The sequence below is a fragment of the Carassius auratus genome, chromosome 1 (genome assembly GCF_003368295.1).
Source record: "Carassius auratus strain Wakin chromosome 1, ASM336829v1, whole genome shotgun sequence".
NCBI lineage: Eukaryota > Metazoa > Chordata > Actinopteri > Cypriniformes > Cyprinidae > Carassius > Carassius auratus.
The window spans coordinates 6,894,975-6,967,063 of record NC_039243.1 but is presented as its reverse complement, the minus strand read 5'-3'; the positions used below and the strand labels follow the sequence as shown (position 1 = coordinate 6,967,063).

Genomic DNA, 72,089 nt, shown 5'->3' with positions numbered 1-72,089 from the left:
TTTAGTACTGAAAGTAAAAGTACAAGTATTATGTTATGTAGTTATTAAAGAAAGTTTGAACATATTGTTTTTACTATTTCAAATGATTAACCTAAAGGACCATCACAATTCCTTTGACTGTAACTTTTTTAAACAAAAAACTGATTTTGCCCAATTTGCAAAATTATGTCATTAATAACTTACCCTCATGTTGTTTCAAACATGTAAGACCTCCGTTTATTTTTGGAACACAGTTTAAGATATTTTAGATTTAGTCCGAGAGCTCAGTCCCTCCATTGAAGCTGTGTGTACGGTATACTGTCCATGTCCAGAAAGGTAAGAAAAACATCTTCAAAGTAGTCCATGTGACATCAGAGGGTCAGTTAAATATAAAAAATAGCAAAAACTATGACTTTATTTAGCATTGTCTTCTCTTCTGTGTCTGTTGTAAGACAGTTCAAAACAAAGCAGTTTGTGATATCCGGTTCGTGAACGAATAATTAGATGTAACCGGATCTTTTTGAAACAGTTCACCAAATCGAACTGAATCGTTTTAAACGGTTCGCGTCTCCAATACGCATTAATCCACAAATGACAAAAGCTGTTAACTTGTTCAATGTGGCTGACACGCCCCATGACTTAAAACAAACCAATATCCCGGAGTAATTAATTTACTCAAACAGTACACTGACTGAACTGATGTGAAGAGAGAACTGAAGATGAACACCGAGCCGAGCCAGATAACGAACAACAGACTGACACGTTCTCGAGTCAAGAACCGTTTACGAATTCATGTCCGATTCGAGAACTGAGGAGCTGATGATACTGCACATGTGTGATTCAGCGTGAAGCAAACTGACAACACAGAGCATCTGAACCGAACTGATTCTTTTGGTGATTGATTCTGAACTGATTCTGTGCTAATGTTATGAGCGATATAAACCGAAGGCTTGCAATCATCGCCAATGACGTCATTACGTCAAGCGCAAAAGAACTGGTGAACTGTTTTCTTCAATCGGTTTATTGAATCGAACTGTCAGAAAGAACTACTGGTGATCCGGAAACCGATGCAACCGGTTCTTGACTCGTGAACGAGTCATTATCTGGCTCGGCTCGGTGTTCATCTCTCTCTTCACAGCAGTTCAGTCAGCATGCGCTTGATTCGCTCAATGATGTGCCAGCTTCATCAAACCTGCCATCTACAGTTCTGGCAGTGGTAATGTGGGTTTGTAATGGAATGATTCGTAACATTTTTATAATTGTAACGAGTAACGATGCAGCACATAAAAAAAAGATATCGGAGTAAAAGTATTAAACTCATAGAAAATATGTACTGAAGTAAAAGTGGAAGTAGGGGAAAAAAACAATACTCTAGTAAAGTACAGATACCGCCTTTTAGTACTTAAGTACAGTAGTGAAGTAGTTCTACTTCGTTACTATACATCTCTGAATTCTTGCAATGTTTTTTAAATGATAGTATGCTGATTTAGTTATTACTTTGACATGACTACTGAAACCAAGATCTTTCTCCAGAATCACACCAAGATTCCTGACTTTAGTTTTAGTTGTTTGACCCCTAGAGCCAAGGTATGCATTCGCCTTGAAAACTTCATCTTTTTTTCCCAAATGCAATGACTTCCGTTTTTTCCTTGTTTAACTGAAGAAAGTTCTGGCACATCCAACTATTAATTTCATCAATGCATTGGCAGAGGGAGTCAATGGGGCTGTAGTCATTTGGAGATAAGGCCAGGTTAATCTGGGTATCATCAGCATAGCTGTGATAGGCAGTTTGGTTCTTTCTCATTATTTGAATTAGTGGAAAAATATACAGGCTAAACAAGAGCGGTGCAATAATTGAGCCTTGTGGGACTCCACATGTCATGGACGTCCACTTAGACTTATGCTCTCCTAGACTCACACAATAGCCTCTCCCTTCTAAGTATGACCTGGACCATTTGAGTACCATCACAGAAAGCCTGACACAGTTTTCCAGTCTCTCTAGTAGTATGTTATGATCGACAGTGTCAAATGCAGCATTGAGATCTAGCAATACCAGCACCAATATTTTGCCAGAGTCACAATTTAAGTGAATATAATACATTAGCTAAATGAGTGCTGTCTCTGTGCTGTGATGTGGTCGAAAACCATATTGAAAATTGTCCAGGTATCCATTTGAGTTTAAGTATTTATTCAGCTGATTAAAAACTACCAGTGATGATTCTGAAAGACATAACTGTAATCTGTTGCTATAGAAATGAACACAATTTTATGCGCATCATGCTCTTATTTTAATGCAGTTGTTAAGATTGTGGTTATTTCATCAAACAGTTTCATACATTTTAACAGCATTAAGTTAAACTTTTATATATCATTCAATGGTAGCCTACTATTTAGAGATCAGTGATGCGCATACATTTTAGACACTCTGTCTGTGAATAGAATGCTTTATTAATAATTTGTTTACTGAGTTTGGTCTTTTTAAAAAAACTGTTTTAATGCATAAGGCCATGTACTTTCACATTTTAGAATGTCCCAATGATTCATTCGTGAATTTGTCTGGTCCAGAAGGTTAAACTTAAATCTTGTAAAACTGCTCAGTGTTTTTAGCTTTTTAAACAGCATACTCTGTCCTACACCAAATACGCACACATTTCCTGTCATGTAGGTATGGGGCGGGGCAACACAAGCAGCCCCACCCCAGGTGCAGCTCCGTCTCGATATGCAGGCTGCAGCCTGGTGTACTAGATCCGTTCTATGGATACTGATGCAGGTAGAGCACTGGATGGATGACAATTTCGCTAAGATTGTTTCAAGATACAAAGCAAAATACGTTTACAAAATGCATTCGTGAACAAGTGTTTCTATTGAAATAGCAAAAAGATATCTGGGACTGAAAAACTGACATGTTAGAATCAAAGAAGCATCTAAGAACTTAATGGCATGATGTTTTTCACAGGTGATTCACAGGAGCTGAGGATTGTGCTGCTGGGAGTCTGTGGAGCTAGAAAGAGTTCAACTGCAAATGGGATATTGGGTCGAGAGGCATTTAAAGAGAGCAGAACCAGAGAGAGTGAGAAACAGACAGGAAGAGTAGAAGACAGAAACATCTCCATCATCGACACGCCAGGATTCTTCAACACTCAACTGACCGATGAAGAGATGAAGAGTCAGATGATGAAGAGTCTGTATCTCTCTGATCCCGGTCCTCATGTGTTCCTGCTCGTCATCAACCTGGAGACCTTTGAGGAGGATGAGAGGAACGTTGTGGAAGAAATTCTGGAGAATTTTGGAGCTCAAGCTTTGAAGTTCACAATGGTGCTGTTCATTGGAATAGAACAAATGTCGAAAAGAGACCTGACAGCCTTTACATTTTCTCAAAAGTTTCAAGAACTAGTCAGACACTGCAGAAGTAAATATCATGTGATCAACAGTAAAAATGAGATGAATCAATCTCACATCGCAGAGCTTCTAGAGAAGATTGATGAAATCATCAAACAGAATAATGACCATCATTATGATAATGAGATTTACTTACAGTATCAAACAAAGAGCAGGAAAGAAAGGAATAAACAACAAGAGAAGAATGGAAGAACAAATGTGCAAGAGACGAAACAAGAACAGGTAATAGTGCGGGACAAGATTCGCAAGTACACTGTAAAAGAAAAGGAAACAACAAATGTTGTGACTGAAAAGAAAAATTGTGTTTCTCATGTGAGAAAAATTGAGACAATTGAATTAAATGTAGACAGACACTCTAGAGATCCACAAGAAAACAAGGATGATGAAGAAGAGGTAGTCAAACCACCAGCAAAATCACTGAGAAATAACTTTGAACACAAAGGAGAAACAAATACAGTCCAGAAACTAGAAGAATACAGAAGAAGAAAATGTGACCAGAAGAAACAACAGACAGAGACAGAACTACATCCAACCCAAACAGGTGAGAACAGCTTTATTACAATTTTACCAAATATCATGACATACTTCTGAAAAACTAAATGAAGCTTATTTTGTTTGTCTGTTGTCAAACTCAGTCTCAGAGTGCATCCAGAGCAAACACTCAAAACCTGGCGAGTGCACAGATCTCAGGATTGTGATGGTGGGGAAAACTGGAGCTGGAAAGAGTGCATCAGGAAACACCATCCTGGGAGAAAAGATATTTGTAGAAAAATTCTCAGCTGAATCTGTGACTAAGACATGCCAACAGCATCAGCAGAAAACAGGTCGATTAATCTCAGTGATCGACACTCCAGGACTGTCTGATACATCAATCAGTGAAGAACAACTGAAGAAGGAATTAGTGAAGTGTGTAGAAATGTCTGTTCCTGGTCCTCATGTGTTTCTGCTGGTCATCAGACTGGATGACAGATTCACAGATGAAGAGAAAAACACAGTCAAATGGATTCAGAAGAACTTTGGAGAAGAAGCTGCACGTTACACCATCGTTCTGTTCACTAGAGGAGATCAGTTAGAAAAGGAAAAACTAACTATTGTGGAATTTCTGACAGAAAACAAGCAGATTGGAGAACTAGTTAAACAGTGTAAAGGGCATTATCATGTGTTCAATAATAAAAAAGAAAACAATCCATCACAGGTAACTGAACTGCTGGAGAAGATTGACACAATGGTGAAGGAGAACGGAGGAGAGCATTACACTAATGAGATGTACCAGGAAGCTCAGATAAAAATCTGTGAAGAAGAGAAAAAGAAGAGAGAAGAAGAGGAGAGACAGAAGTTGGAAGAGGAGGAAAAGATAAGAGAAGAGGAAAGATATAGACTGAAAAAGGTGGCCTTAATGGGAACATGTGTAGTAGTGGGTGCAGGAGCAGCAGCTGTAGTTGGTGGAGGGACACTTGGTCCAGTTTTAATCTCAGGAGCAGCAGCTGCAGGAGGCGCAGCTCTGACCTCTGTTGTTAAAGGAAAGACATCTGAAGTTTTAATCTCAGGAGCAGCAGCTGCAGGAGGCGCAGCTCTGACCTCTGTTGTTAAAGGAGAGACACTGTCTGAAGCCGTAATCTCAGCAGTAGTAGCTGCTGGAGAAGAAGCTCTGACCTCTGGTTGTAAAGAAGAGAAATGTGAAGCTCTGATCTCAGGAGCAGCAGCTGCAGGAGGCGCAGCTCTGAAATCTGTTGTTAAAGGAGAGACACTGTCTGAAGCTTTAATGGCAGGAGCAGCGGCTGCTGGAAATGCAGCACTGCAATCTGTTACTGGTGGAGCATCAATACCTGCAGCTTTAAAAATTTAATATGAAGAAAAAACAGCATGAAACATAATTTAACAGTAATAAACTAATTAATTTACAGGAAACAAACTGTAGAAAAACAGTTATTTACTGGCACCCCTGCTGCCAGTAAATAACTGTTTTTCTACAGTTTGTTGCCGTAAATTAATGGTTGCCAGCAAAAAAAGTGTTTTTCTACAGTTTGTTGCTGTTAAGTCAAGGAAAAACAGTAATATACTGTTAAATGTAAATGTCAGATTTACCAAATGAAAAAAAAAAAAAAATAACTAAAATATTTGTGAAAATCCATAGAAAAATATTTATGCAAAGGCATACACTGATAATGAGAGTAAATACTGAACTCAACTGTATTAATGTTTTGACAAGAGAGATCTGTTAGTTTAATGCAGTTTTGTTGTTCACCATTGTTCTGGAGAGTAGAACCTTTGCTTCAGTCAATGATGAGCCAAAATTTCAGATTTTCTGCTGCTTTATATAAAGATGCTGATACAGTGGTGATCTCTGTGTTAAGTACTTCAGCACATACATGTGTGCTATAGCTGACAATTAACTGTAGTGATTTAAGTTAAAGTCATGCATTTCGTTTCTTTACTACTACACATTAAGTGATTGCATTTTTATATTAAGAAATATTCCTTCTCAGTGGACTCAAATGGAATAAGTTCATAGTACTAACATCATAGGAATGCTAGCTTTTAAACTCGAACTGTTTGAAGCAGTGGGAGTGGAGTTAATTTCCATGGTATAATTTACGGTAAAATATTGTAAAACAAAATAAGAGTGGTAAATTAATGGTTGAAAGCTGTAAATTAACAGTACTTTACTGGTGCCATGCTGCCAGTAAATTACTGTTATTTAACGGCACTATTTTTTACAGTGTAAGGTACCATTAAAGTATAATATTACAAGATACACAATGAGGTAAAGTGCAACAGAATGTTAATATATTGTAAGTAAGCTACTACACATATATGACAGAATAAACTTTAATTAATTTTACCTCAGATGAAACATTGTTAAAATAATCGATATGGGCTGTTTTTTACTGTTGTTTTTCCTGTCTTTTTTTACACCTTAATGGTATTTAATACTTTAACATTTTATTAGAGTTTTCTGTTAAGTATGTGCAATGTTTTAATGCATGCACGTCGCGAAAACAACTAATGTCATCACGCAATGCAAATTACAAGCATGTTTTTTTTTTTTTCTGGTTAGGAAAACGTCGTAAGTAAGTGAGTAAACTTTAAATAAATGTGCGTGAGTTGCGACTGATGGTGACTGACTGGACAGTAGGAGAGATTTTATTCTGCAAGAATAAATAAAGAATTTGTGTATTCAGGATGATATTTATTTCTGTCTGCAAATATTAATTATCAGATGTTTACTGTGTATATAATGTACTTGGTAAATAGGTCTATAGTTGATATCCCATCAGTTTTCTAGTCAGAGTTTCTGGTTTAACTCCCTCTTGTGGTCATTGTCCTGATGCTCAGGCGGCAGAAAAATAAATAAACTGTACCATGTGTGAAGGTTTGTAAAACAGTTTACCAATCTGTCCACATGGATGTAAATTGATGATCTGTACCCACAGTTTAAAATCCGTCCCCACGGATTGTAAAACCGTGTGCACAGTTTATTTATTTTTCTCTTCCCACAACCTAGGGGGGCTCCGTAGAAAAGGATAAGGATGAGGATGAAGACTCTGAGGCGAAAAGTGTGGACGAATACGATAGTAAAAGAAAGATAAAAAGAAAAGAAGCAAAAAGAAAAGCAAAATAAAACAAAACAGTGACTTATTTATTATTCACATTCTCATATTCTTCACTTCACATACAAATGTGAAGTCAAATATTCATTGAATCCAAACAATGATGATATTACAGTTTTTTTCAATTGCTTACACACTAAAATTAGTACTTTCCCACAATTAGCAAAACCTTACACTTAAGGAACAAAACACCGGGCTAGATTTACACAACTGTAAGTACATTGTCAGCTTCACACTTTTTGCAAAACATTACACACAGTGATTTGCAAAACACTTAACACACTTGTATGCATGTGACACAGAAATTTATCATGATGTAATTTCTTTGCAATTTCAAAGCAAAGGCTTTCAAATGAGCACACCCATGAACCAATTGGTTAAACACAGGCACCAGGTGTGCACACACACTGGTGCTTAATTGTAGACACACCAATCAGGTTAAAGCACTATAAAAAGGCAACAGGTAAGTTCACCTGTCTTCAACAAAAATGAATGGTGTCAGAGGAAGAGGTAGAGTGTGGATGAGAGGGGGAATCCAGAGAGTACCAGGTGGAGGAAGAGGCCGAAGAAGAAGAGGAAGAGGAAGACCTGGAGGAGGGGTAGGACATGCCCAAAGAAGAAGACAACCAAATCTGTGTAACGAAATTCGTGCTACAATTGTGAACCATGTAATAAACCACTAACTAACACTGAGGGAGGCTGGATTGAGAGTACAGCCTAACCTCAGCAGGTACACGGTGGCATCAATAGTTCGGACATTTCGTCAAGAGCACAGGTGAGAAACTTCTCTTCAGTCAACAGAAAATCCATTGCTTACTGCATGTACTATATCAACAGTACTGTATATATACTCTATATTTTGGTACTGTATAAATTTCCTATATGTATCATTTTACATTAAGCTGTGCATTTTGTTTGGTGCAAAAAGTCAAACTTGTCATGTTAAATGTTAGATATATGTTAATTAAAACACAAAACATTATTTCCCCCGATTTATATCTGCAAGGTGTTTGTTACACATTCTCCCTGAGTTAACATCAGTAATTATGTCATCAATAACCTTTAATGGAATGTAAATGCATATCCAAGCTTAGCTGCACAAGTCTGTGAGGGCAATGGAAAAGAACATTGGTGTACCCAGGGCAGGCTTAATAACAATAAGTCTTGTATGGTTGTCTATTTACAATAAACATTATAGTGCTGTCAAACCTACAGTAGCTTAATTTGTGGAGGACGAAGACAAAGCACCCATTTGGTAAATGAGCCAGTGAGAAATAACTTTTAAGTAGGGTCCAGTGACTTTTCGATACTTTTAAAACGGTACCGGTGCCTAAAAAAAAGAACCACAAAAAAAATATGGACATTATTAAAGAACATTACAAATATTTAAAATAAATCCATAGCTTTCACCTTGCTCTCATTTCCCAAGTTGTGCTTCCCTTAATCTAAAGCTAATAAATGTATTTCATGATCTGGGTCATTATTTAATACAAAACCACACATAATGTTTCTACTGTATCCCTGTCAATCTCTCTGATATTTAGTTAAAATGAGTGCTGTCTGTCACTGTCTTTAATCATTCTTTATGAAGTAGCAACAATGTCATTTTTAAAATACTGTACTGTGCAAAAGTCTTAGGCACATTAGTATTTTCACCCCAAAAAAGGGTTGTAAGCCAGTTATTTATATATTTTTCTTTAGTGTGTCAGTAGGAATTAGTTTGCCATTAATTTTAATAATAATCTAGTGCAATTAGAAGTAAAAAGTAAGAAGTAAAGTAGAAGTAAAACGTCGGCTGAAAAATAATTACTCAAGTAAAGTATAGATACCCAAAATGTATACTTAAGTAATGTAACTAAGTATTTGTACTTCGTTACTTGACACCTCTGGATAAACGGTATAGTGTTAGTGTATGTGAGAGTGTTTGATAGTGTGTGTGTGTGTGTGTGAGAGAGAGACACAGTATAGTGTTAGTGTATGAGAGAGTGTTTGATAGTATTTGTGTGTGTGTGTGTGTGAGAGAGAGAGAGAGAGAGAGAGAGAGAGAGTATAGTGTTAGTGTATGAGAATTTGATAGTTTGTGAGTAAAATTTTAAATATGACACCCATTCGAAACCATCCTTCAAGATTGTAATTTAATTTAGTTTAATTTAGCCACCTAGTGTTCACAATTATAAATACATGTGAACACAGAAAGTCATAAAACTTGGTGTCTCTAAATGGTGTTCTTTAAGTAAATGTGTCTTTTACCACCTTATTTTTTTCCCCCTCTTGTATTTGTCCCCACTATTCACCTCCTCATCGAAATACATTTGTTCCTTCTCTATTTCTTTCTTTGCCCAGACTCCAGATATCATTGACATTACCATTTGAAGCAGAGACCCGATCTACTCTTTGATCTGTTGTGTCCCGAATAATCAAATCTGTCATCACTCAGTTTACATGTGAAATCTGGACATGAGAGACCATTACAGGTGTTTTCATGTATTCTATCGGAAACTCATGTTCATCCTCTGACGCCAGCAACACCTGAGGACACTGAGACCACAGCTTCAGGTTCAGACAATACAAAATACTGCTGAACGGCCATTAATATACAGCTGATTTCATGTCACAGAATCAATATGTTTGGATGCTAGATGTCATCGTTTCAGATGATCGAAAAACATATACAAGTTTCTTCAAATTGCAACTGTTGATCCTATTGATGTAATACTATACTCTCATTCTGGCGTAATAATCAAGGAACTTTGCAGCCGTACCATGGGTACAACAAGGGGTGTCCCCGACTAAGGATTTTTATATAGTTGAATCGGAATTTTCGAATTTTGCCGATATCCGACTGATAGTCGAATCATATATGTTTGGGGATGGGGCTAAATACATTAACAAGAGTCAAGTCAGACATTCGACTAACATAATTACTGATGTTAACTCAGGGAGAATGTGTAACAAACACCTTGCAGATATAAACGGGGGGAAATAATGTTTTGTGTTTTGATTAACAGATAGCTAACACTTAACATCGACGGAACTTTTTTTACAATAGTGCTCTCATTATAGCGTTAGCCTAAAACTTTAGCATGTTCTGCATTTCTGTTTTGAGATGCGCGCGCATTGAGCATTTGATAGCAAGTTTTTAATCAATGGGATTCAACTTATAATTTCATCTAGAGTATGCTTTATTTATACAACATAACATTACATACAAGACTTAAAAGCTATTTGCAAAAAGAGCCTGAATGCACATGAACGTGTCTGCGGGCTCTGAATGCGAGCTCCTTTTGTGGACTCGTTCTTCACAAAACAATGCAGAAACACGTCAGCTAAACTCAAAAAATTCATAGCGTTTTAGTATAATGGTCTTCTCATTATAATAGTATTAGTATGTATATAACAGTCCCAGTCATAGTTATTAATATTCTACATTGTAGTTTGACTTGCTCGCGCTGTGTGCTGAAGAGATATCAACGTAGTGCTACAATGAAGCCCTTGACTCAAAACCAAATGCATATTATATCAGGTAAATAATATATCCATGATATATATAAACCAGCTGAAATGTTTTGAAATCACTTGTACCCTACCTGTTCGAAAACATCCAGTCTGTGCCTGTGTCACTATGACATAGATCTATAGGGGTGGTTGGATTTATTCACGCACTTTAAAATATTAATTTGAAGCTTCTTTCTTTTCAGATTCTTACAGCTTTAATATAATAGGCGGTATATTAACTTAATAAAACCTGTATGTGAAATCAGACATTTGAGCTCCCCCATATAGCCAAAATGGCATAATTAATAACAGGCCACGAATATTCGACTGTTAGATTGGTAGTTGAATCAGGCTCCTCAAATCAAAGCATCTATTCGTTGACTATTTGGTGTCACCCCTACAACAAACACAGTGATATTACACGTAAAAAAAATATAACTTGTAGGATTTTTTTAAAAACACACCTTTAATTAAATTTAAAGTAGCTATTGAACCAAGTAAAATCTACTTAACTACATTAGGTCAATTTAGCAAAGGAATTAAGTAAATTTAACATTGCCAGTTAAAGTTTGAGTAATATCTACTTAGTTATTTACTTAAATGCAATACTCCTTAGTTCCAGATTATACAATTTACCTTAACAATGTAACACTCAAAAACACCCATGATATAAAAGCATATGATTCACTTGCAAACATGCAAGTAAGCAAGCAGACCGCTTTTTATCCTTCAAAGATAATATTTCCACTCATTAAAATTATTATTATAGTGCAATCTTCCTGGTAGAAAGTAAAAGTCCTGTTTTTATGAAAATGCACTGACAAGCAACTGGATATATGAGATTCCCATGATTCATTTATATTTTAATTTTAATTTAAAATTTGAGAAGGAAACAGTGGAGCTGGAGTATAGTGGAGTATACACACACACACACACACACACACACCCATATGTACTGAATATATTTGAATATATATGTTGCAAACAGTGAAGCTCAATTAAATTTATTTTTGAAATGGGAAATATATTGAGTTTCAGCCTTCATATACCAAAATATCTTTCTAAATGTATTTTGGGGCTAAGAAAAATCATTTTCTTGGACTGAAATATACTTAGGTCAGTTTTATTTATTTATTTATTCATTCATTCATTCATTTTGCTATAACAGGGAAACACCAGAAGTGTTTTACTTTTGTTTATAATATATTTTATAACATTATATTGATATATAGCAATATTTACTGCATGTGCACACTAAACTTTTAGGGACTTTAGTTTCAACAAGGAAAAAACTGAATGTAGAAAGTGTTTCACTTTGTTTATGATAATGATATGTAGCCTATTTTATTAAGTAATATTATTTAGTTATATATACATATATTATATATTACATATATGTTTATTGCAATGATGGCATGTGAACTGATTTGCAGTCCAGACACTGATGTCACGTTTACGTCATTTAAGATATGTATTTTGTATCGTCATATTGTCAAATCAAACCACTTTAAACTTCTTAAAACTAAAATATCAATCATTTGTCAGTTCTTGTGTGTCTCACAACCACATTTTGTGATTTCATTAAGCATGCAAGTTTTCATGATGTTGATGTGTCGCTATATTGGATTTGATTGCTGTTTTCATTGAATTAATTAGAAAATAACTATTTTCAATATACTCAAAATCTCTATACCGAGTAACTTTATTTGTTCATCACTCAAAGTGATTTTGTGAAATATTGGTTTAAATGTTTGCAAATGATTAACAGTTGAAAACAGCAATTTAAAGAATAATAATAATAAAAAAAACATCAGTTACATTATTAAAGTAATTGAAATTACACTACATATTACATTTGAAATAGGTTAACTTGCAATCTGTGATCTATTTTATTTCTAAAGTAATCTTCTCAGTGCTGAATAGTTCTGATGATCAAGGATCATAACTAATAAACAGTGTAAAGATAAGGCCTTTTCCGTGTTGGCAGTAGAAACATAGGATAAGGCATACATTTAAAAATCCCAGCAGTATCAGGTGTGAATCATTAATCGATGTCGAGGATCTTTAATGCCTGTTCAATTGCAGGCCAAACTCCAGCATGAAGCTTTTCAGATTTATTTATTAAGGAAGGAAAAATTCCTTGAGGAAGGAATAATAACTGTTTATTATTGCAAAATAAAGCCTGACATGATGGTCACATCCAGACACAAACTTGTATCACCCTAAAGAGGTTTATTTTACTAAAATGAGCAGTCGACTGTTCCTTGTTCTTATTATTACCCTGTCAATTATGGCGTTATTTAACTGTCAAATGTTGAGAATGCATTATTGTTGCACTAAAGCACATTAATACAATGTGCAAGTGCAAATCTCTTAGCTCGCACATGGATTTCCTTTGCTCTAGCACAAAACTGGATGCGCGCACTCAGATACAGGCTTCTCGACAGACAGGCAGCAGCTAGTGAGGCTGGAAAAACTCACATTCAACACCCGCACCATCAGCCCTGGAGCTCCTCAGGGCTACGTTCTCTCCCCACTGCTCTTCTCCCTCTACACAAAAGACTGTACCTCTAAAGTCTCCTCTGTCAAGCTCCTGAAGTTTGCAGACAACACTACAGTCATCGGTCTCATCCATCCAGGACGGAGACAAGACTGCTTACAGACAAGAGGTTGAGTGGAGATGGAGATGGTTGTGGACTTCAGGAGAACAACCACCCGCACCACTCATTCATGTTCCTGGGAACCACAATCTCTCAGGACCTGAAGAGGGACACTTATATTGACTCCATTGTGAAAAAGGCAAAGCAGAGGTTATACTTCCTTCGCCAGGTGAAAAAGTTTAACCTGCCACAGGCACAGACGACACAGTTTTACTCAGCTAATATTGAGTCTGTTCTGTGCTCCTCTTTAACTGTCTGGTTTGGGTCAGCCAGTAAATCAGATATAAGGATACTGCAACGGACTGTTAGGACCACAGAAATGATCATTGGTGTGCACCTGCCCAGTCTTCAGGACTTGTACAACTCCAGAGTGAAGAAACGGGCAGGTAACATCATCACAGACCGCTCTCACCCCAGACACAACCTGTGTGCACTTCTCCCCTCAGACAGACACTACAGATCTCTGGGCACTAGAACATTAAGACATAAAAACAGTTTTCCCCATCCAGTTATTAAACCGCTAACATATCAATCATTGCCTGTGCTCTGTAATTCATTTCCGTAAATCATTCTACATCTTTAATTATTACCTTCTCAAGTATTATGTAAATACATATGCATATCTCTATTATTTATACAGTTCTATATAGAGTAAAAATGCACAAATCTGTACATAAATCAATCTACTGTCACAGATTCATACACATAATTAAAGTCTTAGTAATTAAATGTTATTTTTATTTTATTTTTAATTTTTTTCTTTCTGTTCTCATGTCAGATATGTATGTATGCATGTACCACCTTAAAAAAACAACAACAACAAATTTATCATGTGTTTGCACAAACCTGGGCTGTGTTTCCCGATAAGGATCGATCTTAGATCTTAAAGGGGGGGTGAAATGATCGTTTTCACTCAATATCCTGTTAATCTTGAGTAACTATAGAGTAGTACTGCATCCTTCATAACTCCAAAAAGTCTTTATTTTTATTATATTTATAAGAGAAAGATAGTCTGTACCGATTTTTCCCGGAAAAACACGAGCGCCTAGAGGCGTGACGTGTGGGCGGAGCTAAAGAATCACGAGCGCCAGGAGGCTTTTGAGTTGAGAGCACGTGGAAGCTGTGACACAGATCCAGAGGCTGAAATTTAACAAGAGCAGCATCAGCAAAGGCGATATGCTATGTGGTATGTACTGAAACTCTATATATTTGCTTAGCGGTCTTTTTTTTTTATTTATTTTTTTTTTTTTTTAAGCTGTACATGTGGAAAGTGCAGTTTGATGACAACATCGCATGTTGTTTACTTGATGTGCTTACGCGCTGATAGCTGTAACGGATATGCAGATCATCGATTCATGTGTTTAATTCAGATTTTCCAAATGAAACTCTTTTTGCACCAAGTGCCTGGCCTGGCGCCAGCCTGGCTGGACTTAAATTATTTATGATGCCCATGCAAGCTTCAAAGAAGAAATGAAAACCCCCAACCACATTCAAACATACACAAAAGGAAACCTTTCGTAAAGTTCCTTACTTTTAGAGCCACGTTTCTGCAACCCCCATCTTTGCAGGTTGTAAAACTTTACGACCACCCTGGACACTGGAGAGGAGAGAAGCCAAATCTTCTCCCCAATGCATTCTATGGAATGAATTCGTTACCTGTTAGTTTTTATGTTTTATAAATGTATTACGTATTCCCTTTTGGTACATTTAGATGTTTCCCAACATCTGCAGTGTTATCATGTGTTAAGCAAATCTTTAAATATGTGTAATTCTACATTTGAATGTAACTTCATGTTTTGATCACATATACCTATTATGTTTAGTCTTGTTCTAATCGTCATGCTCTGACAGACCCATTTATCTAGAGCAAAGTAATGAAAAATGTATGTAATCTGAATTACAAACTTGCTAGAATAATCCCTGGAATTTGGACAAGCCCTAGATCTCCAGGGGATTGTCTTCACAGAGACAAAGGAACTTTTCCCTCCGCTTCAGATCGCGGACTTTCATTGGCTGTTTACGTGAAAAAGGGGCGTGAACAATTTCAAGCCATAAGAACGACCGAACAAGGTCCGCCCGTCTCTTTTTCGCTCTTCTTCTCCGTCTCCGTTCTCGGACACGCTGCTCTCCTGTGCGACCCTCCGCGCGGCCTCGCGCTGCGCTCATAGCGCAAGCCCCCCCCCCTCAGCACAGGGGCTGAGAGAAAAAGCCATTTTAATGGCTCCTTTAGAAGCTTTCGTTTTCGTTCTTTTCTTTTCTTTTCTTTACTAAGTTTATTCAACTATTCGCCTCTCCACGCAAAGAAGACGAATTCTGGAACATTGTTTGTTGAACCTTTCAAATACCGCGCGAGGACAGAACAAAGGACCACATGCTCCACGCTCACGCCAAGATCAAGCGCAGCGTGCACGCACGTAACATGGCCTCTGGCACACGCCACGCACATTGGACATTTTGCAAGTATCACTTTCTCTATGGAGATTTAAATGCTGCTTTAAATTGTTGCTATGATCTGATTTGTTGTTGGCTTCCAAAAGTTACTGACTATGATTTTCATACCTGAGCTCCTTATGTGATCTCATTCTATTTTCTCTCTCTCTCTCTCTCTCTCTCTCTCTCTCTCTTATTTGGATTCGTTATGTCTTGTATAAAGCTTACTGTTTGTATTGTCGTACGCATATTTACTCTGTGTGATTCGTAGTTTGATGTATTACTAGTTTAATTATTAAAAACCCATATACTGACGATTGGCTTGGACTCCACCCCACTCACATTACGAGTCACTGAGATGTCTGATCTTTAGCTACAAGCTTTAAATTTAGAAACTAAATTTATCATAAGGATAGGATAATGTTTTCATGGCCAGAGAATATTTTTCCTTGAATTATAAGGCGTGAGAACTTTATTGAAAATTGATAGGTCAACAGTGGTCTGCTGGACAAACCGCTGTTTGATTTGCAGTAATTTACAGTAAGAGCTATCACAACAATTGATATGAAGAATGGAATATTGACATATTAATGAGTAAATTACAATGCCCTGTAATTATTTATTGATATAGGCAAATTGAGCTATTTTTCATAATCAATCAAATTTAATGTAACTGTCATCTGAGATCTAAATTAATCATATTCCTGATTAATTATTCAAATTCCCTATATATCATTTGAGTTAATTATTCTGTAAAACTCATTGTTGCTACATAGCTAAGTTAACAACACAGTTTTACTCACCGCATGTGGTTCCAACACACGATCGTGACCCTTTTCCGTTGGGACTGCATTATCCTTCAGAAATAAACGATGTGCAATCCGAAATGCAGGGAACAAACAAAAACACTTGCACAACTCCGTTGATGCTCTGTAAAAATAAACTCCATCCACTGGTCCCTTAATGCTGTTTCTCTTTTGGTAATCTGTGCAGGGTTGTCTTGCCCTGGCAACCAAAAACACACTTCTTTTGTGACTTTTCGCAACGCTCTCGCTCTGATCAGGCTGTGCTCAGCCTCTCAGTGCTCTGCTATAAGGGAGCACTTAGGACCCATATAAGGAAATTCCGCTCCATCTAACGTCACACAGAGCCATACTCGAAAAAAAAAAACTTTCCGAAACTTGAGACAAACCGGAAGAGGTTTTTTTGGAACAAAAATACTCCTTCAAACGTTCAACTTAATTTTTGAAACTTTGTCCATGTTTAGCATGGGAATCCAACTCTTTAACAGTGTAAAAAACTCAGTATGCATGACATATCATTTCACTCCCCCTTTAAAAGTGTTTTCTGCGAGTCATTGTGCTTTAATTCGTTATTGTTTCACGTGCGTTTACCAAAAAAGCACTTAACACAGTCGCACGTAGTCGTGCTTTATGTGCTGCTCAGGAGTCACTATCTGTTTGTTAAGTGGTGAAATGTCACCTTGTAGAATGGCTCTTAATTGTAGTACATGATCATTTATTGACATTAACCTTATGCTGCGTTCCAGACAAACAACTTGGATATAATAACTATAATACAATACAATATTATTCGATATTATATTATAGGGTATAGTATTATACTTTACATAATAATATATAATATACTTTATATACTTTATATATTTATATATTATGTTAGGTAAAAAAAATATTTTAGCCTGATTGTCGAAATGTTTACATTTTTCTGCCCTTTTTAATTATTTAATTTATAAATTAATACAAAAATAAATAAAGAAAAAAAGTTGTGAAGTGTACAATAAAGCACAATCAAGTCCTTATATTATAATCACATTGCACTTCAATCAAGTTAAAGGTGCAATCTGCCGATTGTCCTCCAGGTGATGAGTGTCTGTAAACACCTTCCTGATTCTAGGCTCTGTTGTCCGTTCTTCATATGTGGATTACTCAGTTAGCTTGATTTTATTGTTGAGGGTTTGACATGATCCAGGATTTATAAATTGTTCAAAGCTCATCCTGGAGCCGCTTTCATAGCAACAGGCCCGTGAGCTCAAACTCAAGAGCAGCTTATTTCACATAAGCAGGATCAGATCACATCTTTTTAAATGAAGGGGTTACTGAAAGTTTGTCCCCACCACTGATATTTACTTGTGTACCTTATTTCCAGAAATGATCATTTAAAATGATTTTGAAAATAGTTATAATGTTGCGTAAAACTATAATTATGGACACGACCAATTTTGCTCATTGAAATATTTATTCATGAAAAGCTGTTATATCATAATTATACTGCAGTCATACACACACTTAAATATAGTTTGTATGAGCCATGCATTAATCTGAAAGGAGAGCTTAATTCATTAATTATTAAAATAATTAATCCCATGATTCTCAAATCTCAAAACGCTTTTATGAAGCACAATTAAACACAGTCTGTTTTGTCTTTGGTGATTTAGGATCTTTAATGTTTTCATGTATAGCAAATACGCTTAAATGAACGACTAATTACAAAACCCTGAAAACTGAAAAAAGCAGAGCCTATAGAAATACTAAAATTGGTGAAAAATAACTGGGAATGATAAAACAAATATGGTTACACATTTTATTTATCCATCAGCAGTTTTATGTCATCTTGCGGGCTGGGCTGTTTCCTTTATCTTAATTATATGTATATTAATTATATGATGTCATTACATTGATATCTCCACTACATTGCTGGTCATGGTTTTGAGTACTGATATATCTGCCCTTTCCAATGAACACAACAACACAAAGTAATCTCAGACAACTTAATCCAGTTATTTGAATCAAATCTGCTAACTTATTTGAAGCACCAAATCAGCCAGAAATCAGTTATCACGATTAAAAGATCTGGCATCTGTCAGATCATCTCGCATGTATTAAACAAGGTGTGAAGAATGGACCCCCTGGTCAATTTTCGGCGGGTTGTCAGTCACATCCACAATGGTGACGAGTACAACAGCATCAGCCGTCTTACTGGTGTCATTCTGCTGAGTTGCCTGATTTTACAAGGAAACACTGTTTAGGAAAAAAATATACAAACAAAGTAGTGAAATCTCTTCAGACTCATAAGAAACTTCTGATACCTGTATGACAACAGTAATCTGCCCTGTTTGCTCTCTGTCTAGTGCCGCCGTCACAGAGATGACCCCAGTGTTTCGGTCAATCTCAAAGCTGTTCTGATATTCATTTGGAATGACTGAAACAAACATATCAATATATGCTTTGTTATTATCAGAAAGGTAATTCAGATCTTGAGTACATTTCATGATTATTTTATTGTTTAGATTAGGACGTAAGTGTGTTGTAAATCATCCGTTACAGGTACCTGATGTTATGCTGTAAACTACAGGCTCGTTGATGCCCGTGTCGCCATCTTGAGCTTTTATGGGCTCAGGAGTGATTTCTGAGAAGAGTCCGATCTGTGCATGGACAGAAAGAGGGTTTTGTTTATGTGCTCAGACATGTATTTAAAGCATCGATCTTGTCCTCCGAGTTCATTTACCTGATTTTCCTCAATGGATGCCTTGTAGAGACAGTGATCAAAATAAGGGTTTAGGTTGTCAAAATCTTCAATCGTTAGTGTAATTGTTGTTGTATCACTGAGTCCTCCTTTATCCTGCAAGAAAATAAACTCCCTTAAAAATTTTCAAAAGTAATCAATTGGTAGATTAGTAGAGCATCTTCCCAATTGTGATTTATTGTAACCCAATGAAATTAGTTTCTCAGCTCAGTCCATTGGATTAAACTTTATCCAACCACTGACTTTATTTTTTACTTTTTAATGACATTGAAAATTATAGTTTCCAGACATCAAGACAGCTGTTCTTATATGGAAAGAAGAAGCTTGGACATTCTGCTAAACATCTCTTTTTGTGTCCCACGAGTAAGTAGATGATGACAGAGTTTCCAGTTTTGGATGAGCTTTGCTTTATAGGCTAGAGCAGTATTTTGATGTTTAATAATGGATGTAAGACTAGAAGGATGTCAGAGAGTTTGTATTTACTTTAGCTTCCACCATGAAGACGTATTGTTGAACATTGTTGTAGTTCACAGGCTTAATCAACTCGATGTCAGCTGCATTGTTTTGCAGGTCATATCTCAGACCAAAGTTTTCTGGTACTGGAGGCTGTTAACAGAAGTGATGAATTAAAATAGGGTCATGCATAAATTCATGAGCGTACACATTATTTTCTTTTGTTTCTTTAAAAATGATTTGCATGCTTCAATTCTGTAATTAGAAAACATGAGATTAGACATATTCATTGCTTTAAAGGGATAGTTCACCCAAAAATCTAAATTACGTCATTAATAACTCACCCTCATGTTGTTCCAAACCTGTAAGACCTCCATTCATCTTCGGAACACAGTTTAAGATATTTTAAATTTAGTCAGAGAGCTCTCAGTCCCTCCATTGAAACTGTGTGTACGGCATACTGTCCATGTCCAGAAAGGTAAGAAAAACATAATCAAAGCAGTCCAGGTGACATCATGTGTGGTCAGTTAGAGTTTTTTGAAGCATCGAAAATACACTTTGGTCCATCAATGTCTTCTCTTCCGTGTCTGTTGTGAGAGAGTTCAAAACAAAGCAGTTTGTTATATCCGGTTCGCGAATGAATCATTTGATGTAACCGGATCTTCTTGAACCAGTTCACCAAATCGAACTGAATCGTTTTAAACAGTTTGCGTCTCCAATATGCATTAATCGACAAATTACTTAAGCTGTTAAGGTTTTGAATGTGGCTGACACTCCCTCTGAGTTAAAATAAACCAATATCCCGGAGCGGGTTAACCCTTTGAGGACTTGGATGTGACTTGAAGACTTGCTTGTGACTTGAAAGTTCCACCTCTGTTCCGGAGTAATTCATTTACTCAAACAGTACACTGACTGAACTGCTGTGAAGAGAGAACTGAAGATGAACACTGAGCCGAGCCAGATAATAAACAAAAGACTGATTCGTTCACGAGTGAAGAACTGGTTGCATCGGTTTTCAGATCACCAGTACTTCTTTCGGACAGTTCGATTCAATAAACTGGTCGAAGAAAACGGTTCACCGGTTCTTTTGCGTTCAACGTAATGGCGTCATTGGCAATGATTGCCCTTGATTCAAGCCTTCGGTTTTAGCACGCTCATAACTTTAGCACCGAATCAGTTCAGAATCAATCACCGAAAGAATCAGTTCGATTCAGACGATCTGTGTGTCAGTCTGCTTCACGCTGAATCACACATGCACAGTATCATCAGCTCCTCGGTTCTCGAATCGGACGCGTCTGACAAAAACAGTTCTTGACTTGAGGCCGAGTCAGTCTTTTGTTCGTTATCTGGCTCTGGCTCAGTGTTCATCTTCAGTTCTCTCTTCACAACAGTTCAGTCAGTGTACTGTTTGAGTAAATGAATTACTCCAGGATATTGGTTTGTTTTAACTCAGAGGGAGTGTCAGCCACATTAAAAACGTTAACAGCTTAAGTCATTTGTCGATTAATGCGTATTGGAGACGTGAACCGTTTAAAAAGATTCAGTTCGATTTGGTGAACTGGTTCAAGAAGATCCGGTTACATCAAATGATTCGTTCATGAACCGGATATGACAAACTGCTTTGTTTTGAACTCTCTCACAACAGACACGGAAGAGAAGACAATGCTGAATAAAGTCGTAGTTTTTGCTATTTTTCGACCAAAATGTATTTTCGATACAAAAAACTCTAACTGACTCTCTGATGCCACATGGACTAGTTTGATGATTCTTTTCTTACCTTTCTGGACATGGACAGTATACCGTACACAAAGCTTCAATGGAGGGACTGAGAGCTCTCAGACTAAAAATCTAAAATATCTTAAACTGTGTTCGGAAGATAAACGGAAGTATCATGGGTTTGGAACGACATGAGGGTGAGTTATTAATGACATAATTTAGATTTTTGGGTGAACTATCCCTTTAATAGAGTTAGAGCCATATTGGTATTAAATCTAGTTTGATGGATTAAAAGTCATATGATATTTATCAGGTGAATATTAACGGAATAAGGAACAGGACATGAAAGTGCAATGGTTTTATTAATGTAGATTTTTGTTTATGATCAAAGTGCAGAGTTCCCAAGACAAGAGCCCAATAGCATCTGTAAGGTTCACACAACAGTCGGGGGCTTGCCCAGCTAGAAATTTTTCATGTTCCGGGAATGTTTTCAGCGGCAAGTTTTATTTTAGTTCCCAGAATGTTCTTTTAAAAGGTAGGATAACATTCTCCAAAAACATTCTAAAAATGTGTATTGATAACATTGATAACAAGCTTCCCACACTGTAAAAAGTGATTCTCTATATTTATTCAATAAAATTGTGTCAAAAATTTACAACAAAATTATTAATTAAATTTAACACATTTTAATTAAGTAGAAATAATCATTCAAATTGAGTAGAATAAAATGAAAAAATTAAGTAAAATTTACACAAAAATATTGATTTAATAAAAAAAAAAAAAAAAAAAACACTATGCTAAAGAATACTATGTTATGCATGCCAGGCCAGTAGTTGGCGATCATGAAACACCCTTCAAAAACATTATATGCATGCACATGACATCAGCCTTTTTACAAATTCACATTTTTGTTGCTTACATAGATATGATAAAGGCAGCATGTTCAAAAGGTTGTAAGGCCCCCAAAACAGAATTATTGAAGACACCTAAAGTTCACACAATGAAGCATTAAGATTTTCAGCCAAGTGGTCAGAGATGGACATTCCAGGAGCCAGAAAGTAAAAGTCCTGCCATATGTTTATTCCACCCATGAACTCAGCAGCTGATTTCACCAGAGGAGGAACCAAGTCATTCCTTTCAAGTCACCAACAATTCTCAAGTTAAATCCCAAGTCCTCAAATAGTTAACGTTAATGAGACAATTAAGTGACTAATTAAATAAAGATTGTGTATTAGTGATGAGCACCTGCTGTTAACAATCAACATCACTGAAGAAAAGATAAACACAAGAGCTATAATTGATTTTAAGCACAGCCCTGGATGAAATCAGTTGGAAGGAAAATAAAAAATAACTTTGTCACCATACTTGTGGTCAGTATTTGCTTCATTTGGGCTCTTGAGCCTTTTAACAGTTTTGGTAAGTTTGCTTCTAAGCAAATGCATTACTGTTTCACGACAAACATGTATGCAATGCAAAAACAAACTAGGAGGTAACTTATGCTTTTTATACCTGTTTGATCTTGATTCAAATGCATTATTCTTAAAAAAACAGTGATATTTTATTATACATTTCCACCATAATACTTCTATATTGAGAAGAAAAGAAAACTTTTTAGGATTACGCATTTAGCCATGACCATTTATCATATGATCCTCAACAGTGGTGACAAATAATTATACATACTGCAGTGCATTATGGGAGTTTTCATGTATTACAACATGAAGCATTTTGTTGATTGTCACCATTGCAGAGATTCATATGATGGTTCTTGATATCTGTGTGTGTCTAAAAAAAGCACTGGAGTTAAGATTTTTGTATGTGTTACACAGATTTACAATCTATTCTCTGTAAATGTTGAAGTACTTTTTTGTGTGCTGCAGTTTCACTGGAACAATTATTTGAACTCTAAACTTCTGGAAAAAAAAAACACACTATTCTCAATATAATCACCAGCTCATTGTGCCTGTATGTTTATTGTACACCACTGATCTCTCGTCTCTACAACACCACATATAGGGCTACAGAGAGAGAGACCTAGCACAACAAGTCAAGGGTCAAGAACACAACTAATCCAAACACTGATCTCCATGATGGTGGCATCATTTTAACCAATAAATCATCCAATCCTCTGTAATTTTCAATAACAGCAGGTGTTAACAGCATCACTACTGCACAATCATCATTTAATTAGTCACTTTATCTCACTAACTTTAACTCTTTGAGGACTTGGGATTTAACTTGAGACTAGTTTGTGACTTGAAAGGAATTAATTGTTTCCTCTGGTGAAATCAGCTGCTGAGTTCATGGGTGGAGCAAAAATATGGCAGGGCTTTTACTTTCTGACCCCTGGACTTTACACCTCTGTCTGTAATATATCTGCTTGTTTTACACTTGTTGGCCACCAGGTGGTATTGTGAGCAAATTAAGTTTCCAGAAATTAACCATTTTGTGAACCACTTGGCTGTAAAGCTTAAAGTTTCATGAGGCTTCATCTTCCGATCACTACACTGTTAAAAATCGCTGTAAAAAAACGGCCAAATTTTGACAGTAACATACTGTTTTTCATTAAAACGGTGCATTCTGGGTAATATTCATCATTTTCGAGAAGGTAGACTGCTGCTATATATCGTTAATTAACAACGTTCAAAGTCGACACTCAGCGGCTGTGTTTCAAATCACACCCTACACCCTCATTCACTATTCCTTACATGAGTTTACTAATATAGTCCACCTGACAGAGAGAATGAAAACTAATAAGTGTATTGAACTACATGAACTACAACTGACTTCAGCCACAGCTTTAGATGAAATCAACTGAAGATTTAAACAATCAACAAACAGCTTTACCAACTTCACTCATTACTAACCAGACTGACTTTATTTCTATCAGATCAGAGATCAGAGATCAAAAGATCTTATTGAGAATTACAGAGATTTAGATGATAATGTTACTGTTTCGTTTGACGTTACCATTGTGGAGATCAGTGTTTCCTTTAGTTGGGCTAATGACCCTTGTCTTTTGTACTTAAAATTTTGTTTCTTTGCTGTATTTGTATCTTTATGATACATTTGTTATAGCAGTATTAATTTTGATAGTCAAGTGATTATGGCTGTTTCTGTCAGGCATGATCTACTAGACTGACTTAAAGTGTTCCTGTAGTAATCAAATATTAGTTTGGTGTTGAAGTATGTGAGTGAATGACACAATTTTTTCTTCAATTTTGTAAGATTGAACCGTAATGTGATAACCAGAACCTACGGATTTAACGACAGTTTTAGTTAAAAAAATATTTCGGGCAACTTTCCCCACAACACTCAAAGAGAGAAATCAACAATCAGCATATGAATCTCAACAATGGTGACAATCAAAAGGTTCATGATGCAATGCATGCTGGGTACCAGCACAGGATAAAACTCATCCATGACTCCCAGCATGCATTGCGGCATGAATAAATTATGCCCCTGAATTGTTCACTTATTTTCTTGAATTATTATGTGCTTATCATTTTGCATTTGTCTTAAGTTTTAGAAGCATGTTTTGTGATGTTCAGAACTTATCTGTTTATTTATTTTGTGGATTGTCACCATTGTTGTGATTCATACGCTGATTCTTGATCTTTCTGTCTAAAGTTCAGCAAAGGTTTTTTTTTTTTTTTATTATGAGTGAAATTTTCTTAACAGTCTTTCATGACTTATGGCTCAGCAGTGTATCTTCTTATGCTGTAGTATCAATAAGAGAAGAGACACGGGACTAGTTCAGAGATAACAGTGTTTGTTCTTGTCAATCTATAAACAACAATACCAGATTATTTTTTTTTTCTTCTGTGGACATTTGTTTTGCTATAACAATTTCCAAATGCGCATTGCTATAACATGTAAAAAAAAAAAAAAAAACTTAGTTGTTGAAAAGTCACGTTCAAGAGCCCAACTAAAGTAAACACTGATCTCCATCATGGTAGTGAAAAAAACACCTAAACCTATTTAACTCTCAATAAGATCTTCTGTAGACATCTGACAGAAATAAAGTCAGTCTGGTTAGTAATGTGAATCTGGTGAAGCTGTTTTAGGAGTTGTTTAATAAGATCTTGAGAGATTTGATGTATTCTTTTATTCAGTTGATTTAATTTAAGGCTGTGGCTGAAGTAATTTGTAGTTCTTGTGTTTCTCTTTCCTTCAGTGATTCTGCAGGTGTTTATCACTAATGCTCAATCATCAATTAATCACATAATTATCTCATTAACTTCACTAATGTAGTGTTACTCAAACACTCTGTAGTGTGCACACATTATAAGTGTTCATTTAAAACTGAGGATTTTGGTGTGGGGTTTAAAGGGTTAAAGATTTAAGATGAAGAAAAAACAGCATGTAACATAATTTAACAGTAATAAACTGTAATTAATTTACAGGAAAAAAAACTGTAGAAAAACAGTTATTTACTGGCACCCCTGCTGCCAGTAAATAACTGTTTTTCTACAGTTTCTTGCCGTAAATTAATGGTTGCCAGCAAAAACAGTGTTTTTCTACAGTTTGTTGCCGTTAAGTCAAGGAAAAACAGTAATATACTGTAAAATGTAAACGTCAGATTTACCAAATAAAAAAAAAAAAAGTTAATTTAACTAAAATATTTGTGGACATCCATAGAAAAAATTATGCAAAGTCATACACTGATAATGAGAGTAAATACTGAACTTGACTGTATTAATGTGTGTTTGCACAAGAGAGATCGATTAGTTTAATGTAGTTTTGTTGTTCACCATTGTGCTGGAGAGTAGAGCCTGTGCTTCAGTCAATGATGAGCCACAAACTCTGATTTTCTGCTGCTTTATATAAAGGCAGTAAATGTGGAGTCACTGATACAGTGGTGACTTCTGTGTTAAGTACTTCAGCACATACATGTGTGCTAGCTGACAATGAGCTGCAGTGATTTGAGTAAAAGTCATGTATTTACTTACTTTATTACTGCACATTAAGTGTTTGCATCTTTATATTAAGAACTATTCCTTCTCAGTGAAATCAAATTAAATAAGTTCATAGTACTAACATCGTAGGAATGCTAGTTTTTAAACTCGAACTGTTTGAAGCAGTGGGAGTGGAGTTAATTTCCATGGTAGAATTTACGGTAAAATACTGTAAAAAAATAAGAGTGATAAATTAATGGTTGAGAGCTGTAAATTAACAGTACTTTACTGGCACCCCTGCTGCCAGTAAATTACTGTTATTTAACGGCACAATTTTTTACAGTGTAGCTGTAACTATATTCGTTACGGAGAAAAAGGTGAGAATTTAAAAACATCATCAGGTGATGTGGGTTACTTGCTGATGTTAAAAATTTTGTCATGTAACAATCTGTTAAACTGCTTTTATCTGGAGTTATACAATACAATATTTATTTATAAAGCACATTTAAAAACAACCAAGGCTGACCAAAGTGCTGTACATAGCAGATAATAAAATGCCGAGCAGTACCGGACAAAAGAAACAATTGAAAAAATAAAAAGAAAACAAAAAGAAAAAATAAGCAGTAATCGTATCAGAATCAATGAGCATCAAAAGCAAGAGAAAACAAAAAAGTCTTTAAAGAAGATTTGAAGATGGAAACTGAAGGAGCCAGTCTGATATAGAGAGGCAGACTGTTCCAAAGTTTTGGGCCTGCAGTCGCAAAAGCATGGTCACCTCGTTTTTTAAGCCTGGATCTAGGCACGATAAGAAGACAGTGATCGCTGGATCTCAAAGTACGAGAAGGAGTGTACCTGACTGATCTGCTCTGTCCGTACAGAGGGGCCAAATTGTTAAGAGCTTTATACACAAAAAGTAAAATATTAATCAATTATAAATTTAACAGGTAGCCAATGGAGTTTAAAAAAATAGGGGTTATCGACTCATACTTGCATGTCCCAGTGAGTAGTCTAGCTGCTGCGTTTTGCACTAGCTGTAGGCGAGAGAGAGAAGACTGAGATAGACCAAAGTAAAGTGAATTACAGTAGTCTAGTCGTAATGTTACGAATGCGTGAGTCACTATTTGAAGATTACTCTGAGTTAAAAACGGTTTCACTTTAGAGAGTTGGCGAAGCTGAAAAAAGCATGACTTTACAACAGCACTGATCTGTTTCTCAAATTTTAAGTTGTGGTCAAACAGAAAGCCCAGATTTCTTGCGCAGTGAGTTTCATACGGTGCAAAAGAACCACGCTCAACATCAAACACACAGTTTTCCTTGGGCCCGAAGATAACTATTTCAGTTTTATTTTCATTTAGGTTTAGAAAGCTACTTGAAAGCCAAAGTTTAAGATCACTTAAACAGGCAAACAAGGGTTGTAGACCATTTTTATCATTATGTTTTAAAGGAAAATAAATCTGAGTATCGTCGGCATACAAATGGAAGGATACTTCATATTTATTAAAGATGGAAGCCAGAGGTAACAGATACAGAATAAACAATATGGGGCCAAGGATTGATCCCTGTGGGACTCCGCAGTTCAGAGGTACACTAGTGGAGGATTGATGACCAATACGGACACTAAAACATCTATTCAGATAAGAGCGGAACCACTGCAAGACAACGCCTCGAAAACCCACGGATGTCTCCAGACGTCGCAACAGGACCTCATGGTCAACTAAGTCAAATGCAGAACTCAAATCTAATAAGACTAAGGCCATTGATTTCCCAGAGTCAGTTTCAGTGAAAATATCACTTGACACTCTTAAAAGAGCAGATTCAGTACTGTGTAGAGCTTTAAAACCAGATTGAAATGTTTCATGGAGAGAATTTGCAGATAAGTATGATTGTAGTTGAACCAGTACAACTCTCTCAAGGATCTTCGAAATAAAAGGTAGATTAGAAATAGGACGATAGTTAGAAAGAGTGGAAGGATCGAGATTAGTTTTTTAAAAATATGGCGTCACCACAGCAACTTTCAGACTGTTAGGGAAGGAACCAGTTGACAGTCATTTGTTAATTAAAAGTAACAGGCCCGGTCCAACTGTGTCCATAATTTGCATAAGGAAAGAAGGTGGAATAACATCCTGTGGACAGATAGTGGGTTTTAAATGACCAATAATTTCATTACATGTGTCCCGATCAGTCGACTCAAACTCAGACCAGATGGAGGAACATAATGGAACATCATGTGTATACACTGAGTTAGACAATTGAGATCTTAAAATTGTGATCTTATCAACAAATAACTTTGCAAAATTGTCACAGAGAGCAGCAGAGGGCTCTAAGGTGGGATGCACAGGGGGATTTAAAACAGAGTTGATAGTAGCAAAGAGAAATTGAGGTTTATGGCAATTATTAGAAATAAGTTCAGAAAAATGTTTGCATTTTGCAGACTTTGCAGCTTTCTGAAACACCTTATAGTTATTTTGCATGATTTCATACGAAACCTGCAGACGTTCCTTTTTCCATTGTCGCTCCGCCTGTCTACATACCCGTCTAAGGGTACGTGTAGTGTCAGTGTGCCAGGGCACTGGTGCAGGCTTGTGATTTTTGTACCTCAAAGGTGCAATAGAATTAATTTGCGCAGGTGGAATTAAAAAGATTAAGATGTGCATCAGCATCCAGGTTATGGAGGGTAGAGACAGATTCCAGGCAGTTACGTACATCGTGATAGGCTGTGGAAAAATCTTCACTAGAGCGTTGGGTAAGACAACGAGTTAAACGTGCCAGTGATGGATTTTTAAGTGTGCGTCCAGTGAGAGGAACAGTAAAAAGTACAGGCATGTGGTCAGAGAAAGATGCACTGTTGTTTTCTATATTTGAAATAGAGAAACCATGGGTTAAAATCAAATCAAGGGTGTGGCCATGGATATGTGTTGGACCAGAAACCCACTGAGTAAAGTCAAAAGACTCAATCATATTTAGAAATTCAGCTGAATATGGTTTCGAAGTACAGCAAACGTGAATGTTGAAATCACCCAGCAGTAATATTTTGTCGTGTTTGATAACTAGATCACCCATTAGAGCAGCAAGCTCACTTAGAAAGTCCTTATTTTGCTGAGGAGGACGATAAATTAGAGCTATGGCAATGGGGTTAACTAAGACTAATTGTAACAATTGCACCTCAAAACTGTGGTAGGAGCCGGTAGGTAGAGATCGACAATGAAGAGTATTTTTAAAAACAAGACCTCCACCGCGGCCAGACAAATGCGGGGAGTTTAAGAAGTGACAGCCGCGGGGCACCAGTTCCGAAAACAGAGATAACTCGCCGGGCTTTGTCCAAGTATCAGTAACACACAAGAAATCCAGGGTTTGAGAGGCAAAAAAGTCATTTAAAATGAAAGTTTTGTTTACCAGAGACCGGGCGTTAATGAGCGCGAACTTCAGCCGCGATGAAACAGATGCTGGCTGTGTTTCTCGGCACAGCGAGCGAAGGTTGTGAAGATTAGCTCCACCACTGCCAGGGTGACTGTAAATCCGAGCAGGTGCAGAGAGGAATCCGGGTATAATAGGGCGTGGTAGATCGACCTGGAGCTGGCACAGGTATGCAGGGGGAGAGATGGACAGGGTGGAAGCTCGAAACGCGGTCCACAAACATCGCACCTAACGTTAGGCCAGGCAGTGACCATGCTACGGATGTTTAAAAGTGATAAACGGTCATAGACCAATATAGCATTACAATATAAAACTAAATGAGACATATATAAAAACATAGCAGGTACAAAAGATAGCAACAAGGCGGTCTGCAGACGGCATGCCAAAGACATCGGCGCCATCATGTCAATTTGCATCCAATTTGAGTTTAGTCTATGCTATTAATTTACTGCAAGTGACTATAGCAAATGTTGCAACACATAGGATCCTGCAGATTTATATCATATATATTTTTGTCTATTGTTTTTAAATTACTTTTTTCATGAACCTCTATGTAACCCAGATGCATTCTGGGTGCCATGGATGAGTTTTGTACGATGTACCCATAATACAGTCTTGTTCAAAATAATAGCAGTACAATGTGACTAACCAGAATAATCAAGGTTTTTAGTATATTTTTTATTGCTACGTGGCAAACAAGTTACCAGTAGGTTCAGTAGATTGTCAGAAAACAAACAAGACCCAGCATTCATGATATGCACGATCTTAAGGCTGTGCAATTGGGCAATTAGTTGAAAGGGGTGTGTTCAAAAAAATAGCAGTGTCTACCTTTGACTGTACAAACTCAAAACTATTTTGTACAAACATTTTTTTTTTCTGGGATTTAACAATCCTGTGAATCACTAAACTAATATTTAGTTGTATGACCACAGTTTTTTAAAACTGCTTGACATCTGTGTGGCATGGAGTCAATTAACTTGTGGCACCTCTCAGCTGTTATTCCACTCCATGATTCTTTAACAACATTCCACAATTCATTCACATTTCTTGGTTTTGCTTCAGAAACAGCATTTTTGATATCACCCCACAAGTTCTCAATTGGATTAAGGTCTGGAGATTGGGCTGGCCACTCCATAACATTAATTTTGTTGGTTTGGAACCAAGACTTTGCCCGTTTACTAGTGTGTTTTGGGTCATTGTCTTGTCGAAACAACCATTTCAAGGGCATGTCCTCTTCAGCATAGGGCAACATGACCTCTTCAAGTATTTTAACATATGCAAACTGATCCATGATCCCTGGTATGCGATAAATAGGCCCAACACCATAGTAGGAGAAACATGCCCATATCATGATGCTTGCACCTCCATGCTTCACTGTCTTCACTGTGTACTGTGGCTTGAATTCAGAGTTTGGGGGTCGTCTCACAAACTGCCTGTGGCCCTTGGACCCAAAAAGAACAATTTTACTCTCATCTTCTCTCTACTGGTAACTTGTTTGCCACGTAGCAATAAAAAAATATACGAAAAACCTTGATTATTCTGGTTAGTCACATTGTACTGCTATTATTTTGAACAAGACTGTACATTGCTGCATGAAGCATGTGACCATTGTTGAGAGTCATACACTGAATCTTGATGTTTGTGTGACAAAGACAAAAATTTTTTTCTAGAATTCTTGAAATTATCTACTTTAAATTTAGCTGGGTCTCAGGCTGTTGACCCATTGAGTCACTTTAATAAATAATACCAACTAACAATATTCATTAAACTGGGTAAAACCATGTAACCAGACCACATATGTGGTGATGTCTTATCCATCAGCATCATCCACATGTCCTCTTGCTGTTTTTGCCACAATAAAAAAATACAGCAGCTAAAGATCAACACTGCCAAGACAAGTGTCAAATTACATAACTAAAGCCAACACGTACCACCATTATGGTGACATCAAATCAAACTATTACTTTAAAACAGACATCAACATCTAAACCTCTGCTTAAATCTTACTTAGAATGTTAGGGGGTAATGTTCTAATAATGTTATTAATCAAAATATTTAGAATGTTTTTAGAGAACGTTATCCTATCTTTTGAGAGAATGTTCTGGGAACAAAAATAAAACTACCCGCTAAAAACATTGTTAGAACAATGGTAATGTTCTTAGAACATTTTTAGAACAAAAAAAAAAAATTCTAGCTGGGTGAACATTCACCATTAATGCAGTTTTGAGGAAGCCTATGGCATATATCAAATATATAATAATTGTTCACGACTCACCAGTATAGAATATGTAAGTCTTTTGTTTTCTAGAGTCATATCCTTATCAATAGCTGTCACTTTCTGCACAACCCAACCTACAGGCGTCCCCTGGAATGAAAGACACTGTTTAGTAAGAGATGCGAGGGAGCTCGGACACCAAACACAATGCAGCTGTAGAGATGTGAGATTACACACACATCGGACACTCTGCCGGTGTATGATTTGCTCTGGAAGATCGGAGGGTTGTCATTGATATCCGCAATGTATAGTGTCCGGGTGTTTATCGCCTGAAATGGAAAATGAAGAATCTATAGTCAAGGTTATTTACTGAATCTTTATTTCTATAATATGTTGTCTTATTTAATGATTTATGATGTTATTGTTTAAATAAACATACCCCTCTTACGCAGGATATTGAATAATACACAGCATCTGCAGACTAGAAAACATAAAACATACAAAATGATTTATATATAAAAATGCAATATCTATCTATCTATAGGCACTTGATCATTGAGCGTGAACAAACCATCTTTATTGCCTCAAGATCCAGTGGTTTAATGGTCCGTACAATAGCAGTTGAGTCTCCATCAGAGTAAACCAGCTCCAAATATTTCATACAAAGGCTACACATATACGGCTCCAGAACCAGACGAACATATGGGCTGATGTTAGTGATAATCTCTATATCTCCTGTAAGCCATATCAAATACACATTTAAATACATACTCTAAATTATACACACTAGATAATGTTTTTGCATTATGACTCCCATGATACCATTTCATCATTGGCTCGTTTATCTAAATATTAACAATAAATTGAAATGGAAAAACAACAACAACAATACTATTTTATATTAAATATCATAAAAAAAACATTATGATATGATAATACAGTATATTGGCATATCGTACCTTCAAATTCCTCATCGACAGTATTTAGAGTGACATAAGTTCCACTTACACAGTCTACCTCTGTAGAACCTTAAACAACAAGCAATTGGTTTCTGGGGTTAGTTAAATTCAGCAGCACACAATGTTATTATATGCAGTATATAAAAAATCAAGACAAATTGAGCTTTCTATGAAAAAATTGGTCTGAAATACTGAAACAACTACAGAAACAGTTGCATGGCTCCGCTTCCGTTCTTAAATTTTTACAGCAGTAAATCAGAGTTACTGAAACTTGACATTATCAAAACTAAAATCTAATTTTCCCCAGTATGTTTTAACCTTTATAGATAGACAGAAAACTGACTTACCAATAGCGCTCCTTACACTGTCGACATGCAGACACACTAAAATAATTAAAACAGAGAATAAGGCCATGTTTTCAGTGCAGATTGTATCGTGAAGTCTGGCAGTGAACAGAATGTAATATATATATATGTATCTTTCTGAGCTGTTATCTATTATGTTAACTGTTTATGCCATAAAGAGTTATGGCCTCTACTGTAATCAGGTATCAAAGGTGCATGATAGAGGCCAATAAAGCAAGATTGACAGCTTATGTGACAGAATGACTGGAACGAGCATGTTTTACATTTTGAACATTTTAAACTGAACTTTACTTAATCTTGTTCTGTAACTCATGAAGGGGTTTCAATCACTAAGGTCTATTCTTGTTTATTATTATGAAGCCTTCTGAAATATTTAATTCGTATTGGACAGTCACAACCTTTTAATGTGAAATGGACTCTTAAGTTTATATTTGGCCACGACACAGCAACCAACAGGGTTTCTGTGGGGCTTTAAAAAGATTTTGCGACATTAAATGGGATTAACCCTCTGGAGTCTAAGGGTATTTTTGGTGCCTGGAGAAGTTTTGTCATGCCCTGATATTTGTGCTTTTTTCAGTTTCTTATAAATATCTAAATGGGTAAAGTCTAATATCACTGTAATCAGCACAAACTGGGCTATAATAATATATGAAATGCATGCATGTACATGATTGTATTTTTGAGAAAAAAAATGTTATGCATGGTTAGTGAAAAACTAAAAATGTTAAATCACTTGAATAAGGCCATAAAACACATACATAACATTGGTTCCCGGGACTGTTGAGAACTGGAGCTTGTAGCCTAGAATTTTTCTTTCTGAATGATGTGAAAATCATCTTGTTTACTCATTCACAGAAAACAATATATTGATTTAAATTTTCTAAGACACTTTTTGTTGGTAAAAGTCATATGCGAGTAGGCGTCAACTATCATGAATATCATTGTGATTTACACCTGAGAAGACAAAGGCCTGCATAATGAGCTGCATAATGAGCCTCTCATTCAACTGTGCCACTGTGAGGGAGGAAGAAAGAATGTGAGAACAAAATAAAAGTATATAATTTTATGTTTGTAGTTTATTAAGAATATATTTAATTATCCCACAACATAATTTAATATCCACTTGGGGGAGCAGTTAAACAGTTTATTAGGGACAATCAAAGCTGACTTTCAAACAAATTTTTAGGCATCCTTACTCCAGTCACACAATCCTTCAGAAATCCTTTTAACAATCTTATTTTCTACCAAAAAAAACCCCATTTATTATTATTATTATTATCATCATCATTATTATTAATGTTGAAAAGAGCTGAGAATATTTTTCAGTTTTTTTTTTTTTAGGGGGAATAAATTGAAAGAACTGCATTGTTTTTACATTTGTTAGAGTTATCTCTATTTGTCACATTTATATTATTTACATCAAGCTTTTGAATGGTATAGTATTGTATATTGTTATTGAAACTTCATAATGTTTCACTTGATTATACATTTAGTCAGGAATTATAGTTGGGAAAAAGTATTTGGAAAAAGTCTAACTAGTATAATGTTTACACGTTATGTGAAAACTAGTACAAATAAATAAAAAGAGACTTACTCATGTTTATGATCTCTGCTGAATAAAGTGCTTCATACATACATAAGATATTACATTTGATTCTTACAGGCATTACATGGTTTTTAAGATAATTTTATATAAATGTATCGAATATAACCTTCACAATTTATACAAAAAATTGTTGTTGCAAGATATGTAACGTTATGGGAAACCAATTTGGTAATTGTTTCTTGCCGAATCAAAATTGCCGTGATGTGGAGATGACACAGACATTTTGTACAGCGGTGGACCGATCTGAACCTAGGAACAATGGGAAAGTGTAAGTTCCAGCTGAAGTGGCTGGAAAACCAAAATGTTAAGACACGCTGCAGCCTGTTAGTGGTAAAAATGTTGAGGGATTTTGCAGCGTTGGGGACCATGAGAATCAGCGCTGTGAAATCCCACATGCATTGTGATGGCCACAAATCAGCGGTGAGAGTCAGACAGCCTACAGTGACTGATAAATCTACAAGTAATAACGTTACGATGACAACTGATGTTGTAGTCACTAACATTACCGTAGCAAAATCAAGGAACAGGCAATGTATCCTGATTCTGAAACCGTCAAATCTTTCACTTGTGGCAAGGACAAAATCAGCTACATTTTAACATTTGGAGCTAAAATCGCACATGCCTTAATTAACTTACACAGTAGATGACAATTGACACAGACAAATGACAAGTAAATGCAGTTTCTATGGCTCTTGCATACATGTATCTACTTTGAATACATTAAGTTTCAGCGTTTAAAAAGTTGACCATTGAAGTTGAAAAGTTGAAGCTGAGCTGTTTTGTGATTTATGAAACAATTATAAATAAAATCATTCTCTTTCTGAACTCCGAGGTGGCAGTGAGATTACATTTTGTTATAATTGCACACTTTTGTTTTTGGTTAGCCTACAGTTACTGATTTGTTGTTTTGCGCACACTTTTACAAAAGCAAGCTTCATACGCTGTGCTTTATGCCTTTCGTATAACTCTGTGCTTTCTTTATTGTTACATAATATAATAATTTAAAGTCAAATCGGTATTTCACAGCAATATATCAATATATTTGTCAAAATAATAAGAAGAATCAAGAACAGTCAACTGGTGATTATAGTAAAATAAACCCCTTTGGGGTGATACAAGTTAGTATCTGGGATGTTGTCCGGCTTTATTTTGCAATAATGAATGGTTATTATTCCTTCCTTAATAAATAAATCTGAAAAGCTTCATGCTGGAGTTTGGCCTGCAATTGAAAGATCCACGACATTGATTAATGATTCACACCTGATACTGCTGGGATTTTTAAATGTATGCCTTATTCTATGCTTCTACTGCCAACACGGAAAAGGCCTTATCTTTACACTATTTATTAGTTATGATCCTTGATCATCAGAACTAATCAGCATTGAGAAGATTACTTTAGAATTTAGGTTACAGATTACAAGTTATCCTATTTAAAATTTAATATGTACTGTAATTTCAATTACTTTAAGAAAATAATGTAATATAATGTTTGAATTCTTTTTTTGAATACTTCTTAAAATTTATGTTTTCAACTGTTAATCATTTGCAAACATTACAACCAATATGAATTCACAAAATCAATGAATGTGTGATTGAAGTGAGTGATGAACAAATAAACTTACTCCGTATATAATTAATATCTCATTAATTCAATGAAAATAGCAATCAAATCCAATTTAGCGACACATCAACATCATGAAAACTTGCACAAGAACTGACAAATTATTGATATTGGCATTTTAGTTTTGGGCAGTTTAAAGTGGTTTGATGTGACAATATGACGTTGCAAAATACATATCATAAATGAGATAGAAGTGACATCCGTGCAAATCAGTTCATATGTCGTGCATAAACATTTATTTATATATCATTAATTAAAACTACTTAATAAAATAGGTTACATGCAAGTCTCTGTCTGCTCTCCATTGTGAGTGAAAGTAAATGACTCTGAGAAAAAGTTTGGTGTGCACAACACATACAGTAAATATCACTATAAATCAGTATGACGTAAAATGAATAAATAAATGAATAAAATGCATTTTATTGCCCCTAAAATACATTTAGCCTTTTTTTTTTGGTTGAAACTCAATATATTTCCAGGGGCCAAAGAGTAAAAGTCCTGAACACCTGGCTTTGACGCAAATTTATAGAAACTGCTTAAAGGCTCAAGAGCTCAACTGAAGCAAATACTCACCACAATTATGGTGGCACAGTTTTTTTTTTTTTTTTTCAGTTACACTTATATTGTAATTGTTTTATTAGAGAAGTGGTTCATTAAAAAAAGACACCTTACTTATATTGTAATTGTTTTATTAGAGAAGTGATTTATTAAGCAATACACCACACTTATATTGTAATTGTTTTATTAGAGAAGTGGTTCATTAAGAAAGACACCACACTTAAATTGTAATTATTTTAAGCATTTATTGAGCGAATATTTATAGCATATATAAGCTAGAAATAATACATGTATTAGTAAGAGCTTTGATAAAGAAAAATGAAGAAAAAAGGATGTTACTGTAGAATGCTGTGTTGCAGACGCAGTGCAGGAGGCATCTAAGAAGAAAGTCCTGGAGGAGAAAGGTAAGGAAATGGAAGGCTTCTGAGGGAATTTCCCGACCTTATGACATCACCAGACATTGGAATCCACCTGCTGTCTATAAGGGACTGAAGGGCAATGAGGAAACCAGATGCTGAGGAACAGCTACTCCTCTGCCAGCAGACTTGCCTGTGATGCCTCTAAACAAACAAGCTTGCAAATTATTTCTCTTTTATTTGTTTTTTTATTATTATTATGTTAGTAATTTGTTTGTAATGTATTTAACATATATACAATAAACATATACTTAAATATAATTAAGAAGCTCAAATTTTATTATAAATAAAATAAGGTAGAAGGTGTAGGAAATTTAGCACTGTGATATATTATGTTATATATATATATGATTGAAATGTATTACTGATTGTTCATCATCATTAGCAGAAAGATCTGACCTGATGATGTAAGCTGATTCTCACAGACACAAATGACTGCTTAACTATTCCAGTATCTGTGTGTGTTGAGATGATTTAAGAGATGTTATCTGTCCACCAGTCTGCTGAAGAAATATAAGCAAACTCCACTGTTTCCTTCTCAAACTTTAAATTCAAATATAAATGAATCATGGGAATATCAAATTAAATTTGTCCATTTATTTTATTCTATTCGTAAACATTGACACATGCAAACAAGGAGTTCAGGAGTTTTCAGACTGATCACATGAAAAGCCAAAAGTACAGTTCTTAAAGACATACACACACTCAGATGGCTAAGAGGCATAAAAATGACCTAAGCACATGTAAACCAATTATAGCTTTACAATACATACACAGCAAAATCCCCAGTGTTAATTTAACACTCTGAGTGTGGACACATATACACTGTAAAAAAATTGTGCCGTTAAATAACAGTAATTTAATTAATTTAACACTCTGAGTGTGGACACATCACTGTAAAAAAATGTGCCGTTAAATAACAGTAATTTACTGGCAGCAGGGGTGCCAGTAAAGTACTGTTAATTTACAGCTCTCAACCATTAATTTACCACTCTTAATTTTTTTTACAGTATTTTACCGTAAATTCTACCATGGAAATTAACTCCACTCCCACTGCTTCAAACAGTTCAAGTTTAAAAACTAGCATTCCTATGATGTTAGTACAATGAACTTCTTTCATTTGAGTCCACTGAGAAGGAATATTTCTTAATATAAAACTGCAAACACTTAATGTGTAATAGTAAAGTAACTAAATGCATGACTTTTACTCAAATCACTGCAGCTCACACGTATGTGCTGAAATACTTAACACAGAGATCACCACTGTATCAGGAGAATCCACATTTACTGTCTTTATATAAAGCAGCAAAAGATCAGAATTTGTGGCTCATCATTGACTGAAGCACAGGCTCTACTGTCCAGCACAATGGTGAACAACAAAACTACATTAAACTAACAGATCTCTCTTGTGCAAACACACATTTTTTTTTCATTTGATAAATCTGACATTTACATTTTACAGTATATTACTGTTTTTCCTTGACTTAACGGCAACAAACTGTAGAAAAACACTTTTTTTGCTGGCAACCATTAATTTACGGCAACAAACTGTAGAAAAACAGTTATTTACTGGCAGCAGGGGTGTTTGTTTCCTGTAAATTAATTACAGTTTATTACTGCTACATTATGTTTCATGCTGTTTTTTCTTCATCTTAAATCTTTAACCCTTTAAACCCCACAACAAAATCCTCAGTTTTAAATGAACACTTATAATGTGTGCACACTACAGAGTGTTTGATTAAGACTGAATCAGTTAAGTTAATGAGATAATTCTGTGATTAATTGATGATTGAGCATTAGTGATGAACACCTGCTATTAACAAACAGAATTACTAAAGGAAAGAGAAACACAAGGACTACAACTGACTTGAGCCACTGCCTTAGATGAAATCAACTGAAATAAAATAATTCATAAAATCTCTCAAGATCTGAATAAACAACTCCTAAAACAGCTTCACCAGATTCACATTACTAACCAGACTGACTTTATATCTGTCAGATGTCTACAGAAGATCTTATTGAGAGTTAAATAGGTTTAGGTGTTTTTTTTTTCACTACCATGATGGAGATCAGTGTTTAATTTAGTTGGGTTCTTGAACGTGACTTTTCAACAACTAAGTTTTTTTTTTGTTTTGTTTACATGCTGTAACAATGCATCTTTGGAACCTGTTATAGCGGGGGAAAAAATCCTGGTATTGTTGCTTATAGATTGAAAAGAACAAACACTCTATTATTTCTGATCCAATCCTGTATCCCTTCTCTTATTGAATATTGATACTACAGCAAAAGAAGGAACACTGCTGAGCCTTAAGTAATGAAAGACTGTTAAGAAAATTTTGCTCATAAAAAAAACCTTAGCTGAAAATTAGACAGAAACATCAAGAATCAGCGTATGAATCACAACAATGGTGACAATCCACAAAATAAATAAACAGATAAGTTCTGAACATCACAAAACATGCTACTAAAACTTAAGACAAAAGCAAAATTATAAGCACATAAGAATTCAAGAAAATAAGTGAACAATTCAGCGTCATAATTTATTCATGCCACAATGCATGCTGGGAGTCATGGATGAGTTTTATCCTGTGCTGGTACCCAGCATGCATTGCATCATGAACCTTTTGATTGTCACCATTGTTGATCTCTCTCTTTGAGTGTTGCGGACACAGCTGCCCAAAATATTTAAAACTCAATCTGTTGTTAAAAAGTATGTTCAGATTATCACAGCACGGTTCACTCTCATAAAATTGAAGAAACAAAAAAAATTGTGTAATTCACTCAAATATTTCAAAACCAAACTAATATTTGACTACTATAACAACACTTTAAGTCAGTCTAGTAGATCATGCCTGATAGAAACAGCCATAATCACTCGACCATCAAAATTAATATTGCTGTAAAAAATGTACCATACAGATGCAAATACAGCACTGAAACAAAATTTAAAGTAAAAAAGTCAAGGGTCAGGAGCCCAACTAAAGCAAACACTGATCTCCACAATGGTGACGCTAAACGAAACTAACGTTATCATCTAAAGCTCTGTAATTCTCAGTAAGATCTTTTGATCTCTGATCTGATAGAAATAAAGTCAGTCTGGTTAGTAATGAGTGAAGTTGGTAAAGCTGTTTGTTGATTGTTTAAATCTTCAGTTGATTTAATCTAAGGCTGTGGCTGAAATCAGTTGTAGTTCATGTGTTTGTCTTGTTTCTTTTTTCTTGAGTTATTCTACTCGTTAACAGCTGCTGTTCATCAGTGTCTGAATTCACTCATTAGTGTTCATTCTCTCTGTCAGGTGGACTATATTAGTAAACTCATGTAGGGAATAGTGAAGGAGGATGTAGGGTGTGATTGGAAACACAGACGCTGAGTGTCGACTTTGGACGTTGTTAATTTACGATATATAGCAGCACACTGTAAAAAATTGTGCCGTTAAGCATAAAAACTAGCATTCCTACGATGTTAGTACTATGAACTTATTTCATTTGATTTCACTGAGAAGGAATAGTTCTTAATATAAAGATGCAAACACTTAATGTGCAGTAATAAAGTAGCTAAATACATGACTTTTACTCGAATCACTGCAGCTCATTGTCAGCTATAGCACACATGTATGTGCTGAAATACTCAACACAGAGATCACCACTGTATCAGCGGACCCACATTTACTGTCTTTATATAAAGCAGCAGAAAATCAGAATTTGTGGTTCATCATTGACTGAAGCACAGGCTCTACTCTCCAGCACAATGGTGAACCACAAAACTACATTAAACTAACAGATCTCTCTTGTGCAAACACACATTAATACAGTCGAGTTCAGTATTTACTCTCATTATCAGTGTATGACTTTGCATAATTTTTTTCTATGGATGTCCACAAATATTTTAGTTAAATTAACTTTTTTTTTTCATTTGGTAAATCTGACGTTTACATTTTACAGTATATTACTGTTTTTCCTTGACTTAATGGCAACAAACTGTAGAAAAACACTGTTTTTACTGGCAACCATTAATTTACGGCAAGAAACTGTAGAAAAACAGTTATTTACTGGCAGCAGGGGTGCCAGTAAATAACTGTTTTTCTACAGTTTGTTTCCTGTAAATTAATTACAGTTTATTACTGTTAAATTATGTTACATGCTGTTTTTTCTTCATCTTAAATATTTAACCCTTTAAACCCCACACCAAAATCCTCAGTTTTAAATGAACACTTATAATGTCTGCACACTACAGAGTGTTAGAGTAACACTGAATTAGTGAAGTTAATGAGATAATTATGTGATTAATTGATGATTGAGCATTAGTGATAAACACCTGCAGAATCACTGAAGGAAAGAGAAACACAAGAACTACAAATTACTTCAACCACAGCCTTAGATGAAATCAACTGAATAAAAGAATACATCAAATCTCTCAAGATCTGATTAAACAACTACTAAAACAGCTTTACCAGATTCACATTATTAACCAGACTGACTTTATTTCTGTCATATGTCTACAGAATTTCTTATTGAGAGTTAAATAGGTTTAGATGTTTTTCACTACCATGATGGAGATCAGTGTTTACTTTAGTTGGGCTCTTGAACGTGACTTTTCAACAACTAAGTTTTTTTTTTTTTTTGCATGTTATAACAATGCGCCTTTGGAAATTGTTATAGCAAAACAAATGTTCACAGAAGAAAAAAAAATCTGGTATTGTTGTTTATAGATTGACAAGAACAAACACTATTATCTCTGAATTAATCCCATGTCTTTTCTCTTATTGATACTACAGCATAAGAAGATACACTGCTGAGCCATAAGTCATGAAAGACCGTTTCACTCATAATAAAAAAAAACCCTTGCTGAAATTTAGAAAAAAAGATCAAGAATCAGCGTATGAATCACAACAATGGTGACAATCCACAAAATAAATAAACAGATCAGTTCTGAACATCACAAAACATGCTTCTAAAACTTAAGACAAATGCAAAATGATAAGCACATAATAATTCAAGTAAATAAGTGAACAATTCAGGGGCATAATTTATTCATGCCGCAATGCATGCTGGGAGTCATGGATGAGTTTTATCCTGTGCTGGTACCCAGCATGCATTGCATCATGAACCTTTTGATTGTCACCATTGTTGAGATTCATATGCTGATTGTTGATTTCTCTCTTTGAGTGTTGTGGGGACTGCTGTCCAAAATATTTTTTAACTTATTTTTTAAATATTTGATTACTATTGCAACACTTTAAGTCAGTCTAATAGATCAAGCCTGACAGAAACAGCCATAATCACTTGACTATCAAAATTAATACTGCTGTAACAGATGTATCACAAAGATACAAATACAGCAAATAAACAAAATTTAAAGTACAAAAGACAAGGGTCAGTAGCCCGAAACACTGATCTCCACAATGGTAACGTCAAACGAAACAGTAACATTATCATCTAAATCGCTGTAATTCTCAGTAAGATCTTTTGATCTCTGATCTCTGATCTCTGATCTGAAATAAAGTCAGTCTGGTTAGTAATGAGTGAAGTTGGTAAAGCTGTTTGTTGATTGTTTAAATCTTCAGTTGATTTCATCTAAAGCTGTGGCTGAAGTCAGTTGTAGTTCATGTAGTTCAATTCACTTATTAGTTTTCATTCTCTCTGTCAGGTGGACTATATTAGTAAACTCATGTAAGGAATAGTGAATGAGGGTGTAGGGTGTGATTTGAAACACAGCCGCTGAGTGTCGACTTTGAACGTTGTTAATTAACGATATATAACAGCAGGCTACCTTCTCAAAAATGATGAATATTACCCAGAATGCACCGTTTTAATGAAAAACAGTATGTTACTGTCAAAATTTGGCCGTTTTTTTACAGCGATTTTTAACAGTGCAGGCTACCTTCTCGAAAATGGTGAATATTACCCAGAATGCACTGTTTAATGAAAAACGGTATGTTACTGCACTGTTAAAAATCGCTGTAAAAAAACGGCCAAATTTCAACAGTAACATACTTCATCTACAGTTTCTTGCCGTAAATTAATGGTTGCCAGCAAAAAAAGTGTTTTTCTACAGTTTGTTGCCGTTAAGTCAAGGAAAAACAGTAATATACTGTAAAATGTAAACGTCAGATTTACCAAATGAAAAAAAAAAAGTTAATTTCACTAAAATAATTGTGAACATCCATAGAAAAAAAAAATTAGGCAAAGTCATACACTGATAATGAGAGTAAATACTGAACTTGACTGTATTAATGTGTGTTTGCACAAGAGAGATCTGTTAATGTAGTTTTGTTGTTCACCATTGTGCTGGAGAGTAGAGCCTGTGCTTCAATCAATGATGAGCCACAAACTCTGATTTTCTGCTGCTTTATATAAAAGCAGTAAATGTGGAGTCACTGATGCAGTGGTGATCTCTGTGTTAAGTACTTCAGCACATACATGTGTAATACAGCTGACAATGAGCTGCAGTGATTTGAGTAAAAGTCATGTATTTAGTTACTTTATTACTGCACATTAAGTGTTTGCATCATTATATTAAGAAATATTCCTTCTCAGTGGACTCAAATGGAATAAGTTCATAGTACTAACATCCAGAGGTGGACATTCCAGGAGCCAGAAAGTAAAAGTCCTGCCATATTTTTGTTCCACCCATGAACTCAGCAGCTGATTTTACCAGAGGAGGAACCAAGTCATTCCTTTCAAGTCACAAATGAGTCTTGAATCACATCCCAAGTCCTCAAAGAGTTAAATTCAATGAGATAATTAAGTTATTTATTAAATGATAATTGTGCATTAATGATTTACACCTGGTAGTGTTGAGAATTACAGAGGATCAGCTGCTGATGTTTTATTGGTTAAAATGATGCCACCATCATGGAGATCAGTGCTTGGTTTAGTTGTGTTCTTGACCCTTGATTGATTGTGCTAAGTCTCTCTCTGTAGCTCTATATGTGGTGTAGAGATGAGAGATCAGGGGTATAAAATAAACATAAAGGCACAATGAGCTGGTGATTATATTGAGAATAATGTCTTTTTTCAGAAGTTTAGAATTCGAAAAATTGTCCCAGTGAAACTGCAGCACAAAAAAATGGTACTTTAACATTAGCAGAGAATAGATTTTAAATCTGTGAAACACATACAAAATTTGAACTCCAGTGCTTTTTAGACACACACAGATATCAAGAACCAGCATATGAATCTCTGCAATGGTGACAATCAACAAAATGCTTCATGTTGCAATACATGAAAAACTCCCATAATGCACTGCAGTATGTCTAATTATTTGTCACCACTGTTGAGGATCATATTATAAATGATCATGACTAAATGCATAATCCTAATCAGTTTTCTTTTCCTTTTAATTTTGAAGCATGATGGTGGAAATGAATAATAAAATATCACTGTTTTTTAAGAATAATGCATTTGAATCAAGATCAAACAGGCTTCAAAAGCATGAGTTTTCTCCTAGTTTGTTGTGAAACAGTAATGCATTTGCTTAGAAGCAAACTTACCAAAACTGTTAAAAGGCTCAAGAGCCCAAAATGAAGCAAATACTGACCACAATTATGGTGACAAAGTTATTTTTTATTTTCCTTCCAACTGATTTCATCAAAGGCTGTGCTTAAAGTCAGTTATAGCTCTTGTGTTTCTCTTTTCTTCAGTGATGTTGATTGTTAACAGCAGGTGTTCATCACTAATGCACAATCTTTATTTAATTAGTCACTTAATTATCTCATTAACGTTAACTCTTTGAGGACTTGGAATTTAACTTGAGACTTGTTGGTGACTTGGAAGGAATGACTTGATTCCTCCTCTGGTGAAATCAGCTGCTGGGTTCATGGGTGGAATAAACATATGGCAGGACTTTTACTTTCTGGCTCCTGGAATGTCCACCTCTGCTAACATCATAGGAATGCTAGCTTTTAAACTCGAACTGTTTGAAGCAGTGGGAGTGGAGTTAATTTCCATGGTATAATTTACGGTAAAATATTGTAAAAAAAAAATAAGAGTGGTAAATTAATGGTTGAAAGCTGTAAATTAACAGTACTTTACTGGCGCCCCTGCTGCCAGTAAATTGCTGTTATTTAATGGCACAATTTTTTACAGTGTACCTTCTCGAAAATGATAAATATTACCCAGAATGTACCGTTTAAATGAAAAACAGTATGTTACTGTTGAAATTTGGCCGTTTTTTTACAGCGATTTTTAACAGTGTAAACACTGAAGCAGTTTTAAACACTGAAGCAGAGTTGAAGTTAATGAGATAATTAAGAAGTTAATTGAGTTTTGATTGACCATTATTGAAGACACCTGATGTTAACAAGCAGAATCACCAAACGAGAAAATCACAATTTGTGTGTCACCATTATAGTGGTCAGTGTTTGCTTTAGTTGGGATCTTGGCTTGTGACTTTTTAAAATTAAAATTAGTGTGTTAAGCCAAGAGCAAAAGTCATCGGGTGTTGATGATTGTGTTTTAATGTAATCATTGCTTGACCTTAATCACTGAGCTAATTTACAATCTTTTCTCTAAGATTATCGATCGTTGTTTATTGTAACAGCTTTGATTCCACAATGAAAGCGTTTGTATTTTCTATCCATTTTGTAGGCATCTCTTTCAAATGATTCTGATATTTTTTTATTGAAGAGTTTTTATTTTAGGCACCAACAGATAACAAGAATCAGCGTATATGAATCTCAACAACGGTGACAAACAGCATCTTCTCTGAACATCACAAAACTAGCACATAAAAACAGCAAAAATAAAATATAGTTAGAATAAAAAGTAAAAAAAAAAAAAAAAACTTTTCAGCTCATAATTTATGCATGCCGCAATGCATGATGAGAGCCATGGATGAGTTTTTATTGGCTACAACGTGCTTTTTTTAAGGTCACCGTTGTTGTGAAGCGCACGATGATTCTTGATGTCTGTGTGACTAAACTAAAAAATACATTTCATATTACGGCAAAAATGCTGGATCACTTTTTTTCCACCTAATTTATGTACACAGTAAAGAAACCTTAACTCAAGCATTCAGGTTCCTCCATAACAGTTAGTCCAAACTGCAGTCAAACCCATAAGACTGCCTTGGCTATGGTCTGTCTGTACACGAAACCTGAAGTTAAAATCTGAAGGGTCAAGATCCCAACTAAAGCAAACACTGACCACTATAATGGTGACACACTAATTGTGATTTTCTCGTTTGGTGATTCTGCTTGTTAACATCAGGTGTCTTCAATAATGGTTTCAATTATAGATCAATTCACTTCTTAATTATCTCATTAACTTCAACTCTGCTTCAGTGTTACTTTTAACACTGCTTCAGTGTTTATATGTGTCCACACTCAGAGTGTTAAATTAACACTGGGGATTTTGCTGTGTAATATCATTGTAATAAATAGAGCAGTTAAAACATGTCTATGGTGTGATAGCGTCACAAGTTTACTGAACAAATTATGGCTATTAATATAATAATAATAATAATAATAATAATAATAATAATAATAATAATAATAATAATAAAAGAGTCTGTCTACTGCTGCAACCGTTTATGGTGCTATCGTAAATATTACAAAATGTAGACAGGATTTTGCAGTATTTAACACAGTAACCCAATAAAGTGGACTGTGATGGCTGCTGAAACATTGGCAGTGACTAAATATTGATCATTAGTCAGTCTATGAACATTTTTACAAGTTGTAAATACAATATCAGTAGTGTGCTGTGGGGTTTCAATCAAGGCCTTCAGTAAGCAACTGTAAACTACATACTCTAAACCATCTTTCCTACACATCTCTGTAACAGCTAATATGCCATATGCATATAATTTGCATATTATGCCGCACACACACTCTCAGAAAATAAAGTACATAATTGTACCTTTAGGGGTACAATAGCTTGTCACTGGGGCTGTACCCTCAAGGGTCCAGCTTTTGTACCCTTGGCATAGGGAACAAATTTGTACCCTTGTGATTTGTACCTTAAGAGACCAGTGTTGTACCTGTGGTGACAATTTTGTTCCTTTATTTAACAGTACAAAAATTCACCCTTCAAAAAGGGTACAATCGTTGACTATAATGAGAAAAGATTTTATATATATGAACACACATGCTGAACTAAAATCTGAATTTACTAATTCCTTTTCATTTTAAAAACAATGTCTAACTGTAACATAGAAATGATCATCCACTGAGTGAGTGTAATTTGCCTGAAAATCCATTTAATTTCAAGTAACGTTCATAGGACAAAGGACTCACATGGTGTCTAGGTTAAAGAGATACTTGATTTGCCAAAACAATAGAATAGACTCAGAATGCAGTACATCTCGATGTCGGCTACTTCTATGCCTGCTTTTGATATTCTTTTAAGGACCTCCTTGGTTGAAAGCCCTAAAAGAACCAGAGGTGGGAAGTCCAGGGGCCAAAGAGTAAAAGTCCTGCCATAATTTTTTACACCCATGAACTCAACATACGATTTCAGCAGAGGAGGAACCAAGTCATTCCTTCCAAGTTACAAATAAGTCTTGAAAGAGATTATGCCTGCTGTGTGGTGCTATTGAGGATGCCGGTTTGCCATGGAAAAGGTTTGTTAGAATAACAACCGATGGAGCACCATCAATGACAGGAAGGAAAAATGGACTGGTGGCACTTGTTCAAAGAAAACTGGAAGAGGAGAATGTGCAGGAGGCTATTGCTCTGCAGTGCATTATCCATCAGCAGGCCCTTTGCAGCAAATGCCTTAGGGTTGACAATGTGATGTATGTTGTTGTAAAATGCATCAACCATATCAGATCTAGGGGCTTAAAACACCGGCAGTTCCGCGCCTTTTTGGAGGAAATAGGGTCAGAATATGAGGATGTGCTCTATTTCACAGAGGTACGTTGGCTCAGTAGGGGAAATGTCTTGAAGAGGTTTTTTGAGTTGCGTGCAGAAGTGAAAGCAGGGGCAGCTTGTCAGTGCTGCCTATGACAATGTGAGAGCATTCTCCACAAAACTTGTGTCATGGAAAGCCCAGCTCTCTCAGACAAACCACGGCCATTTCTCTGCATGCAAGGCAATCATGGATGTGGGCACACCATTCAGTGGTGAGAAGTTTGCTGATGCCATTATGAAGCTACATGAGGAATTTGATCATAGGTTTGCAGACTTCAAGACACACAGAGCCACTTTTAAATTTTTTGCTGACCCCTTCTCCTTTGATGTGCAAGATGCTCTTCCTGTACTTCAAATGGAGCTCATTGACCTGCAGTGCAATTCTGAACTCAAAGTCATGTTCAGGGAGGTGAATGGAAACACAGACAAGCTTGGAGAGTTTTTGAGAGATTTGCCATCCACCTTCCCTGAGCTCTCCGGGATGTTCAAACGGACAATGTGCATTTTTGTTAGCACCTATCTATGTGAAAAGCTCTTCTCTACTACGAACTTTAATAAGTCAAAGTACAGGTCCAGACTTACTGATAAGCATCTTCAAGCCATACTGAGGGTTTCAACTGTTTCCTCCCTCAAGCCAAATGTTTCTCAGCTGTGTGAGAGGAAGCACTGTCAGGTCTCTGGTAGCAAGGAGTAGGCAAGAGAAGCCTATGTTCCAAAGAACTATTCATGTTCATGAAAAAAAAGGATTCAGAAAGGATTGTTCAAATTCAGAGGAACCGTTCATGTTTGGAAGAAACTTTAATGTTGAAGAACTGTTAGTAATACAGATTGAGATGATTGGATCAGTTGTGCTCCTTTTTTGTGGAATACTTGATGCAGCCTAGCCTGACCCAGACTCTACATCCAGCGTCCCCCAAGTATATTGAGTTTGAGACCCCTGCTCTCCAGAGTGCGGTTATCCCTATTGCTTGTACTATTTTTTCAACCCCATATCTTCCTTCCCTTCACCTCTCTATCAGTGTCTTGCCCTCCTTGTGCAAGGTGTCAATGGTCGTCTTTTGGATAACTGTCAAGTCAGCAGTCTTCCCCATGATTGTGTAGCCTACAGAAGTAGACTGAGAGACCATTTAAAAGCCTTTGCAGGTGTTTTGAGTTAATTAACTGATTAGAGTGTGGCACCAGGTGTCTTCAATATTGAATCTTTTCACAATATTCTAATTTTCTGAGATACTGAATTTGGGATTTTCCTTGTCAGTTGTCAGTTATAATCATCTAATTTAAAAGAAATAAACATTTGAAATATATAAATCTGTTTAATGAATGTATAAAATATACAAGTTTCCCTTTTTGAAAAGAATTAGTGAAATAAATCAAACTTTATGATGATATTGTAATTATATGACAAGCACCTGCATGACATTTATCATCCAAAAACAAAGATTATGTTAATCACTTTATATTAATGGCAGTTTTTATTACTTTCCGAACATGATGGTCCTCAGTGTTTTTTACTTCCACAGCAAAGACATCTAAAGCACTTCCTGTACTGCTGCCTGATCTGGACAAGAATGAGACGAGAGGAGCTGTGCGACTTCATGAGATAAATTCAGCTTCTGAAACTCTTAAGCCAGATCAAAGTTTGTTCATCAGCTGAAAAAAGTTCAACCTGCCACAGGCACAGATGACACAGTTTTACTCAGCTATTATTGAGTCTGTTCTGTGCTCTGTCAAATCAGCAAATCAGATTTAAGAATATGGCAACGGACTGTTAGGACTACAGAAATGATCATTGGTGTGCACCAGAGGTGGAGAGTCCAGGGGTCAGAAAGTAAAAGTCCTGCCACATTTTTGCTCCACCCATGAACTCAGCAGCTGATTTCACCAGAGGAGGAAACAAGTCATTCCTTCCAAGTCACAAACTAGTCTCAACTCAAATCCCAAGTCCTCAAAGAGTTAAAGTCAATGAGATAATTAAGAGACTAATTAAATGATGATTGCGCATTGGTGATGAACACCTGCTGTTATTGTGCGTTACAGAGGATCAGATGCTGATGTTTTATTGGTTAAAATTATGCCACCATCATTGAGATCAGTGTTTGCTTCAGTTGGGCTCTTGACCTTTGGTTTCTTATGTTAGATATTTCTCTGTAAAAGTACATGTGCTGTTATAAAACAGTGCGATCTGTGCTTTGCAGAAAACCGTTACTAGCTCCTTTTACATGATGAAGTAATTATTAGGCATCAGCCTGTTTATTTCCAAAACAATTTTATGTATTTATTATTAACAAATGTTCAGTTTTTAAATAACCTACCTTGTGGAACCGTTGGTTTAATCACTATAATGAATACATTTCCTAATGTATGTAATAAATATACATTTTTTCGAAATCTTTTCCTAATAAGACACACAGACATCATGACCCAGCATATGAATCTCAACAATGGTGACAATCAACAAAACACTTCAAGTTGAAGTGCATGCTGGGTGACACCATAGTAAAAACTCCGATTATGCACTGTAGCATGAATAATTATTGTAACCACTGTTGAGGATCATATGATAAGTGCTCATGTCTAAAATCCCGAGCCTGTACAATTTTTTCCCCCAATATTTAAGCATTACAATAATATTTGTTTAATAGGACTTTTTTGTAGTTCAGTAATTGCTGAACATAATTTAACAAACCAAAGAGAGACAACTTCATGAAGTTAATTAAAATGTTTTAGATAAAAAAAGGGCAATTACATTTTCTACTTCAAGCTTTTAATTCAGCAATGTGTTAATGTTTATTACGTAACACAACAGCAAGTGTTTAAAAGCAAATTACTTTGAATTATTAAAAGGGTCAAGAGCCCAACTAAAGCAAACACTGATCTCCATGATGGTGGATTCACCACGATTATGGTGACAAAGTTTTTTTTTTTTTTTTTTTTTTTTTCTTCCAGTTGATTTCATCCAAGGCTGTGCTTAAAGTCAATTGTAGTTCTTGTGTTTCTCTTTTCTTCAGTGATGTTGATTGTTAACAGCAGGTGTTCATCTCTAATGCAGAATTATCATTTAATTAGTCACTTAATTATCTCATTGACTTTAACTCTTTGAGGACTTGGGATTTGACTCAAGACTTGTTTGTGACTTGAAAGGAATGACTTGATTCCTCCTCTGGTGAAATCAGCTGCTGGGTTCATGGGTGGAACAAAAATATGGCAGGACTTTTACTTTCTGACCCCTGGACTCTCCACCTCTGGTGTGCACCTGCCCAGTCTTCAGGACTTGTACAACTCCAGAGTGAAGAAACGGGCAGGTAACATCATCACAGACCGCTCTCACCCCGGACACAACCTGTGTGCACTTCTCCCCTCAGACAGACACTACAGATCTCTGGGCACTAGAACATTAAGACATAAAAACAGTTTTCCCCATTGTCATTTCCAGCTTAAACAGCTAACATATCAATCATTGCCTGTGATCTGTAATTAATTTCCATAAATCATTCTACATCTTTAATTATTACCTTCTCAAGTATTATGTAAATACATATGCATATCTCTATTATTTATACAGTTCTATATAGAGCAAAAATGCACAAATCTGTACATAAATCAATCTACTGTTGCAGATTCCTACACAGCAAAATCCCCAGTGTTAATTTAACACTCTTGAGTGTGGAATCATATAAACACTAAAGCAGTGTTAAAAGTAACACTGAAGCAGAGTTGAAGTTAATGAGATAATTAAGAAGTTAATTGAGTTATAATTGACCATTATTGAAGACACCTGATGTTAACAAGCAGAATCACCAAACGAGAAAATCACAATTTGTGTATCACCATTATAGTGGTCAATGTTTGCTTTAGTTGGGATCTTGACCCTTCAGTTATTATCTTTAGATTTTATGTGGCTGTGATGACTGAATTATATCATACAGACGGACCACAGCAAAGGCAATCATGTGTGCCATTGATTGTGATTTGAGCTATTTGTTATAGAGAGACCTGAATGCCTGAGTTTAAGTTTCTTTACTGCATACATAAATTAAGTGAAGAAGAAAAGTAAGCAACTCAGCATTTCTGACATAGTATGACATGTTTTTAATAGTTAGTACTACGTAAAAAAGGAATCTTTTGTTTAGACACACAGACATCAGGAATCAGTGTGAGCATCACAACAACGGTGACCATCAAAAAAGCATGTTGTAGCCAATAAAAACTCATCCATGGCTCCCATCATGCATTGCGGCATGAATAAATTATGAGCTGAACTGTCTTTTTAACTTTTTATTCTAACTATATTTTATTTTTGCTGTTTTTATGTTCATTTTGTATCTAGTTTTGTGATGTTCAGAGTTGGTCTGTTTATCTGAATATGTTGTTTGTCACCGTTGTTGAGATTCATACGCTGATTCTTGTTATCTGTGTGTGCCTAAAATTAGAACTCTTTAATTAAAAATAAATCAGAATCACTCGCAAGAGAAACCTACAAAATGTATAGAAAATACAGACTTTTTCATTGTGGAATCAAAGCTACGACAATCAATAATGGAAGTTTTAATTTGAGAAAACACTGTAAATGAGTTCAGTGAATCATGTCAAACAATGATTACATTAAAACATAATCATCAGCACACACGATGATTTTTGTTCTTGGTTTGACAAACAAACTTTAAAAGTAAAAAGTTACAAGCCAAGATCCCAGCTAAAGCAAACACTGAACACTATTATGGTTATACACAAATTGTGATTTTCTCGTTTGGTGATTCTGCTTGTTAACATCAGGTGTCTTCAATAATGCTTAATCATAACTCAATTAACTTCTTAATTATCTCATTAACTTCAACTCTGCTTCAGTGTTACTTTTAACACTGCTTCAGTGTTTATATGAGTCCACACTCAGAGTGTTAAACTAACACTGGGGAGTGTTAAATTAACACTGGGGATTTTGCTGTGTACACATAATTAAAGTCTTACTAATTAAAATAGTAAAATAATAGTAAAAGATAATAATTTTTTTTATTTATTTATTATTTTTATTTAGGTTCTCATGTAAGATATGTATGTATGCATGTACCACCTTAAAAACAACAACAACGAATGTATCATGTGTTTGCACAAACCTGGGCTTTCGATAACCTGTTTCCCGATAACGATTGATCTTAGAGCTTAAAAGTGTTTTCTGCGAGTCATTGTGCTATCATTCGTTATTGTTTCATGTGCGTTTCCCAAAAAAGCACTTAACACAGTCACACGTAGCCGTGCTTTATGTGCTGCTCAGGAGTCACTATCTGTTTGTTAAGTGGTGAAATGTCACCTTGTAGAATGGCTCTTAATTGTAGTACATGATCATTTATTGACGTTAACCTTATGCTGCGTTCCAGACAAACAACTTGGATATAATAACTATAATACAATACAATATTATTTGATATTATATTATAGGGTATAGTATTATACTTTACATAATAATATATAATATACTTTATATATTTATATATTATGTTAGGTAAAAAAAGAAATGTTAGCCTGAATGTCGAAATGTTTAAATTTTTTTCTGCCCTTTTTAATTATTTAATTTAAAAATAAAGAAAAAAAAAACTATTTTACAATAAAGCACAATCAAGTCCATATATTAGAGCAGCAGCTTATTTCACATAAACAGGATCATATCACATCTTTTTAAATGAAGTGGTAACTACACTGTAAAACATTTCACGTTGTTAAACTTATAAACGAAAGTTCACCTGCTGCCTTAAAAATGTGAGTTAACTCAACTTACAGATACTCTTTGTTTCAACTCAAGAAGTTGTTTTACAATTTATTAAACCAATGATCATTTGTTGTTTCAACTTGATGCTCTGAGAGATAAGCAGAAACACAAGAACTACAACTGACTTCAGCCACAACCTTAGATGAAATCAACTGAAGATAAAATAATACATTAAATCTCTGGAGACAGCCGCTGACTGGATTTGAACATTTTTCTATTTTTGAATACAAATGCGTGGCGTGGCCAAAGACCTGAGAAAGATGTTTTTAGGAAGCTTAATGTATCGCAACACCTTACATCAACAAACAGAATGCAGCAAAATCCAGGCGACGGCTCAACTGACCACGGCCCTACACTCACGGAGCACGGTGAGTGCAATAAATAATAATACCTGCAGACTTCAGGTTGAATTCCAACTAAAATATAAGCACTGTGAACCAATGTGATATAACCATTTTTTTAGCGTTTGAGGCTCTGGAAAACAGTGAATTAATGAGGGAAAAACGTGGTGTCATATTACATACACGAAGCACAGTCAAATTTGCAATAAATCTCAACATTATTTGTTTATCATTACAAATAAAAAAACCTAAAACTCACCTTCCTCGCATTCTTTGTGTTTCTCGACACAAATTCGTGTAAGGTCTCCAGGCAGCTGCATTAACTCAAAGACAACACATTTCTTTACGTTTCAATTTTCAATTACTTATAAACTTAAGTTCAGTATCCAAAACTTAAAATGACAATTTAAGTTAAAGAGGAAAAGTAAGTACATATAACTTATTTGGGCTATGATGTTTCACAGTGTAAAAGTTTGTCCCCGCCACTGATATTTACTTGTGTACCTTATTTCCAAAAATCATCATTTAAAATGATTTTGAAAATAGTTATAATGTTGTGTAAAACTATAATTATGGACACAACCAATTTTGCTCATTGAAATATTTATTAATGAAGAACTGTTATATCATAATTATACTGTCACACACACACACTTACATATAGTTTGTATGAGCCATGCCTTGATCTGAATGGAGAGCTTAATTAATTAATTATTAAAATAATTAATCGCAGGATTCTGAAATCTAAAACTACTTTTATGGAGCACAATTAAACAGAGTCTGTTTTGTCTTTGGGGATTTAGAATCTTTAATGTTTTCATGTATAGCAAATCAGCTTTAATAAACGGCTAATTACAAAACTCTTGACACTGAAAAAAAGCAGAGCCTATAGAAATACTAAAAATGGTGAAACATAACTGGCAATGATAAAAAAAGGCAGTATCCATTAGCAGTTTTATGTCATCTTGTGGTCTGGGTCGTTTCCTTTATCTTAATTATATGATGTCATTACATTGATATCTCCACTACATTGCTGATCATGGTTTTGAATATTGATATATATATTCCTTTTCCAATGAACACAACAACATAAAGTAATCTCAGACAATTTAATCCAGTTATTTGAATCAAATCTGCTAACTTATTTGAAGCACCAAATCAGCCAGAAATCAGTTATCACGATTAAAAGATCAGGCATCTGTCAGATCATCTAGTATGTATTAAGCAAGGTGTGAAGAATGGACCCCCTGGTCAATTTTCGGCGGGTTGTCAGTCACATCCACAATGGTGACGAGTACAACAGCATCAGCCGTCTTACTGGCGTCATTCTGTTGAGTTGCCTGATTTTACAAGGAAACACTGTTTAGAAAAAAATATACAAACAAAGTAGTGAAATCTCTTCAGACTCATAAAAAACATCTGATACCTGTATGACAACAGCAATCTGCCCTGTTTGCTCTCTGTCTAGTGCCGCCGTCACAGAGATGACCCCAGTGTTTCGGTCGATTTCAAAGCTGTTCTGATATTCATTTGGAATGACTGAAACAAACATATCAATATATGCTTTGTTATTATCAGAAAGGTAATTCAGATCTTGAGTACATTTCATGATTATTTTATTGTTTAGATTAGGACGTAAGTGTGTTGTAAATCATCCGTTACAGGTACCTGATGTTATGCTGTAAACTACAGGCTCGTTGATGCCCGTGTCTCCATCTTGAGCTTTTATGGGCTCAGGAGTGATGTCCGAGAAGAGTCCGACCTGTGCATGGACAGAAAGAGGGTTTTATTCATGTGCTCAGACATGTATTTAAAGCATTGATCTTGTCCTCCGAGTTAATTTACCTGATTTTCCTCAATGGATGCCTTGTAGAGACAGTGATCAAAATAAGGGTTTAGGTTGTCAAAATCTTCAATCGTTAGTGTAACTGTTGTTGTGCCACTGAGTCCTCCTATATCCTGCAAGATAATAAACTCCTTTCAAATTTTTCAAAAGTAATCATTTCTCTCCAATTGTGATTTATTGTAACCCAATGAAATGAGTTTCTCAGCTCAGTCCATTGGATTAAACTGTATCCAACCACTGACTTTACTTTAATTTGTACTATTAATGACATTGAAAATGATAGTTTCCAGACATCAAGACAGCTGTTCCTATATAGCTTGGACATTCTGCTAAAAATCTCTTTTTGTGTCCCTCGAGTAATTAGATGATGACAGAGTTCCCAGTTTTGGATGAGCTTTGCTTTATAGGCTAGAGCAGTATTTTGAGGTTTAATAATGGATGTAAGACTAGAAGGATGTCAGAGAGTTTGTATTTACTTTAGCTTCCACCATGAAGACGTATTTTTTAACATTGTTGTAGTTCACAGGCTTAATCAACTCGATGTCAGCAGCATCGTGTTGTGGGTTATATCTCAAGCCAAAGTGTTCTGGTACTGGAGGCTGTTAACAGAAGTCATGAATTAAAACAGGGACATGCAGACACAATATTATTTTATTTCGTTTAGTTTCTTTAAAAATGATTTGCATGCATCAATTCTGTGATTGTAAAACATGAGATTAGACACATTCAATGCTTTAACACTCTGGAGTCTAAGAGCCATATTGGCATTAAATTTAGTTTGATGGATTTAAAGTCATATGATATTTATCAGATGAATATTAACAGAATAAGGAACAGGACATGAAAGTGCAATGGTTTTGTTTGGTAATGAAGATTTTTGTTTATGATCAAAGTGCAGAGTTCCCAAGACAAGAGCTCAACAGCATCTGTAAGGTTCACACAACAGTCGGGGCTTGAACACGGTCAAATCAAATGTAGGATGCAGTTTCACTCATTTATTGTCTGACTTTCACCTTCACCATTAATGCACTTTTGAGGAAGCCTATTGCATATATCAGATATATAATAATCCCTCACGACTCACCAGCATAGAATATGTAACTCTTTTGTTTTCTAGATTTACATCTTTATCGAAAGCTTTCACTCTGTTGCAAACCCAACCGACAGGCGTCCCCTGGAATGAAAGACACGGTTTAGTAAGAGATGCGAGGGAACTCTGAGACCAAACACAATGCAGCTGTAGAGATGTGAGATTACACACACATCGGACACTGTGCCGGTGTATGAACTGGTCTGGAAGATTGGAGGGTTGTCATTGATATCCAGAACATATAGTGACCGGACGTTTTTCGCCTGAAATGGAAAACGAAGACTCTATAGTCAAGGTTATTTGCTGAATCTTTATTTCTATAATATGTTGTCTTATTTAATGATTTATGATGTTATTGTTTAAATAAACATACCCCTCCTACACAGGAAACTGAATAAGACAAAGCTTCTCCATACTAGAAAACATAAAACATACAAAGAGATTTATATATAAAAATGCAATATTATCTATCTATATATATGCACTTGATCACTGAGCGTGGAACAAACCTGCCTTATTTCCTCAAGATCCAGTGGTCTGATGGGCCGTACAGTCGCGGTTGAGTCTCCATCAGTGTAAACCAGCTCCAAATATTGCAAACAAAGTAGACAGACATGGTACTCCAGAACAAGACGAACATCTGGACTGATGTTAGTGATAATCTCTATATCTCCTGTAAGCCATATCAAATACACATTTAAATACATACTCTAAAATATACACACCAGATAATGTTCTTGCATTATGACTCATCATACTATTTAATTATTGGCTCATTTATCTAAATATTAACAATAAATTGAAATGGAAAACAACAACAACAACAATATTATTTTATATTAAATATAATAATAAAAACATTATATTATATTATATTATATTATATTATATTATATTATATTATATTATATTATATTATATTGGTATATCGTACCATCAAATCCCTCCTCGACTCTCGCTAGAGCGACATTACTTCCACTTACACAGTTCACTTCTGTTGAAACTTAAACAACAAGCAATTGGTTTCTGGAGTTAGTTAAATTTAGCAGCACATGTTATTATATGCAGTATATAGAAAATCAAGACAAATTCAGCATTCAATAAAAAAAAAAAAAATGTCTGAAATACTGAAAAAACTACAGAAACAGTGGCATGGCTCAGCTGCCGTTCTTAAAATAGACAGAAAACTGACTTACCAATAGCGCTCCTTACACTGTCGACTTGCAGACACACTAAAATAATTAAAACAGAGAATAAGGCCATATTTTCAGTGCAGCTTGTATCGTGAAGTCTGACAGTGAACAGAATGACTATCCTTGTGTAATATATATATATGTATCTTTCTGAGCTGTTATCTATTATGTTAACTGTTTATGTCATAAAGAGTTATGGCCTCTACTGTAATCAGGTATCAAAGGTGCGTGATAGAGGCCAATAAAGCAAGATTGACAGCATATGTGACAGAATGACTGGAACGAGCATATTTGACATGTTGAACATTTGTAACTGAACTTAACTTAATCTTGTTCTGTAACTCATGAAGGGGTTTCAATCACTAAGGTCTATTCTTGTTTATTATTATGAAGCCTTCTGAAATATTTAATTCTGATTGGACAGTCACAACCTTTTAATGTGAAATGGACTCTTAAGTTTATATTTGGCCACGACACAGCAACCAACAGGGTTTCTGTTGGGCTTTAAAAAGATTTTGCGACATTAAATGGGATTAAAAGATATTACATTTGATTCTTACAGGCATTACATGGTTTTTAAGATAATTTTATATAAATGTATTGAATATAACCTTCACAATTAATAAAAAAAATTGTTGTTGCAAGATATGTAACGTTATGGGAAACCAATTTGGTAATTGTTTCTTTCTGAATCAAAATTGCTGTGATGTGGAGATGACACAGACATTTTGTACAGCGGTGGACCGATCTGAACCTAGGAACAATGGGAAAGTGTAAGTTCCAGCTGAAGTGGCTGGAAAACCAAAATGTTAAGACACGGTTGCAGCCTGTTAGAGGTAAAAATGTTGAGGGATTTTGCAGCGTTTGCAGCGTTGGGGACCATGAGAATCAGCGCTGTGAAATCCCACATGCATTGTGATGGCCTCAAATCAGCGGTGAGAGTCAGACAGCCTACAGTGACTGATAAATCTACAAGTAATAACGTTACGATGACAACTGATGTTGTAGTCACTAACATTACCGTAGCAAAATCAAGGAACAGTCAATGTTTCCTGATTCTGAAACCGTCAAATATTTCACTTGTGGCAAGGACTAAATCAGCTACATTTTAACATTTGCAGCTAAAATCGCACATGCCTTAATTAACTTACACAGTAAATGACAATTGACAGAGACAAATAACAAGTAAATGCAGTTTCTATGGCTATTGCATACATGTATCTACTTTGAATACATTAAGTTTGAGCATTTAAAAAGTTGACCATTGAAGTTGAAAAGTTGAAGCTGAGCTGTTTTGTGATTTATGAAACAATTATAAATAAAATCATTCCCTTTCTGAACTCCGAGGTGGCAGTGAGATTACATTTTGTTACAATTGCACACTTTTGTTTTTGGTTAGCCTACAGTTACTGATTTGTTGTTTTGCGCACACTTTTACAAAAGCAAGCTTTTTGAATAATTGTGGCTCTCAACTTAAACTAGAGTTCCTGCTAATTTTGAAATATCTCCAAATAAATTTACATTTTAAGCTGCCTCCTGAGCCATTTCTAATTCAGTTCAGAGTGACATAGTTTCATCATTGCATCATCGTGAAACTGACTGGTTGCAATTCAGAATTTGGGATTTGTCTAAAGAAATATGTGTGTGTGTATAATATCCGTGGTCAGTCATGGGTTGTGTATGGCATTAAAAAGGCATAACATTCAATTTGAAGATACCTGCAGAAACCCTGTGCTTTCTTTATTGTTACATAATATAATAATTTAAAGTCAAATCGGTATTTCACAGCAATATATCAATATATTTGTCAAATTAATAAGAAGAATCAAGAACAGTCAACTGGTGATTATAATAAAATAAACCCCTTTAGGGTGATACAAGTTTGTATCTGGGATGTTGTCCGGCTTTATTTTGCAATAATGAATGGTTATTATTCCTTCCTTAATAAATAAATCTGAAAAGCTTCATGCTGGAGTTTGGCCTGCAATTGAACAGGCAGTAAAGTTCCTCGACATCGATTAATGATTCACACCTGATACTGCTGGGATTTTTAAATGTATGCCTTATCCTATGTTTCTACTGCCAACACGGAAAAGGCCTTATCTTTACACTGTTTATTAGTTATGATCCTTGATCATCAGAACTAATCAGCATTGAGAAGATTACTTTAGAATTTAGGTTACAGATTACAAGTTATCCTATTTAAAATTTAATATGTAGTGTAATTTCAATTACTTTAAGAAAATAATGTAATATAATCTTTGAATTCTTTTTTTGAATACTTCTTAAAATTTCTGTTTTCAACTGTTAATCATTTGCAAACATTTAAACAAATATGAATTCACAAAATCACTTTGAGTGATGAACAAATAAACTTACTCAGTATAGAGAGTTTGAGTATATTGAAAAGAGTTATTATCTCATTAATTCAATGAAAACAGCAATCAAATCCAATTTAGAGACACATCAACATCATGAAAACTTGCACAAGAACTGACAAATTATTGATATTGTCATTTTAGTTTTGGGCAGTTTAAAGTGGTTTGATGTGACAATATGACGTTGCAAAATTCATATCATAAATGAAATAGAAGTGACATCCGTGCAAATCAGGTCATATGTCATGCATAAACATTTATTTATATATCATTAATTAAAACTACTCAATAAAATAGGTTACATGCAAGTCCCTGTCTGCTCTGCATTGTGAGTGAAAGTAAATGACTCTGAGAAAAAGTTTAGTGTGCACAAGACATACAGTAAATATCACTATAAATCAGTATGACGTAAAATGAATAAATAAACGAATAAAATGCATTTTATTGCCCCTAAAATACATGTAGCCTTTTTTTTTTTTTTTTGGTTGAAACTCAATATATTTCCAGGGGCCAAAGAGTAAAAGTCCTGAACAATGCATACGCTTTGATGCAAATTTATAGAAACTGTTTAAAGGCTCAAGAACTCAACTGAAGCAAATACTCACCACAATTATGGTGGCAAAGTTTTTTTTTTTTTTTCAGTTACACTTATATTGTAATTGTTTTATTAAAGAAGTGGTTCATTAAAAAAGACACCTTACCTATATTGTAATTGATTTATCATACTTAGAAGGGAGAGGCTATTATGTGAGTCTAGGAGAGCATAAGTCTAAGTGGACGTCCATGACATGCGGAGTCCCACAAGGCTCAATTCTTGCACCGCTCTTGTTTAGCCTGTATATGCTTCCACTAAGTCAAATAATGAGAAAGAACCAAATTGCCTACCACAGCTATGCTGATGATACTCAGATTTACCTAGCCTTATCTCCAAATGACTACAGCCCCATTGACTCCCTCTGCCAATGCATTGATGAAATTAATAGTTGGATGTGCCAGAACTATCTTCAGTTAAATAAGGAAAAAACGGAAGTCATTGCATTTGGAAACAAAGATGAAGTGTTCAAGGTGAATGCATACCTTAACTCTAGGGGTCAAACAACTGAAAATCAAGTCAGGAATCTTGGTGTGATTCTGGAGACAGACCTTAGTTTCAGTAGTCATGTCAAAGCAGTAACTAAATCAGCATACTATCATTTAAAAAACATTGCAAGAATTAGATGTTTTGTCTCCAGCCAAGACTTGGAGAAACTTGTTCATGCCTTTATCACCAGCAGGGTGGACTATTGTAATGGGCTCCTCACCGGCCTTCCCAAAAAGACCATTAGACAGCTGCAGCTCATCCAGAACGCTGCTGCCAGGATTCTGACTAGAACCAGAAAATCTGAGCATATCACACCAGTCCTCAGGTCCTTACACTGGCTTCCAGTTACATTTACGATTGATTTTAAAGTACTTTTACTCGTATATAAGTCACTAAATGACGTAGGACCAAAATATATTGCAGATATGTTCACTGAATATAAACCTAACAGACCACTCAGATCACTAGGATCAAGTCAGTTAGAAATACCAAGGGTTCACACAAAACAAGGGGAGTCCGCCATTAGTTACTATGCTGCACGCAGTTGGAATCAGCTTCCAGAAGAGATCAGATGTGCTAAAACACTAGTCACATTTAAATCTAGACTTAAAACTCATCTGTTTAGCTGTGCATTTATTGAATGAGCATTGTGCAATGTCCAAACAGATTGCACTATATTTTCACTGTTTTATTTATTTTTTATTTTTTATATCATTTTCTAACTGTTTTTAAATGTTTTAATCATTTTAAAAGTTTTAAAATTGCTTGTTTTATTTTTGTTATTTTTTCTTCATGATTATTTTACTTTCTTTTATGTAAAGCACTTTGAATTACCATTGTGTACGAAATGTGTGTGACCGTATTACAGTCAACTCATCCTAATAAGGCCCGTACTCCAGGCTTTCAACCAAATGAAAAGGACGAGCAGAGACAAAAATCACAGATAACAAAATGTATTAATCAATTAAATTACTAAAACCACATTGAGCTCGACAGTAATTAAAAGACCCCTTTGACCAATGGAAACAGGTCAACGAAATGGGCTTTGTTGTGGTTGGCTTACATGGGCCGCCCACCATACACTGACCAACACAAAAAAAATTAAAAAAATACAAGAAAAAAGGAAAATAAAAAAAAAATAAACTAATCAAGTTAGTTTATTTTCTCTGATTGCAATAACCAATTTACTGCTCAAATAATAAACAAACACTTCAAACCAAAAAAAGAACACAATTATGTAAATCCACCCAACACAAACCAAATAAGCCAAAATAAGACAATTTAAATAAATAAAAAAAACAATCGCCCCCAATGACTACACTACATTCTTGAGCAGTTCTAATGTAAAGCAGATCAAAGAAATAATACAACTCGAACAACAAAATAATCAAAATACTAAATCAATTCAAAAACAACCTAAATGATAATAGCTGATAATTACAACAAAACCGAAAATAAAAAAAACAAACAAACACACAATTTCAGTTAAACTCACACACACACAACAAAATACAATCAGCAAATAAATGAAAATCAAAAGGATTGCGTCACCGTTAATCTGCTCCGTAAGTGAGCGATGTCAATATGCAGGAAGTAACCCAAATACAATAACCCCAGATTACTAAATAACTGAAGTTAAACCATACATAAAATTGCGCCAGCGAGGTGGCGAACACCATGCAATCCCGAAATCAAGTTACGGGTTTAGAGCGGCTTCAACATGGGGATCGTACAGGCATTAACAATGTTCAATGAACTTGCGGGCGCTCGATACAACCAAGAGCGTGCACTGCAAACCCGCTTCTCAAACGGGAACGATGATTTAACCGCAGCAAAGCAGCAACTGGCACTCTGAAAAAAAACATTAGACATACATTCGTTTGCTTTTCTTCTTCCTCCCCACTCCTCTCCTATTTATAATCACACCAGAAGGGTAGGGAAAAATAAAATTACCTTTTGCGTGTATAACACTCACTTACTCGCAGCGGATGCCTGGATATACCCAACTAATCTAAAATAACACCAAACAAACACATTAAACACCTGTGAATTAAATAAACTTCCCCACAAACACCAGTATTCTAAATTTATAATTCCCTCCCGTCAATACCCTCCAATTTAACCAAACCTACCTTTACCAAGGAGTGAAGGAGATACAAGACCTACAGCAACAGGTCACATCAGTACAATGGCACAAAGAAAGCGAACTCACCTGAGCCTATATAGCTACGTGATTACCTAACGTAATCAACCACGCACCTGATGCAATCTGTCTGCTCTTTTAAAGGGCTACGCCAGCTATTATTAAAGGGGCAATCCCACTACAATCTACCCCGGGATTTTCAATCATTGTCCCAATGATTCAACCTTTTACAGCCAAGGGCGGAAATGACAATCCCTTCCCGGTCCCGGGAGGGAGTTCTCCGCAGGCACTGAAATGCTAGCGGATACATCACCAATTACCGTCCTGGGCAAAATATAACGATTAGAATGTTTCCCAGCCGTTGTCCTAGTTGATCTCCGTACGCCCTGTGCCCCCATAGTAGAGACCTCACTAGACGGCGAATTTAGACCAGAAACTAAGGGGAGGGTACCTTCAGATGTCACATTTGGAACAACCTCCACAGCAGCAGGCGGTAAAGGTTCGATAACCACCATCACAGAGTCCCCCTCATGCAAACATTCCTGAAAATCTTGTCCCTGTAAACCTAAATCAACATGATAAGCCTGTTGTACAGTTTCAGGAGCCAGCTTCAACAGGGACCTATGCACGTGTTTTACCCGAGTGGGCTCATCCAATGAAGATATACTATACACCTGACCACCTTCCTGAGGAGCTCTTACTATTTGATACAGAACAGTTGACCACATATTCTGAATCTTGTTACGGCCCCAAACTCCACACTCACGCAAGTGTACCAACTGGCCCACGATTAGTGGTTGACCCCTTACTATCTGATCATACAAGTTTTTCCTATGTTCTGCAGCGGCTTCAAGACGGGCTTTTACCCGTCCATATGTTACTCTTAGTCCCTCCTGATGCCTAGCCACCCATTCTTCCACACTACCCCCAACTGGATCCTCTACTCCTGCTAGCAGAAAATCCACCGGCAGCCGTGGAGTTTGCCCAAACATCAAAAAGTGAGGAGACTCACCAGTAGTCTGATGGCAAGTGGTGTTATACGTAAAGACCACCTGTGCCAAGTACCGAGTCCAGGAGCGTTTCTGTTCAGGTGGAAGGGTACGAAGGAGATCGTGCAGAGTTCAATTGAACCGTTCACACTGTCCATTACCCTGAGGATGGTACGGAGTTGTGTGAGTTTTCTGGATCCCATAAAGATGACACAATTGGGCAATCACTGCACTCTCAAAATTTCGACCCTGATCAGAATGAAGTCTGGCTGGCACACCCAAATTATAAAACCACTCCTGGACCAGGACATTGGCTACGGTGGTTGCCCTCTGGTCCCTAGTTGGCACAGCCAATGTATATTTAGAAAATACATCAGTCATAATTAGGACGCTTTCCCGTCCATCACTAGATGGTTCTAAGGTGGTAAAGTCAACTGCCACTATTTGGTTGGGCTTAGATGCCAACAAGTGTCCCATAGGGGCACGAGCTACTGGATAACTGGGCTTTGAAATAGTGCACTGTTGACAGTTCTGACAATGCTCTTGTACATAGGTGCTAATATTTGGCCAATAGCATCTCCTACGAATTAGCTCGTAAGTCCGTTCCCTGCCTTGATGGCCATGCCCATCGTGCAACTGCGTAAATACCTCGTTCCATAAAACCTCTGGTAATACCAATTGGTCCACCTCCTCCCCACCATCAGGAAGTTGGAGGTGGCGGTACAACAATCCCTCCTTAACAAACAATCGACCCCATTGTCGCAAGAGCTCCAGCCCAGATTTCGACATTGACCGACGCTCCACCTTAGAAGGGTACTTATTTCTGGAAAAAAATGCAAGGAACTCACTCAATGTTGGATCATCTAACTGCATCTGCTGGAGCTCTTCCTTAGAATGAAATGGGAAGGCGACAATGGCATGTTGCTCTGCACCTACCAACTCACCTTCATCCTCCTGTTGGATGTCAACTGTATGGAGTATCTGGGGCAATGGCGTACCAAGGGACTGCGTCCGAGTGCAGGAGGAATACTGCCTTGATAATGAGTCGGCATTACCATTAACCCGACCAGGGCGATACTTTACTTCAAAATCAAAAATTGCCAACTGAGACACCCACCTCTGCTCCGTTGCACCCAACTTGGCTGAATTCAGGTAGCTCAGTGGGTTGTTATCTGTATAAACGGTACACTGATGACCCCGGAGATAATCCTTAAATTTTTCCGCCATCGCCCATTTATGGGCAAGGAGTTCAAGCTTCATGGAACTGTAATTTTCCATATTCTTTTCTGTAGGCCTCAGCCCTCGGCTGGCATAGGCCACTGGTCGTAACTTTCCACCTTGCTCCTGACTAAGCACTGCCCCTAATCCCAAATGACTAGCGTCAATGTCAAGCACGAAGGGCTTCGTAAAATCGGCATAGGCCAACACCGGAGCTGCCACCAATTTCCCTTTGAGAGACTGGAATCCCTGCTCACACTCTGGGGTCCAACAGCTCTCTATGGGTCTACCTGAGCCCCTCTTTTTCTTTGTCCCACCCAACTCCGCTACCAGGCGATGCAGAGGAGCAGCCAACTTGGCAAACCCCTCTACAAAACGCCGATAATAACTCACAAAGCCCAAAAATGATCGCAACTCTGCAACGTTACTAGGTCGCCTCCATTCTGCCACTGTGCTAATCTTACTGGGATCGGTAGAAACTCCTCCTTTTGAAACCATGTGCCCCAAGTAATGAACCTCCTGACGGAAAAAACAGCATTTCTCCAGTTTGGCTTTTAAGCCCTCCTGCTGTAACCGGCTAAAAACCAACTCCAATCGTGCAAGATGTTGGGCAACATTGGTGGAAAAGACAATGATATCATCCAAGTACAACAACAAGGTTTGGAATCGTTGATCTCCAAACATACGTTCCATCAACCGTTGAAATGTACTTGGGGCATTGCACAACCCGAAGGGCATCCGATTAAATTCGAAAAGCCCAAAGGGTGTGCAAAAAGCAGTCTTACCCTTGTCTTGCTCTGCCACAGGAACCTGATTATAGCCACTTACTAGATCAACCGTTGAAAACCAATGAGCCCCAGAAAGTGCATCTAAGGTCTCTTCGATGCGGGGCAAGGGAAAGGCATCCTTCCTTGTCTTTTGATTTAACTGTCGGTAATCGACACATAACCGTATGTTGCCATCTTTTTTTTTTACGACAACTATAGGGGAAGCAAAGGGGCTACTACTTTCCCTAATCACCTGACTCGCAAGCAATTTTTGCACATGTTCCTTAACCGCAACATAGTCAGAAGGGGGGATTCGCCGATACCTCTGCCGAATAGGAGCAGAATCCAAAAGTGGGATCTCATGTGTAATCAAGTTGGTACACCCCAAATCAGAATCATCTATTGAAAATACAGATCTATATTTACCCAACAGACCCCTCACCTGATTCTGCTCCTCTTCGGAGAGGTGCGAGAGATCCATCTGCTGGATCACCTCTTCCACGCCATCAACACCTCCAACTTGTGAAGAAACTACAGCCTGTTGGCAATCGACAACACCTGGCCGAGTAGCAACAATCTCCCCTGGCCAGCTCATTGGCTGGACCTGACACAATGTCCCCACCACTTGTCGTGGTTGCAGGAAGACATCAAGTTCACCTATGTTAACCATAGGGACTTTAGTAATACCACCTCTCACCGGAACCAGGGATACAGATGCCAACAATCCAGATGGAAGTGGATTCCCATTGTCTAAAGGCTCATAAAGGGCCATAGGCAGTAACCCACACTGTACAGCACAAGTAACTGGGACAAACTGCAAGGAGTTTGCTGGAATGCGGACCACATGTTTACCCCGGACACGTACAGGCCCCCCGCTAAATTCCGACCCCTGAAAGCAACCGGTCTGACAACATTGAAGTGCCAATGTCCATGCTGGAACTTCTTTAACTATAGGGAGATTAAACAACTCTGGGCCATGTTGATTAAACAGCTCCTGAAAACACTCACCTATAACATTCATCCCCAATAGACCTGGCAACCCTGATGTAGAAAGAACCTGAGGAGGGTCCTTTACAACAAGGACACCCTTATTGTGAATACGTCTACCCAATACAACAAAATCTAACTCCAGGTATCCTACAAAAGGAATAGAGAGACCATTAGCGGCCCGAAGCTGCAACCATCCACATTCATTCAACCTTTCCTTACCCCAGGGCTCAAAATGAGCCAGGAAGAAGCTCTCTGTGACAGTGGTTACCATGGAACCTGTATCCAATAAGCATGGAACATTAACCCCACCCATATTAACTACAACTGAGGGGCACTTACCCAACAAAGTAGAGGGTCCACTACTAGTGGGGGCAAGGGCCCCTGAGCCAGGCCCTATCCCTTCCGAACTGTGGCTCATCAGTTCAGAGGGTTGCAGTTTTCCGCCTGCCCATTAGGAGGCACTACATTCCCATGTGACAAACGAGCCCGTTGATCTCTAAACGGAGTCTGTCCTAGTAGACAATTACGAGCAATATGCCCAGGCTGATTGCATCGCCTACAAATGATAGGGCCAGGCTGCCTGGGACGGTTACCTACACTCTGGGATTGCAGTTGCCGTAAACTTTGAGTCAGTTCATTAAGTTGTTCTTGCTGGGCCCTCATCATTCTCTTCAGTTCTGTGAGCTCTGAAACGTTTACCTCTGATGGACTAGAGGAATCTATCTGTCCCTGTACTCTATACTGAAGAACAGAGGAAGCTGGGAGCGAATGACTCCTCTCCCTCCTCTCCGAATGAAATCCCTCACCCACCCATCTAATTGCCTCTTTACGAACATCCAGAAGGGTGGAATCAGGGTCCAATCGAACAAAACGTTTAAGCTCCCGCCGCAAACCACTATCCCACACATGCTCTACAAACTGGTCTCGAAGTAAAACCACTGCATTATTCATACCTCCGGGGGTATGTTGTACCGACTTATCCATTAATGCAAAAAGAGCATGGGAATACTCCTGCAAGGACTCGCCCTCAAGCTGTTTACGAGAAAAAAAGTTTTGCTGCAGGGCAATATAGGACTGTGAGCACCCATAAAGTTCCTTCAAGATAGAGAACACCTGTTCTGGTGTTTCCCTATCTTCTCTTGACCTATACTTAATCTCATTCTTGGCAGGACCCTCTAAATGATCTATAACAAATAATGTCTCTTCAGCTGAAGGCAGATGTCGAACCCGCAAGCAGGCCTGTATCTCCTCCACCCATTCAAACACATTGTCTTCCCCTCTACCACTAAACATACGACCCCTCCGTTCCCTAGGAACGTAAACGACTCGTTCAACTACGGGGCTAGGGGCAGGTAGGACATTCACAGATGAGGGGCCCGCCGCTCCAGTAGCCTGGCCGGCTTGCTGTTGGTGCAACCGCTCATTTTCTCCCCTCAATGACTGCACTTGCTTTCTCAACTCCTCCAATTCAGCCTCCATATCTACAAAAAGAGAGAGAACGAGGGAGGAAGAAAAAAAAAGGAAAACCTTACCACTTAACCCAAATCTCTTCCACTATCACAATCCTGGCTACTTCGTACCAGCTGCTGCTTTGCTGAAAAAAAACACCACAACAACACACAAACATACAATTCTTCTCTGTGACTGTCTCTGCTTGTCACTTCAAACCCTGCCGACCACGCCACTTGTGACCGTATTACAGTCAACTCATCCTAATAAGGCCCGTACTCCAGGCTTTCAACCAAATGAAAAGGACGAGCAGAGACAAAAATCACAGATAACAAAATTTATTAATCAATTAAATTACTAAAACCACATTGAGCTCAACAGTAATTAAAAGACCCCTTTGACCAATGGAAACAGGTCAACGAAATGGGCTTTGTTGTGGTTGGCTTACATGGGCCGCCCACCATACACTGACCAACACAAAAAAAATTCAAAAAATACAAGAAAAAAGGAAAATAAAAAAAAATAAACTAATCAAGTTAGTTTATTTTCTCTGATTGCAATAACCAATTTACTGCTCAAATAATAAACAAACACTTCAAACCAAATAAAGAACACAATTATGTAAATCCACCCAACACAAACCAAATAAGCCAAAATAAGACAATTTAAATAAATAAAAAAAACAATCGCCCCCAATGACTACACTACATTCTTGAGCAGTTCTAATGTAAAGCAGATCAAAGAAATAATACAACTCGAACAACAAAATAATCAAAATACTAAATCAATTCAAAAACAACCTAAATGATAATAGCTGATAATTACAACAAAACCGAAAATAAAAAAAACAAACAAACACACAATTTCAGTTAAACTCACACACACACAACAAAATACAATCAGCAAATAAATGAAAATCAAAAGGATTGCGTCACCGTTAATCTGCTCCGTAAGTGAGCGATGTCAATATGCAGGAAGTAACCCAAATACAATAACCCCAGATTACTAAATAACTAAAGTTAAACCATACATAAAATTGCGCCAGCGAGGTGGCGAACACCATGCAATCCCGAAATCAAGTTACGGGTTTAGAGTGGCTTCAACATGGGGATCGTACAGGCATTAACAATGTTCAATGAACTTGCGGGCGCTCGATACAACCAAGAGCGTGCACTGCAAACCCGCTTCTCAAACGGGAACGATGATTTAACCGCAGCAAAGCAGCAACTGGCACTCTGAAAAAAAACATTAGACATACATTCGTTTGCTTTTCTTCTTCCTCCCCACTCCTCTCCTATTTATAATCACACCAGAAGGGTAGGGAAAAATAAAATTACCTTTTGCGTGTATAACACTCACATACTCGCAGTGGATGCCTGGATATACCCAACTAATCTAAAATAACACCAAACAAACACATTAAACACCTGTGAATTAAATAAACTTCCCCACAAACACCCGTATTCTAAATTTATAATTCCCTCCCGTCAATACCCTCCAATTTAACCAAACCTACCTTTACCAAGGAGTGAAGGAGATACAAGACCTACAGCAACAGGTCACATCAGTACAATGGCACAAAGAAAGCGAACTCACCTGAGCCTATATAGCTACGTGATTACCTAACGTAATCAACCACGCACCTGATGCAATCTGTCTGCTCTTTTAAAGGGCTACGCCAGCTATTATTAAAGGGGCAATCCCACTACATGTGCAATATAAATAAACTTGCCTTGCCTTGCCTATTAGAGAAGTGATTTATTAAGAAATACACCACACTTATATTGTAATTGTTTTATTAGAGAAGTGGTTTATTAAGAAAGACACCACACTTATATTGTAATTGTTTTATTAGAGAAGTGGTTCATTAAGAAAGACACCACACTTAAATTGTAATTATTTTAAGCATTTATTGAGCAAATATTTATGGCATATATAAGCTAGAAATAATACATTCATTAGTAAGAGCTTTGCTAAAGAAAAATGAAGAAAAAAGGATGTTACTGTAGAATGCTGTGTTGCAGACGCAGTGCATTAGGCATCTAAGAAGAAAGTCCTGGAGGAGAAAGGTGAGGAAATGGAAAGCTTCTTATAGGGAGCTTCTGAGGGAATTTCCCGACCTTATGACATCACCAGACATTGGAATCCACCTGCTGTCTATAAGGGAATGAAGGGCAATGAGGAAACAAGATGTTGAGGAACAGATTCTCCTCTGCCAGCAGCCTTGCCTGTGATGCCTCTAAACAACCGAGCTTGCAAATTATTTCTCTTTTATTTAGTTTTTTTATTATTATTTATGTTAGTAATTTGTTTGTAATGTATTTAACATATATACAATAAACATATACTTAAATATAATTAAGAAGCTCAAATTTTATTATAAATAAAATAAGGTAGAAGGTGTAGGAAATTTAGCACTGTGATATATTATGTTATATATATATATATATATATATATATATATATATATATATATATATATATGGTTGAAATGTATTACTGATTGTTCATCATCATTAGCAGAAAGATCTGACCTGATGATGTAAGCTTATTCTCACAGACACAAATGACTGCTTAACTATTCCAGTATCTGTTCGTGTTGAGATGTTTTAAGAGATGTTATCTGTCCATCAGTCTGCTGAAGCAAACT

General features: G+C 36.3%; 4 protein-coding genes across 4 annotated transcripts in view; 2 read left to right on the top strand and 2 right to left on the bottom strand.

Annotated features, from left to right (window-relative positions):
- LOC113108878 (GTPase IMAP family member 4-like) overlaps nt 1-3,775 on the top strand; it is a 6,384-nt gene extending 2,609 nt beyond the window's left edge. The window contains exons 2-3 of the mRNA XM_026272274.1: nt 2,936-3,633; nt 3,725-3,775. Of these exons, the coding sequence (XP_026128059.1) occupies nt 2,936-3,633; nt 3,725-3,775 (749 nt within the window). The remainder of the gene's footprint in view (nt 1-2,935; nt 3,634-3,724) is intronic.
- A 279-nt stretch (nt 3,776-4,054) lies between these two features.
- Nucleotides 4,055-5,224, top strand: LOC113108877 (immune-associated nucleotide-binding protein 1-like). Its single transcript, XM_026272258.1, has one exon. It carries the CDS (start codon nt 4,076-4,078, stop codon nt 5,222-5,224), a length of 1,149 nt encoding a protein of 382 aa, XP_026128043.1. The 5' UTR covers nt 4,055-4,075.
- Nucleotides 5,225-17,831: 12,607 nt separating this feature from the next.
- LOC113051129 (protocadherin-like wing polarity protein stan) lies at nt 17,832-33,208 on the bottom strand. The gene is made up of 11 exons (XM_026214759.1): nt 33,123-33,208; nt 32,776-32,844; nt 32,388-32,551; nt 32,256-32,297; nt 32,056-32,145; nt 31,877-31,966; nt 19,604-19,726; nt 19,103-19,216; nt 18,926-19,019; nt 18,684-18,796; nt 17,832-18,596 (listed from the first exon to the last, which is right to left on the bottom strand). The coding sequence occupies exons 1-11, from the start codon at nt 33,187-33,189 to the stop codon at nt 18,477-18,479; spliced, it is 1,086 nt and encodes a 361-aa protein (XP_026070544.1). The 5' UTR covers nt 33,190-33,208; the 3' UTR covers nt 17,832-18,476.
- Nucleotides 33,209-55,393: 22,185 nt separating this feature from the next.
- LOC113051239 (protocadherin alpha-4-like) lies at nt 55,394-58,511 on the bottom strand. Its single transcript, XM_026214838.1, has 11 exons — nt 58,428-58,511; nt 58,166-58,234; nt 57,741-57,904; nt 57,605-57,646; nt 57,405-57,494; nt 57,226-57,315; nt 56,618-56,740; nt 56,141-56,254; nt 55,964-56,057; nt 55,722-55,834; nt 55,394-55,635 (listed from the first exon to the last, which is right to left on the bottom strand). The coding sequence occupies exons 1-11, from the start codon at nt 58,492-58,494 to the stop codon at nt 55,516-55,518; spliced, it is 1,086 nt and encodes a 361-aa protein (XP_026070623.1). The 5' UTR covers nt 58,495-58,511; the 3' UTR covers nt 55,394-55,515.
- Between the last annotated feature and the right edge of the window lie 13,578 nt (nt 58,512-72,089).

Bases quoted from the DNA above. Each gene is read 5' to 3' on its own strand.
- LOC113108877 (XM_026272258.1), top strand. From the start codon at position 4,076: ATGGTGGGGAAAACTGGAGCTGGAAAGAGTGCATCAGGAAACACCATC.
- LOC113051129 (XM_026214759.1), bottom strand. From the start codon at position 33,189: ATGGCCTTATTCTCTGTTTTAATTATTTTAGTGTGTCTGCATGTCGAC. The intron at 32,845-33,122 runs GTAAGTCAGTTT...TTGTTGTTTAAG, and splicing joins CAGTGTAAGGAGCGCTATTG to GTTCTACAGAGGTAGACTGT. The intron at 19,727-31,876 runs GTGAGTCGTGAA...TTCTGTTAACAG, and splicing joins GACTTACATATTCTATACTG to CCTCCAGTACCAGAAAACTT.
- LOC113051239 (XM_026214838.1), bottom strand. From the start codon at position 58,494: ATGGCCTTATTCTCTGTTTTAATTATTTTAGTGTGTCTGCAAGTCGAC. The intron at 58,235-58,427 runs GTAAGTCAGTTT...TTGTTGTTTAAG, and splicing joins CAGTGTAAGGAGCGCTATTG to TTTCAACAGAAGTGAACTGT. The intron at 57,316-57,404 runs GTGTGTGTAATC...CTTTCATTCCAG, and splicing joins ACACCGGCACAGTGTCCGAT to GGGACGCCTGTCGGTTGGGT.